The sequence below is a fragment of the Solea senegalensis genome, linkage group LG12 (genome assembly GCF_019176455.1).
Source record: "Solea senegalensis isolate Sse05_10M linkage group LG12, IFAPA_SoseM_1, whole genome shotgun sequence".
In the NCBI taxonomy this organism is placed as follows: domain Eukaryota; kingdom Metazoa; phylum Chordata; class Actinopteri; order Pleuronectiformes; family Soleidae; genus Solea; species Solea senegalensis.
The window spans coordinates 2687801-2759889 of record NC_058032.1 but is presented as its reverse complement, the minus strand read 5'-3'; the positions used below and the strand labels follow the sequence as shown (position 1 = coordinate 2759889).

At 41.1% G+C, this 72089-nt stretch overlaps 3 protein-coding genes across 8 annotated transcripts in view; 2 read left to right on the top strand and 1 right to left on the bottom strand.

The window, feature by feature from the left end:
- Nucleotides 1-31485, bottom strand: part of pdgfc (platelet derived growth factor c) — a 44047-nt gene extending 12562 nt beyond the window's left edge. The window contains exons 1-2 of the mRNA XM_044041105.1: nt 30586-31485; nt 2614-2806 (exon numbers count right to left, since the gene is read on the bottom strand). Coding sequence (XP_043897040.1) covers nt 2614-2806; nt 30586-30697 — 305 coding nt within the window. The 5' untranslated portion in view covers nt 30698-31485. The remainder of the gene's footprint in view (nt 1-2613; nt 2807-30585) is intronic.
- A 6841-nt stretch (nt 31486-38326) lies between these two features.
- glrbb (glycine receptor, beta b) lies at nt 38327-61892 on the top strand. Of its 3 annotated transcripts, none has more exons than XM_044039816.1 (10): nt 38327-38721; nt 41598-41737; nt 45215-45321; nt 47811-47878; nt 51855-52081; nt 52569-52651; nt 53106-53246; nt 54798-54950; nt 56600-56684; nt 57983-58043. In XM_044039816.1, exons 2-9 carry the CDS (start codon nt 41616-41618, stop codon nt 56656-56658), a joined length of 960 nt encoding a protein of 319 aa, XP_043895751.1. In that variant the 5' UTR covers nt 38327-38721; nt 41598-41615; the 3' UTR covers nt 56659-56684; nt 57983-58043. The 3 variants fall into 3 exon arrangements, with proteins under 3 accessions (XP_043895751.1, XP_043895752.1, XP_043895750.1); XM_044039817.1 differs by having other exon boundaries at nt 56600-56700; nt 57983-58042; XM_044039815.1 differs by lacking the exon at nt 56600-56684 and adding an exon at nt 60750-61892 and having other exon boundaries at nt 38349-38721; nt 57983-58275.
- A 7784-nt stretch (nt 61893-69676) lies between these two features.
- The window catches only part of gria2b (glutamate receptor, ionotropic, AMPA 2b), a 38547-nt gene continuing 36134 nt past the window's right edge, over nt 69677-72089 (top strand). Inside the window, exons 1-3 of one of the 4 annotated variants that reach the window (XM_044039813.1) lie at nt 69684-69764; nt 69889-70094; nt 70240-70380. In XM_044039813.1, coding sequence (XP_043895748.1) covers nt 70010-70094; nt 70240-70380 — 226 coding nt within the window. In that variant the 5' untranslated portion in view covers nt 69684-69764; nt 69889-70009. Of the gene's footprint in view, nt 70095-70239; nt 70381-72089 lie in introns of all 4 variants that reach the window. The other 3 variants (XR_006361404.1, XM_044039814.1, XM_044039812.1) reach the window with 3 other exon arrangements.

Sequence of the window (72089 nt, the reverse complement as noted above, 5' to 3'; positions counted from 1 at the left end):
GAGGAAACTGCGTTTAATATTCACAAAGTTCCCTGTGTAGATTTCTACTTGTACATTATTAATAGATACAATATCAGGAATGGAGATGCTGCAGATTAGAAACACAAACACTGTTTTCTAAGTCCTCCCTTCTCTCAGACAGAGAGCATGAACGCCTCTCTGAGAACAGCCCTATCTTTAAGCCGTCGAGCACGACTCTGCTGCCATGCCAACAGCAGCACGACCAATCCCTCTGCAATGTTCCTCTCCTCCAGTGGATTTGGTAAGAATGCTTTTCATCACGCCACAGACAAACAGAATAAAAGATGAGCATTTGGACGACAAGGCCCTCCTCTCATCTTAGCAAAGACTCCTCGCTGCAGGCTCGCTTCCTGAAACACTTCTTCTCCCACCACTGTTGTGTTTTATCGCCGTCACTGGGGTAAAGAGGAGTCTTTCACTGACACTGTGTCTGCTGTAACAGCCCAGAAATGAAGGGAAATGTGCGATGAAACATTTAAACAGAGATGCAATATGAAGAGGACGTGCGGGAAAGGCCAAAGGCGGATGCATGTGCAGTTTGTGATGGCAGTTCTCCTGCGTCTGTTGTTCACACAGGGATTGTGTCTGCTGCAGAGCTGCTGTGGAGCTTCTGCTTTGTTTTTGCTTTGAAAATCCTAAAAAAACACGTACTTTTATATTCTCCAACTACTTCTCTGAACTCCACTAAAAGCCGTGACTCTTAATCGCGTACTTGGGAGCAGGGCGTGTTCTTTTTGGTGATAAAGATAAGAAGCAAAGATCATTTCCAGTGTCTTCTTAATAAAACAGGCACGGCTCACTCATGTGCGAGCTGGGGCGGTGGACAGGGTGATGACTCGCATGACCCTGGAAAAGGATGTTGTTATTGTCTCTTGCCCCTCTCCCCGAGGACGCCGACGAGTGCGGTCTTGTGAAGGCAGGGCGACACAAAGGTCGTCAGTCTGCACCCTGCCCCTCTGTGGAACTTTCCCTCTCAGGGGTTTTGACAGCAAAAGTAACTTCATTCATCAAGAGGAACCCGGGCCCACCTCTGAGCTGTGCTCGAGGGATCGAATTACCTGCACTATACTTCACTCCTACATGCTGTTCACACACCGCCAACGACCGATGAAGACATTTGACATCAAGTAAAAACGTGGCACCGAGGCATGGACACTGCATTCCAAAGCTGACTGAATCAGCTGTAATCTGTAACAGACCAGAATCAGAGATGGAATCTCTTTGATCACTGATCAGTGTAATTAAATGCTCAGGAACAGTAGAACAGAGGAACACTTGATTCAGGGGCTCATATTTCTTTTCTATCCCCACTTAACTTCCCCAAAGATATGATGCCCATCACAAACCCTGCCAGCTCTGTGGAAACTGCTGCTGTTATTTACCCTGCCATCCATTAGGGGGCTCTGCAGGAATAACATGAGAGGTCACCCTCCACCCAGATCCCAGTCTTCCTCTGTGCAAAACAGTCAGTGGTGATATACTGACAGAAGAGCACTGAGCATAAAGCACCGAGGGGAAATCGATTGCTGGGGCTTGGAATTCCCATTTATATTGAATGGAAACAGAGGCGACCCCAGGCAGTAATTGAAAGTGAGCTCCTCAGTGAAATACAGGACCGTCTAGTGTATGCATAGAAGTGTGTGTGCGTGTGTTTATGTGCTGCCAGTCAGAGAATGCAGCAAATCTTTTAGAACAATCACACGAGCAGCTAAAAATATCGACCACATGTAGTAAAATATGCCGGCCTGTGACTGTATGTCATCACTGTGTCCTGGGAGAAACGAATCATTCTCACCATCGCTGGGGTTTTTAATATTCACGAGCTGCCCCGGCACACTAGAGTTCATTTCACAAGTGGTCACACTCTGAATCTAAATCTTTAAAACAGGCAGGACACGTCTGTGCCCGCAGATCAACATCAATCTGGCACGTTAACCGAGGAAGACCACCACTAGGGAACCACTTCTGACTTTGAGAGAAGCTCATTTGTTATAATTATAATAACAGTTTTTATTTAGACAAGACCAGCTACATCGTGTTCACAATCTAGAATACCAGTATCAGAACATCTTACAAAATAATACAAATATATCAATAATGTTACAATGGAATATAACTTCTTATATCAGAGGGCCAGATTTGACCTTGTCAAGTTTCCCCGGGGTGTTTTTATGTTTTTAAATGGCCATGTAACCACATCTAAGCCACACAGGAGTGAAAAAATTAAAAACAAATCTTACTTTCTTTCACATCTGGAGTCAAATAACATAATAGCATAATATGAGTGGATGAATCTGTCTGTCACAGGCAGGTTTCGGACCCGTGACTGGTGATGAGGCTGATTTTATGTCCCAGTCCATGAATAATACATTATAAAACTAGAGCTGCGGGCCGTAAAAAATCTGACCGAGGGCCATAATTTGCCTGCGGGCCGTACTTTGGACATGCCTGACCTACATGTTCTGCCATTAAGCAGCAGGTTTGAGTTTTCTATCAGCACAAAACATCCTCATTCCTAAACCAAACATTGTAAATCAAGTGTATTCCTTCATTGAGATCTACACTCAGTGTAGTATTGACACATGTCCTTACTTGCATACACCATCTTCAGGGTCCTCCAGTCCAAACCTCTCATCAAAGGTAAGCTGGATCCTCATGTTGCTGGGTGCCACGAGTCTCCAGGTCAGCTCAATGTTCCTGGGATACCGACGTGGGAAGTCTGGGCTCTGAACCATCCCCTCTCCGGACACTGTTATGATCTTCTCCTGTTCGGAATCCTGCACCCCTGGAACAGAGGCAAACAGCAACAGATACATCAGGTAACTGTAGAGAAAACACTCAGAGAGCGCAAATGTCAGCACACCACCCCATCCTACAATATTAACATGTGTTTAAAGGAAAACAAAAACCAACACTGAGCATTTTTATCCTACTTCTGTGGTGGACCCGGATGTCCACTCTTTATCTCCGTAAAGTAACTCCCAATGTTCACTTCACAGCAGTGGAAACACACACACACACACACACGTGGATTTTCTCTAAACAAATATTTGAAAATTCAGTAAAAGGGCTTTACTGAGAGTTGTTACCACATCTAAATCATCTGTAACCTGGCCTGAGGGGTTTCAGGTTTCACCACAGGTCTCTCATAATGCCATTAAGAACCTTTGGGAGCAGTGACTGCAGGGTTTCAATCACAGTGATGAAGCTTGTCAGTCGGTCCCTCAGGGCTCCATCATCATGCTCTGTTGTCTTTGGGAGAAGAAATGTTGGGCTATTCTTCCACCTGAGCCTCTCGATCATTGCAAAGACATCACCGACAAGTGCTTCTGAAGTAAATGTTTACTAACTTGACCACTGTCATGTACTTATACCAATATCTATGACACTGATAACATTTTTTAAATAATTAAATGTTTCTCATCCACAATTTAAAGTTGGATGGATGGATCTTCAGGTGTTGGAGGAACATGCTAACCATACTGAGCACTGGGAAACATGCTGGGACCAGCTGCTTTTTTCCCAGAGTTATAAAAGTGTGGGAAAATGAGAAAAAAAAATTAAAGTACAGAAACGTCTGTAAGTGAGGAAATAGCTTCAAGATGTAACGACACAATACAATGTCTGTGGTTTCCTATTTTTTTTTTTTTTTTGGAATGCACACGCAGCGTTTAAAGACGACATTAAATAAATAATTAATTTTGTCCAGTTTAAATCCAGCGTCCTGTTATATTATATTATTTTATATTCCAAACACATGTCAAAACATTACATTATCCTGTGGACATTCTCCTGCCTCTAAAAAACCTCACTGTTTGTATTGCAGCTATTGCTTTTCTTCCTGTGAAATGGTGACACACATATCACATCATATACTTTCTCAAACTTTGAACTCCCTTTTCCGCAACTGTAAACCGTGTGAGACGGCAAGTGACGTGCGAGAACCCGGCATTATCAGGTTCACTGGATAAATAGGAATTCACAGTAGCTGGAAGTCCTTGGGAACGGACAGCAGCCTGTTGTATGACTTTCCATCAGCGGCGGCTCGTCAGTGGGGGGGGGGGCGTGCTTTCTTTGGCCGCAGAGTTTTCACGTGATACAAGAGATGGGAGCTTGCACCTGTGAGAGAGGGAGTTGGAGGAGCCTTGCTCAGAGAAATAAGGAGAGTCAAGGAATTGGTGTTAGCAACCACTTTCCAAAGACACTTTCCTTTTAAGACAGTTCTTTTAGCTCGGGGGAAATACTTGGAACCAATGGTAGACTTACCCTGTCAGTAAACTATGTAGCAAACCTCAAATTGATATAAGGTTGATCTTCTCCTATCGTGTTTTGAATGAAATGATTGGGCTCTATTGACGTGTTCTAACAGGAAAACCACGGGTGTTGTTGCTCATTTTAATGAAGCCTCGGCTCACTCCATTGAAATCATGTACTTAACCGTCATTAATGTGATTCTTTACACCAGTCTGCTGTGCAAAGGAGCCATGATAGAGGCGATGACAATGCGCGATTACGCGTTCAAATTACACATGTCAACTCTCCTATACAGATTCCCATACTACAAATTGTTACTGGCTCAATACACTGCTTGTGTTTTCCCCCTCACAGATTACACTAGAATTTATACTGTCCTCAGTCTGCCCTCGATTGTCTTTGAGCTTTATTTATTTTCATACCACCACTGATGATCACTAAGTACAAAACAATCCAATATGTCTCACTATCTTAGGAGCCAGCAGTCAGAGTATATGCTCAGGAGAAGTGTGCTAGTGGAAGTCTTTCACTGCAGCAAACAAACAAGGTGGAACCGTTTTCCCCAGCGCAACTTCTATTGACTCATTTCTATTCCAAGCACACGTTGAGCTCCGTCACGTTAGTTTGCCGTTAATTTGATTTGAGGATGATTCACATGCAGCGGCGTGATTCATCCTGAGGTGATTTGCTTGCAGTCGAAACAAAAACACACTCGGGTTGGGTTTGTGCCATTCGCTCGCTCACTGTGGGACGTCTGAGTCTCTCAAGATATTTCCAAGGACAACAACATCTGTGCAGACTGACTTCAGAACGGTCTGTTTGTCACTCTGAACGCGACAAGAGTGCCACTCCTTCCCTGACTGTGCATGTCACACGTGGAACAACCATGTTGAGACAATGTGTCCTTGATTGCAGGTGAAAGAAGACAAAAATGAGTAAGTTATTGACTCTGAGGGACGTGATTCAAAACAAGAAAACTGCAAATGGTGAAGTTGTGTATACTGTAACTCTGAGTGAGTGTTCTCTTAAACTTCAAATTCAATAAAATACAAAACAGGCACGAAATGCTCACCCTCATGTGGAGGATAAAGCAGTAGAACATGAATGAATGAATGAATGAATGAATGGCCATTGAAAAATGGCCTGCATTTAAAAGGCTTTTTCTAAAGCTACAGAAACCAGATGCTTTTTATTTTAAAGTGCTCATACAATAACACAAACATACTCATGGGTAGAATGTTACTTTTTTGTCTTGGTATTGACGGTTTATGGACAAATATTTATTGTATTGTTAATATTTTCAAATCAGGACAAAATGTGGATTTGGCGAAGAACGGAAACTGAATTCCATCACTTTTACTTTTAAGGCACATTTAAACACATGTGGTCCAAAACGCCCTCGTCTCGACATGTTGAATATTTTTCTATCTAGAGCCAAATGCACCAGAAATGCCCCCACTCCAAAACCTGGAAACCCTTTGTGCCTGGCAGTGATTATTTCCTTCTTGCAGGACAATCACTGTTTTTTTAAAGGTATGTCATATACTCAGAGTGCAATAATAAACAGCAATAGCTGCCTTTTTCATACTTTTGATGTTAACCGGAATGTGAGCAGATCTTCTCCCTGCCTTTTTGTCGACATGTTACTCGATGTCATGTGGACCGTCTGCGGTGGTGTCCTGACTGATGCTGCCTGTCAACAGATTGACTAGATACAACATCACTTACACTTTTTTTTTCGGTCTTCTTTTCTTTTTTTTCTTTTTTTTTAAATGACTTCAGTTTGCAGATTCACTTTGAAGTTTTCATTTCAGTTTGGTGCTGAGCCAGGTGGGAACAGCCTGCATGACAGCGTGCCAGATGCAAAGCAAAACAAGGCCCAGGCATGACTTCTCAATGAAGAGGCTCTTTCATAACCGTGGAGGAGTTTGACCCCAGGGGAGAACCATCAGACCCTGGAAAACCACCCTGGTTTGCAAAATCATACCTGCATTCCTCATGGACAAAAATTCTATCAAACATTGTATTAAAAACAACATAAAAAAGTATTTATTTTCTAGTCAGGATTACAACTTTTATTACAGCATAATACTATTCAAATAAATCTTTTTCTTCCTGGAGTCGACATTTATTTGATGTTATTGTAAGTATTATAAAAGGAGAACAGCTGATTGCTCTTTTAATCTGAGGTGCAAAGGTTTGATTGACTGTCTTTACATCCATTTGCTGGCTCAGGAGGAAACAAGCCGATAGCTTTCAAGCTATTAGAGCTTGGCCTTCCATCACAGTGACATGTTTTTAATTACATCCCCATTAGTGTGTGTTCGAACGTACAGGATTATAAAACACTTATTTAATTATGTGGGGAGGAAAAAATGTGAATCTTCAATACGTCATTCAATATGTGCCGTATTGTATGTGTGTCTGCTTTTTAGGGCACACGCCGTAACATAATTCCTTGGGAGAATCTGATAAATATTGATTAAATTCCTCTTTGTTATGACTGTAATTGAACGTAGGATGTAACCGGAAGATGCGATGTTGCAGCTAAAGACGGGAAAGTAGAAAAAAGATGCCTGAATGAAAAGACCCGATGAAAAGGTCAGGTAAGAAATATGCACGGGCAAAAATCGTACTTAATCCAAAAAAAAGTCCGCAAATATCCTGCTAAATCCTTAAATGCATAACACAAGAAACTTTGATGTGTTTGCATTCCTGTTTTTAGTCAAGTCTTTGCGCATCAAGCCCAAGAATGAATTATCCAGGTGATTCTTCGCCGGGATCTTTTGTTCACTTGCATCAACGCAGATGCTCCTTCAGAGCACATCAGCCAAAACCAATATTTGATTAAAGAAGAATCCAGCAGGTCTTTTCTCCTCTCACCGTTCCCATTAACTTCCTCTGGGTTTAACCGTGCATGTGCTGCAGGAAGCCCAGACACCCCGGCCAGTCACATTGTGGGTGTAACTTTGACTTGAGAGTGACCTCACTCCCGGGGTTAACCAGTGTCATCTAATGATCAGAGAGGCAGTCCCCTGGAGTGAATTACCTCAAACATGACTTTTCCTTGACCTACTTTTTTCCCCCTCTGTGAGGAATAGAGCCGACTATTAAGGGAGGAAGTGACTCTGAATAAATAGGAGCCTATACAGTGCAGCCATTGTGCTTTGTTCACACATTAGCTGCTGAACCATTCATGCTGTTAAATATTAACCTTTCCCCTGCCAAAGCTAAACTCTGCGTGTAGGTAGGGAACCGTGGACACGTGCACACCATTACATCAGTATTACTGCTACTGCTCGCGTTAATAATAACAAGAATTATATCAGTGATAAAGGTGTAATATAAATATTAACATGGATGGAATGGTGCATGATGAATGTGCGATGCCGTCAAGTCAAAGATGAACTAATGAGACTGGCCCCAGAGTCCAGATGGCTGCATGTTTCTCATATAAAAGCAAAGGGGAAGAATGAAAAGCATTCACTCTGGCTTTCGTTAGGCTCACCAAATTCATCTTTCCTAGCATGATATCACGTCAGTAACTCACTACATGTGTCTCGCTCCTCTGAGTTTAACCGGTGGCCACGCTGCGTGATAGAGGAGACCTCACTTCCTCTGGAGAGCGAGGCGCGTTTAGGCCACGGCAATTATATTCTTGCACAATATCAGTTCTCTAGACAAAATAGATAAAACAACAGCACATTAAACTGGTGTGGATTACATTAGCAGGTGGGTATATTTGCTCAGAAATGGTCATTTTCACACATTATGTGCCAAGAAGTTCGCCATACACCATCACGACGGCTATTTCCTGCGGGGTTAATCCACAACCGGGTCACAGTGACACTTAATCCAAAGGGTTTTTCATTTCAGTCCCGTTACCTGCTAAATCGAAACCAATGCAAACCCCACAGCAACAAAGTCAAAGAAGTTTTTATTTTTATTTTTATTTTTTTTAACCAGGTGATGAAACTGTACCTAACAAAGAACTAGCTTCTTTTTTTTTCATGTGCATGAGTTTCAGGTTCAAAGCAATCACTGCAACATCTGTGTCTTATTAAAGAAATGCAGTGGTTACTACAGGTGCAGTAAATTCCAAACCCTCCTTAGGATATTTATTACTTTGGGGTTTACAGTCCGTCGGGTAAAAAGAGGGCTAAAGCACACCATGGGAATCTTTCATACCATTAAAACATAATTTGGCTGCGTGGGATCCTTCTGTTGCAATTTAATCTGCCAGACATATGCTCCTGTATGTTGGACTGAGGAGGAAAGATTTACGGGCTTGACACCCAAAGTCCCAGCAGAGGCGGCTGAATAAAGGTAAGACATGCTCGCAGCGTTTGATTATAGATTACACCTCTTACCATCTTAATGATAGCTGAATTTACAGTGAACTACATAAAGTACAGGCTATAAAATGAGAATGAGAAAGAGTGTTGAAGCTCGATGAAGCTGCCTTTAATAACGTCTTATTCATACATGCATTGTGTGGAAAAGTATTCACACACTCACTATTATTCCTTGATATTTCCAGTTCCACTATGAGTTGATTGACAGCACGGGTAAAGCTGCAAAGCCTGCTGCTTATCTCCACACATGACTGGCCCAGAGATTAGATTAGGCACCAGTTCATGGCACAAATGTCACAGATAATATTGATCCCTAAACGACTGTCAATACAGTGTGACGTGCTGCCGAGCCCAACAGCGCTTTATGGAATGGCCTAAAGCAGTTAGGCATTATTGTGGGTTTACATGTATGCAGAAATAACTACAGTGTACACATGTGTATTACAAGTGCACATCTTCATTTTAGAATCATTACAGACAGGTGAAAGTTACGTGTCGGTCTTTATTTTTCTTCTCTTGGTGGCAGCAGTGGCTCTATCAGCACAGGACATCTACACCTGTAGAGCTGTAGCTCAGGGCTAGGAATGATTTTAACTTAACATATGTATACATTCCCAGACTGTAATCTTGTGACTGTAATCCCAGTCACCAGTAACAAAGCTAAAGCAAATGCAGTTGAGACCAAATCCTCTAGGGGGCTCAAAAGTACTTAGTGTACTGTCACCTTCTGTTTCATCTTAATGCTTTTACACCAAGGAGAACAGCTACATATAAGCCCCTTCACAGACCTTTAACACCTAAACTCCCCTGTTATCAACACATGGACGGTTAGAACCTGTGAAAGCCTTTTAAATGTAAAGGTCAAAGGACACAAGGAATGTAATCAGTCTCGCCACTAAAAGCACTGAACACCGTGGCTTTTTTTTTTAAGTCACACCATAATAATGTGAGAGTGTATTGATCCCTGCAATGAAATGCTTCATTTCCATGCAGCTCCATCTTCCGGGAGAGGCCACAGTGAGCGACCCCCGGAGGGTGGGGGGGGGGCCGGGTAAGTAAGAACAACCTGCTCGTATCACTTCAGCCGGGAGGGGAACTGCATGCAGAGATCACGTGACTGAAGGACACTCTTTCTCAGTGAGGTCAACCTGGTCATGTAAGTCAGCGCGACATCTGTTGACACCTGCTGCAGTGGCAAAACTAAACATCTGCAGATCAGATCAGATGTCCCAACCTGATACCACTAGTGTGTGTCAGTGTCCGTGTGTCAGTGTGTGTGCTTTCCCACAGAAGGTTCACAGTGGGCGTCCGCTTATTCTGGCCATTTGGCTAATTTGAAATGATTGTACAGATTTTCAAATTTGGAATGGCACACTCTTATCTGGCTTGTGTGCCACTGTACCTCAATTGAAGGGTAACAAAAAACCTGGAATAGTAATGATTGGTTTTAATGATTGAGTTCTGAAACTTTGACAATGGAAACAGTCTTCTTTGGTGAAGTGAATCGGGAAGTAAGTACATACTCAATAACCACCAGGGGGCGACTCAGCTGGCGGCAAAAAGGACTCTATCTGAAAGAAGGTCTATGGGAAAATTAGTTTCATTTGCAGTTGATTCATAATGTCAGCCATAATTTGCCTGATGAGTAAATGGTTTAGATTTCTTCTTCAATACTACATGATGCCAATTTTGTAAGTTATTTTTCCCATTTAGAGGACAATAGACAGTAAAGTATGGCACATATGATTGGACACCAATGTGATTGGCAGCTGCTATCATCCATTTGACCCCTGGTTGCAGGTGACATAATTATGTGAACTTCCTTTTGCAAAACATCAATTTTGAGGCTTCAAAATGGGAGTTCAGATTGGTCACACGGATCAAATGCAGGATTGTAAACGTTGTAATTTGGACCCAAGTGCAGGACAACTCATGTGAGATTGCAGGAAATAAGATTCGGAAAACAAAAGGCATTCATAAGTAAAATAATCCAAAACAAAAGAGCAAAAGGACAAAGCAAAAAAAAACATGAGAAAACCTGAGGACAATCTGTCAGATTATAAAGTGAACAGGTGTAACTAATACAACACAGATGAATGGAATCAACAAACGAGAAACAGCAGGAAGTGACGCAGAAACAAAACATAATGGAAGTCCAAAGTACTAGAAATTAATCCAGGGTTAAGGTCCAGGGTGCAATGATGCATTTACTAGCATGAGATTTAAATGTAAATATAAGTAATAAGTAGTGTGAAAAAAGCCAACATATAATAAGGTTTTGTAAAACCACAGTTGCAGGTTGTTAATGACAGTACATCCACAATGATGTACAAGCAAATGTCAAGTTGTGGAAAAAACAAAGACACCAAAGCTCGGCAAAATCTTTCAACCCCTCAGGCTTTGGCCCCGTCCAGAGTGAAACTCATCACCTCACAACAGCCTCTCCTCGAGTTACAATAGCTCCCCGCCCCTGAATGATTTCTTAGAGCCTCTAATTAGTGCCCACACTTGTGTTCAGCATCCAGAAAAAGGCAGATTGAGTGTCAGTCTTTTCACTAGAGCCGTCCATTCGTGTTGACCCTCTGGAATTCTGTGTCTGAGCCCCTAAGCCCGGATTTAGACATGATATCAGCACCAAAATCAGTCATAAAGCGGGGAATATGAACCCACGCGGTCTCAGTTTTATGCATTTATGACATAAACTGCACTGGCATTACATGCATGTGAGATGTAGTGTAAATCTCTCTTGTAAGCCAGGTTTAGGTTAGTCAGTCTGGTACCAGAAAATAAACACAAGCAGCTGGGCGGTGAGCAGAAAAAGATGGCCACTGTGTTTCTAATACATCTTATTACCACTGACAAAATTACCTTTGGGACAACAATGCCTCGCTTTAACAACCGTGTTATTGACACCAGATCAGTTAGGCTGCTCAATCCTTCATGAAAGAACGAGAACCTTGTATCAACAAATAGATTTTACTCTTCTTCCACGGAACAAAGTTATAACTGCGTAAAACCATCAGTCAATCTCTTCAAATTCAATGAAATCCCCGTATATTTATGAACGGCGAGTGCCCTAAATCAACCTCAATTTTCTTGACCGTGATTAATCCCAGAATGACTGTGAAAGTTTGTTTCTGTTCAGTGGATGAACTGATAGTTCAGCAGAAAAAAAAAGGGGAAGTTAAAAGGTTGTGCAACATTTCCCACAAACATTGGGCGACAGGACGAACCTCCCCTTCTGGCTGGAAACCAGGCGTTGACAGACGAACCACGTCTTATTTAAACTTCTATCCACAGCTGTGGATGGCAGCTACAGCTCCAGGACGCTTTGTAGTCACATCTGTGAGCTGGACAGCTGGATGTTTGGAGAAAATTACAGTCCGATCTGTGGCGAGCCAGATAGGGCACCAGCTTCCCCGTTAATGATCCAGACACTGCGATTACAAGTGATCAGAGATGCAGGTTTTTGTAATGAACGTTGCTGAGAGAGAATTGATAGCGGATCACAACCAACCACGTAATTCTCTGACTGCAAGACAGAAGCACTCAAATCAAGCAATGGACATCTTGCAAGAGGTCAATAATGTTTTCAGCTAATGATTTCTAAATGGATCTGAGGCTTTAGAAAGCTTAAAGGTTGCAACTTGGACAGCAGCCACATTCACACATCGAGGGAGTTTGTCTTCACACATCATTTTCCCTTTGTCCCAGGACAATGTTTTCTAGAATTACAAAATATAATACAAATTACACAGCAGCCATAAACTCTGATCAAATCCTTTAAGAGGCTTGAAAGAGTGCAAACTAATTGAAACAATCTATGTTTTCACAGATAAATGTTCTTATTCTTAATCAAGCAACAAACTCCTTCCATATCTAACTCATGTGAAATAAAGAAATAAATCCAAATCCAATCCAATTTGTTCTTCAAATAACAGCCACTGTCCTAACAATCTCCAAGAGGAAAACTTGTTAGCAGATAAAAAGAGATGCAGGACAACCATCCACCCAATTTATTCTTCATGTGATTGAGAATCCCAGCTCATGTATGGGGAAAGGCGGGGTGCACCCTGGACCGGTCACCAGTCCATCACAGGGCCACATGGACACAAACAACCATCCTCTCTCACACCTATGGTCAATTTAGAGGTTAAAATTTGCTTAATCCCCAAATCTGCATGTTTTTGGACAGAGAAAACCTGTACATCATCTAATACGTTCAAACTAATGTTCTAAAACCACATAGTTAATGGATAAATGATGGAACAGGATGTGCACATTATGTCTCGTATTTGTTTAAATGTTTTCTGAAAATTCATTCATTCATTCATGACAATTTTAGCATTGGCAAATGCAATGAGTTGCAAGATTCTTGTGTCTCCTCCCAACAGAGGAGCACACACACACACACACACACACACACACACACAGATGTGATTCATGATTCATGACAGAAGACCTGAGATAATCTCCTCACAGGCCACATATCCCTATGCCCGGAAAACAAAGCCTCAGAGAATTTAGACGCCTAGTTTCTCTCTCAGATAACTTGATCAGTAATGCCCAAAATATGTTGCCTACACCCGCTTTAGGTCATTAAAAAGTAATAGAGTTCATTCTTTAAGAGGGTTGTCCTGGAAGTGGCCATCTGTCCAGGGGTGTACCTGCCCTTCACCCTCTGTCAGCTGGGATTGGCTCGAGCTTCACCCGCGACCTTCATGTGGAGGATAAATGCCGTTACCCCAACAAGTCTTCATGAACTTCATAGTTGACTAAACTTCACCCAGCTGTCTTCAGAAGAAGTAGCTGCAGTTCAGAACCCAGGGTAAAGACACCATCTTCCGTTCTCTTTACTGAAGGAGTGTTTGCGAAGCACAACTGCTCTTTTTCCTTTTTTCCTGTAACATCCCACACAGACAGGCCGGTGACTACCTTACAGCAGCCGCGCACGCTTCCTTGCTGAGGTCAAAAGCACTGCGACAGCAGGATTCAACGTGTGACGCCCCACAGGACAGAAGCTCACTTTGACAAAAAAATCGTGCTCCCAACTACACCACCAAGCCTGTCTACTGCTCACTACTATCAAAGCCAAAGTGGATGTCTTCAAAAATCACAGGTAACAATATCTGTGCATATACATCCCTACAGTGCATTTTGCCACAGGGCTGCGTTGCCTAAACTGAGCAGGTTTGTTCCTGGATCTCAGCGTTGACATGAGTAGCAATTTGCGGATTAGAAAATGGGAAAATTGATGTTTCTGAGGGGAAACGTCGGAGGGCCAGGGCCAGTGACTTTGTGTCTGCAGGTTCATTCCCCTAAGAGGGGAATATGATAATTGTATAATTGCAATGTTGCTCAAAGATGAGCTCTCTATGGATCCATTCATCAAAGGGTTTCCAGAGGATTTGTATTTCAATCATTATGGCAGCACTGTTTCAGAAAACACAAAGGGCTGTAGTGTTTGCAGTCTTGGAAATCAAAAGTACAACAACTAAATCTCTTGAAGAACTGCCGCATCCTTCCTCCTCTCCTCACAAACAATAGGAGGTCATAAAAGTGTCATTAATATTGTTTTCAAATCATTTAAGGAGTGTCTGACCAATCACAGCTTGGAATTAAGAAGTAGTGTACGCTGTATTAATTACATACAAGGTCAGTTCAAAGATACTAGACACACATTTCATGTCAGGACTGGACTGACAGGAAGTGAATGGGTGAATATTCATGTTACACGACTAACACAAATGACCCTGTGGTCTAACTTCTGTGACGAACACGGCGAGGACATGTGCCTCTCGCTTGGTGTGAACACACCATCTCCCATTTCGATATGAAATCGGCCAAGTGAAACAAAACGTCAGCTGCGATAATGCAATTTTAATGTGATATTATGTGTTAACATCATCTGGTGATTGATGTTAAAGTGACACCAGATGCGGCTGTGGAATTCGTACGTCACCACGGCTGGACCTCTGATCCGATATTTGTCTTTTTTCCACTTTTATGAGACGTATGAAAGCAAACTGAAGTAAACTGTGTCTTATATGTAACAGACCAGTTCCACATGCACAAACCCAGCCCTCAAATTAAAATTCAGTTGATGTAATTGCAAGAATAATGCAATTATGTCTTATTAGCATTCAGAAAACTCAGCAGTATGTTATTTTATCGCTTGCACCGTTGATGTTCTGTAATTGCAGCTTACGAAATGATAAGTGTCATGTTGCTTTCGGTGAGCTTTATGGAGTTCATACACGTCTGGTCACCCATTGCTTCTTTAGCTCCCTGTGCATCAAATCAAACGCACATCTCTGTACACATGTGTGATGTAACCTCCCTAAGTGGGTGCCCTTTTAATGTGTTTGTTTGAGTGCTGTTTTTAGCAATGACACATAAAGGGAGGTATAAAGCTTATAGCACCCACTTGTCCGTTTTAATTGTTGTCACAGGTCATTAAGCCTTTGACCGTCCACCGCTTGACTAAATTCCCTCACGGAAACTCCTCCCTAACTGCCCACGCTTTTCAATCATCTGAGTCCATTTGCGTCCAAATATAACCCCACAGTTAAGTCCAACCTTTATCACCGAAACATAAACAAGAAAATTAAGTACACGGCCAGACACTAAAAGCCTTATTTCATCTTCAGAAACAATAGAGCACAATGAAGCTGTAGTTAAGAAACAATAGCTATGCAATTACACGCCAAGATAAATGGCTGCAAAGCAGATGCTTTCTGCCACAGCTAGAAAAACAAGATTCTCTCTGCATTCTGCTCCTGGATCTAACAATCACTATTTCAGCTATAAAGACCAACACGTACTTATCACGTATGTGAGGATATGACATCACAAACTTCATACTTTATCAGGATAATCAAGAATAAATGAATTCTAAAACTGCTTGTAACCAATTGTCTGTGTATTAAAACACATTTACCTCAAAATAAGCTCAAATTGATTCAACAGAATGTGCCACACCTGTCACCAAAAGACAAAGTCAATTAGCCGCAGCCATTTCCCACGTGAGGTGATGACAATTGACACACAGCAATACATTACATGTTTTATTTCATTGTCCGCAGTCACAAAAACACCAACAAATAAAAGCGCTTGTCAATTTGCGTTATCGTGTGTGTGTTCTGTGCCACAAAAAAGGCACTGCTTGACTTGCTTTAGGCCAGGATGCATCCAGCCAGTGTTGGTTTAATCCCTTATAGTCGGGTTGGGAGTTGGAGGATTTGTGAAATATCACTGGGAGGACAAGTTGTCCGGGGGAGCTGCATGAAGTCATTGGGGCAAAGCTTACATTCTCTCTTAATGGTCAGTAAATATACTGTACATGTGTACACCAGCTGCCTGTTAAAGCAAAACAGGCAGTCGGGTTATTTCTCTCCACCCCTTTATTTTAATACACACGTAAAATACATAACATGTGAACATACAGAATACGAGAGTGTCGGTACGGCAGCTTTGGAGTTGTTGAAAAGCTGTAATAACTTCAAACCATGCCACTTACAGATGTAGCTGTTGGAAGGAAGCTTTAGTTTTAGCTTGAGTTTTAGTGTGTGTGTAGTCACCTGCAACCAGGCTCCTATTGCCATTCACAAGATGTCCATATAGTTTGATTTATTGTGCATTTTCCAATAAATGGGAATACAATTCACAAAAGTTCCAATGTGTTCTTTTGAAGAACTTCTAGAACTAGCTATTGAGTCCATTAAGTCTTCAGGAAAGTGTTTACTGACGTTATAAATCAAGTGAGAAGTCGACTCATTTCCCATAGACTTCCATTCAAACAGAGTTCTTTTTGTAACCAGCACCCCTGTGGCTCTTTGGTTGCATCATCTCATCGAACAACTATGTGGGTTTTTAGCAATCAGTGAATGAAAGGTGCACCCCAAAGGAACGTCCACAGCACGGTAAAATACAGACTAAATCAGCCCCTTTTGCGTGTCACTTCCTTTCACGTGTTATTTTAGTCTGAGCCATGAACGGGAGATTAATAACGTCATAGTTTCCTAATCTACAAACTCACGCGCACCAATCCAATGACCATATTTGGACATGAATGTGAACAAGCCTTATTTTTATGCATTATAATAAATGACAATGCAAATGTCTCCTGCACCAAATGCCAGACCTGATGCCTGAAATTAACTTTGAGAATGTAATTATTATGATTCAAATCTCTCTGAAGATGTAATGGCAAGAGACAAGAATAACAACGACACCTTGTCAGATTTCTGCAGCCCCGTTCTTCTCTATATCTGGAAATAACCACAGTGCACACAGTGTCTCTAAAATACTGGGCAGCAATACTGTGGTGAAAAACATCCACAGCATGCATGCAAACGTGTCAGCAATGTGCCTGTGAAATCCATCACCGCGAGCTTCCAGTGCTGCAAACGACATCAAAAAACAAGCCAACTCACTGACCCACTTAAAACCTCAGCTAAATCCTGTCAACAGGTGAGCAGGGGAAACAAAGTGTTGAACAAACCCGCCTGTCATGGCAGAAAAACGAAAGACAAACATGGTTGTGCATGCGAGATCCACGTTGTCAAAGACGTCTCATCAGTTGGCTTGGTTCCGGGCCATTACAAGGCTGCCGTCTGTGAAAGCCCTCATTAGAGGCTGCTGAGCAGATGCAAAATGTGGAGGAAAAAAGGCAGAAGAAGACGATGGGTTTAACACCTTTTTCTACCAACTGATTGGTAACCTGTTATCCTTCTCTTTCTCACAGCATTATTTATTAAAATTAAAATTCTGGTTGAGCGGTATTAAGTAAAGGGCTTGCATGCTATTTAGCATTTTTGCATTGAAAGTCAATTATTCTGATCTGAATATTTAAAAAAACAAAAACATGAAAACAGACCCAGGGGAAAACCTGATCACAACAAGACTCCCTCTTCCCAACTCCCAAGAAACAACCAGCAACACAATAAACACAACATTTTAAAGGTTGATTTAAAAACAAGCAAACAATGTCTCCTGGCAGCCTGACTGAGTGACTGACTGACAGCTGGGCTGATCAGGCCTCTTATACTGCAACTGCCCGTGCCGGACCAATCAGCTCCCAGGATCCACCTCCACACTCACACACACACATGTGATTCAATCAAACAATCAAACATGCACACCTGCAACTCATCTCACACTCACATGCAGACACATACACACAAGGCAAAAGCAACCACAACCCTGGGGTTGTAAGCCCCTCCCTCTTACAAATACATACAAACTTATCCTCTAAAGTAATGTTTCATGTTGTACAACCAAAGTTTTATTTCATTTCATGTTTTAACTTCCAAACAAGCTACATAATATCTCAAATCTGAACTTGATTCAATATCAGTGGATGTCAAGGGATTCTCTCTGTGCTCTAACATTATTAATATAGTGTCTTCAGTTTAAAAAGTTAAAAAGTCCTCAGAAATCAGAAGGAATTAGCATTTAGCCACTAGGGGGCAACTCTGCTAGTTGCTAAAAAAAAAACCCCTGTCTGTTTGAATGAAAGTCTATGGGAAAATGAGAATATTACGTGATTTTAAAGATCAGTAAAGATTTTCCTCAGAAATGAATGATCTAAAGGAAAATAAGGGATAATGAGTGGGCACCATGTGATTGACAGCTAGCTCTGATAGAAGCCTGGTTGCAGGTGATGTCTGAGAATATCCAGTTTCCAAAAATGACATGGCGCTGGTGAAAGCGCAAATCTCAGGGTTCAAAATAGTAGTTTGTTTTCTGCTTTGGTAACCAGCCTATGGGCTAACATAGAGATACGAGCAGCCATTCATGGTCTCATTAACACCTATGCTTAATTTAAAGTCTCTTGTTAACCTAAAAGTACCCCTCACCCTCAGCCCAGTCTGCATGTCTTTGGACTGCGGGAGGAAACCGGAGTACCCAGAGGAAACCAAAGCAAACATGGGAACAAACATGCAAACTCGGCACAGAAAGCCCACAGAGAACCTTCTTGCTGTGAGGCACGACGGCTAACCACAGCCCCAGTGGTCTAACTAATGACACAAATAAAAGCTGCTGTGCATGTGCATCTGTGCCAGTTCAAATACATTCTGGCCTCCTGGCACAACACACTGGCACGCCTAAACGGAGACGAGCTGTGATTAATGTTCTTAGTTACACCTGTGCTTTTCCTGCTACGACAAGTCAAAATGTCGGCGGCTATAAGAGCTGGCCAATCCCTGCAGGATTAAAACTCTCCTTTTACCATTATTTATTTAAGAACAAATGTGAACTTTAATACAGTTATGCACAATATATTTCCTATTACTAAATATGTCCCTGAGCTTCCGTTGTGCTTTGGCACAGCGATGAAGGAAACAATCAACCAATTGAAAGATATCACATTACTTCCACTCCTAAGCTTGTTTGACATCCTCTGATTACACCATCAAGTCCCTGTGTGTAATTCCAGATCCTCTGTAAACTGGCCTGTGTTTTCAGCACTTGAATGAATTTGTCATATGGTGTACGCCTCAAGTGGTTCTGAACCATGCAAAACATCTGGGCACTAAGTCCTTTTCTCTCCACACCTCGTACACCAAACGCCTGACCACATCCACAGCCAGATTCTCTTTTAATCATCATGTGAATTGTTCGAGAACATTTTTGCAGGGCAATGTTACTACCACTCGATGTCCAAGTAACAAGAGAACCAAGTGAGAAAAAACTACTGGGCATCTGTAACTGACTTGCTGGAGGAGTCTGTATTTTAACACAGGGTTGTTGAATGAATACACTGCACTTTTCTGGTAAATCACTGGGTCAGTGCTGCCAGGTTGTTTTTATTACACCATGCAGGACAAGGACAGCTCCTCCAAACAAAGTCACAATGTTCCAGTTTGCAAAAATCTGTCATATTCACCACTATATCGAACAGTTGTGAAAAGCCAAGTGTCAAGATATTATGTTTTTCATGGCTGATCTCAGCAAAGCAATATTACATTATTGAATATTGCAAAAGACAATAAACAAATACTGAAGTATGAAGTGATAATTAACCCTAACTGAGCCAAACGGTGAGTAACCTGCAGACACTGAAAATAAAATGGTATGATTTCCATTCTGACATGGTTTTATTTGGAAAACAAAAACCTCTATCTTAATAAATATAATTAAGTGTAAGTGTCTAACCAAGTCTCCAATAAGTTGTGGTATGAGAGTGTTGCAAAGCTCCAGTGTGTAACTTCTGTAACCAAAACAATATTACGCACTTAAAGTGTCCAGAGACTTTCTATCCATATGGTAAATCCTTGGCTAAATAAAGCTAGCATTAATCACAGTTGAATCATTCTTTGCGCTTGTAGCTAATATTTTGCAATATGTACTATATCGCACGTGTCGCAACGATGAAGATGATGTCAGCCCTAATGTTTTGAAAAGTAAGCAAACATTCTCTGATACCCTTGCTATTTGCTGCCACTTGTACATCTTCCAGCGCTGCAGAACAATCCTGTACTACAAAGGGCAAACTCACTCTGATTTTATTAAATGGAGATTTTTCTATATGTGCAGAGTGCAAGCGGCTACACACGCAGTTGGCAAAAATCATTCCAGTCAGTCATAAGACCTAATAGCTAATGTGCATTTTCATTCCATTTGAGCCGTAGAAATGGATACCCCCACCCATGGGAATCCGAGTGAGAGCGTGCCGTGGCGCAGCGTATACCCAGTCTGCACTGAAAACCTATTTGTGCTTTGGGAGAAGCCATACATTCTCAAAATAGTATGTGTGATTGGGTTACCGTCTCTGTATGCCACTCGCATAGCGTCGTATATCACATCTCACCATGTGTTAGGTGACATAATCCAGGCAGCATGGGACGGGCGCTACGGTGATGATTACTTGGGCAGGTGGGGCTTTTTTATCCCCCCCACCCCTCCGCTCTAAATGCTTAGAGCTGGGAGATTTCACATCTCCATTTAACAGCCTCTGGTTCTCACCCACCAACTCTTCAACGGTACATAAATAAGACACAGTGGTAGTTTGATTTCCGGGGCATGCATGACTTACGGGGTAGCATTGTAACTGTTTTATGTAATGGGAACTGAACGTAAGGAAAATCTCTGCATATAAATGTTGGAGGGACGGACGTCTGAGTGATGTCGCACCTCCGTTTCCGTGCAGAAGGCAATCTTGCACAGATGCCCATCAGTTCAGCTAGGCAGAAATGAGCTACGGGAAGCCTAATGCTCCACTGGTATCTCTGATTATGAACCACATGAGGTGATGTTGCATAAAATAAATTGGCACGACTCTAAAGTACGAACACTACAATGAGCACTGACCAAACTGCTGGGACAAAACAGAAGACCATGACACACACTGAACTGATAAGAAGACTGTTCTTGAGCTGCCCCACAAGTACTGCACCCAACTCCCAATAATACCTCGTAATCATCAACTATCAAAACAACTATATTTGATTCATTTCTCAACGGATAAAATATGGGATTCACATCCTTTTTGTACTGAGACGTCCAATTTGCATTCTAAACTGTAACGAGGATGTTCCCATTGTTGCGTCGTGAAATTTGCGCACCTAATGATGCTGCTTGATAAGCAGCGAATGTCTCTGAATTGAGCAGCTCAGTTTCTCATATGAGGAAGCCCTCGTATCATCGCGGAGAGGAAGTGAAACCGCTGTAGTTTGCTTTTGCCACAGTGTTGTGTTTGCACATTATGAGCTCAAGCAATGTGGCAACATTGTATACAAGGTTCCTGTGGAAATGTTCAAACTTATCAGAGCGGTTGCAAGAAAAAAGTTGCAGTGTTTGTACAAAATGATCAAAACATTCAGTCCCTCGAGGGAAGCGGAACATCCTGGAGAAACTGGAATACTACGATCGCAACACTTTGGTCCAATCATTGCAACTCTTTTGCAACAAATGTAATCAATTGTTGCAAAAACACTGACCCATCTGCAAGTGTGCACACATCACAGTCTCTGTGTTGCTGGCGGTTGTTGTTGCATAATCCCACGTTTACCAATCTGCTACTGTTGTTCTGTTGAACGCGAGTGCAAACATGTCAAACAAGTCATGAATTAACAGCCTCTCAGCAACTCTCCTTTTATTAATCAATCAGAGCAATAAATTTGAAGTATTTAATATGGACAGCTAACTGCGTCAACTACCACATGGTGAGGTGTTGCCAAGACACAGTACTGATAAAACTGATAAAAGGACACAGCTGTGGGATTATCCACCATTTTTGCAGGTCAAGCTCCCTGTCAGTCAAACGCTGAGGAGGAGGAGAGTGATTACAGGACACTTTTGAAATACCTCTCTGATAGGAGGTGATGACATCTGCCAAGGTATGTGGACATGCCCTCCAGAGATGGGAACCAAGGTCAACTCATCTCACTGCCAAGATCTTTCTGTTGGAGTGGAATTCCACTTGGAAACAAAACGCACAGGACAACTGAGGTCCGTGTATGAAATTCTGGCAACATTTCAAAACCATAATGAGCCAAATGTTTTATGAATGGAGGCCTCTGCTCCAGGGGGAGTCAGCTCCATTACAGCAAGATTGCTTATCAGTCCTGCCAGTGTTTACAAGAGATCAATAATCTTTCAAGGTTTCCGTTTTTTCCGCCCCATACTCACAATACGTATCTGTTGCCTGCCTCGATGCTTACTTTTCATTGCAAAATTGTTCTCAATTTCTATTGCACCCCTTTAAGGTATTTGTAGTTTAAGAATAGGCCTTTAACGGTGACTTTGAATGCTCGTATCACACATATATGTTAGTTATGGACGTCTACTTACATATATTAACTTGTTTTCATGGTCAAAAACCTCCTGGTCGCTGCAAACGAGCCGATCGAAATATCTCCTCAATGACACTCTTGTCAGCCGTGCTGTTTCAGACCAAAATCACACCTCCAGAACGCAGACTGTGTTGTGATTGGCTAGCCAACGAGAGCTTTCCCACTGTCCTGTGATTGGCCAGGTACCTGGAAGTGACGTAATTAGCACGTAAGCAGCTCCCCCTCTGGCACTATGGATGCTCTGCATCTCAGCAACTATAATGAGAGTGGTTCTTCTTCTTCTGCGGTTGAATGTACGCAACCGGATGTGCCCGGACTCGTGCCCGCACCAGGAGGAGCTACGGTGGCAAGAGGAGTGGTGAGGTTTACTGATGACATCATCAGCAGAGCCCAGGAAAACAATAAAACCCTATTTTCTCAGCAGTGGCTGAACTGTTTGTTCTGAAACTTTAGGGTTTCATAAACGAGGTAATGTCACAGATACACACACAATAGCAGTGTTAACTGGCACTTCCACTCTATGTCACCTTTAAGTCAGGGTTCGATCACAGGCCTCACTCATCCCTGGGAAAGACAGTTAACAGCATGTTGCCCCTGGTGGCTGATTCAGTCAATGTGCGAATGATGTTTGATAGAAAACGTGTTGCACATATTGTAGTTGTGCTGTATGAATGCCTCAGTGAATGGGTGTGACTGGGTCAATGACTTCGAGTGGTCATCAAGAGTGCAAGAGCACTATATGAAGGCCTTTTTAACTCTAACTATGGACACTGCTATCTTGTGCCGCCATGTTTCTACAGTTGCTTGAATGAACAAACCAGCCAGAACCTTCTGGTATGCAAAGGCCATCAAAATGTGTTGGTGTTTTATTGGGTTAAGTAAATACAACAGTGCAGATGCATTTCGTGGCCATATTTTGACCCCTGGCAATCATATGACATCAATATGTCAGGGCATGAAGGACACAGCACCAAAAATCAGTCAAGCAGAAAACAAAGGGAGGTAAGGAAGTACTGCTGCCTCAGTGAATGACAGGTATTTGCTCAAACAAGTAATCTTGACTTAAGGCAGATTTACTCCACCCTTCATGTTTAGACTGGAGCAGGCAGACTCTTTTCCTCTGCCTGCCAGAATCAATGTTAGTGTTGGAAACATTTACACTACCTTGTTTAGAGGTCTAAATTTATAAACTCCATGTTGCTGCTCTGGGAGTCTCAGAGGTGTGAAGCTTTACTCACAAATGCTGCATCTTAAATTCGCTTTGTTTTATTCAGGTGGCTTCGCAGTGGAGCGGCTTTGCCATGCGCCAGCTGGTCAGACTGAAGCTAATTGAGTCATTTTGCTTTGAAGCAGCTGATAATATTAACTGTGTTTTTCTGCCAAGGAAACTAAATTGCTTTCTGATTTGAGCCATTTAGATAAGGGTAAAAAAAATATGATATGAATCTGTATTTATTTTTCATGTGTGGAAAAGTGATAATATACAACTGCTAATGAAATGACTGCTTTCACAACAAGCACTGACAGAGCCAAACATATGAAATGATCTTGCCCAGCTGATGGAGTAACCCACTGACAAGCCTTATCTGCAAACTATGACTGGACTTAATATGACTGGAAGACTGGCAGACTGAGCCAGGACAATGAGACCACTACACACACACTGACCTGATAAGAAACTGAAAGAAGAAAGGCACACAGCCACATCAAAGATATGATTTACATGTGATATTTATCCAACAGTGTTTGCTGAGTGTGACTGTATTTCCTCACCAACACCCAGGTTTGTATTCAGACACTTTCAGACACACCTGGGAGCTACGGTGCCCCCACTGGTCCTCTGATACTGGCCACTCACAATCATAGGGTTTAGTATCTTGCTTCAGGCACTTTCCTATTTCTTTTTTTTTTACCTCTCACACTGTGTTCTTGCAAGCTTACTTCATAATATAATCCTCTTACTTTTCTGTTGCTTGTATAGCAAACCGCTACTGCAGCAGCATTTCAACTGGCTGATACAGTTTCCACCCTTTTGCCAGCCTGACATTTTTAATCTACTTCTCAAACTAACTCTGTTGGAGTTGTCTGCAGTGCTCATTTGCCACAGCTGCTTTTAATTTCTTAGTCTAGATTTTTTGCTATCATTTTACTTCTACCAAGTTAGCCATAATAGGAGCCGTCTGCGGCTAATGTGAAGCTATTACAATTATGTAAATGTTTGGCAACCTGTTGATTTCATAGTGTTAGCATTGGAGAGGATCTGATAACACTTTTATTTTTTGTAAAATCAGTTTTCTTGTCACATTTCAGTGGTTCATTTGGCTTAACCCTTGTTTAATGTCATTAAACCCATTAGGCATTACAATATAAGTTAGAACCTTTTAGCAAAGCTGTAAAATATGGATTCAATCTTAATCACAGGGAAATCCACATCGTGCTAATTCAGAGCCTCACAAACTGAGATGCAAATAATACAACAGTGGCTGGAATTAACTGGACATACACTCCCAAACCACTTTGTCAGGTACACCTGTTCAACTGACTGTTAATGCAAATACCCAATCAGTCCATCTGATGGCAGCAACCCAGGTTTATTTAGGCATGCAGAAATGATCAAGGCAACCTGCTTCAATTCAAACAGCATCAAAATGGTGCGATGAATGTGGCATGGTTGTTGGTGCCAGAGTGGCTGCTCTGAGTCGTTCTACTGATGTTGATATTGATGTCAGTGGTCAGAAGAGAATGGCCAGACTGCTTGAAGATGACAGAAAGGCTACATTAACATTAAGGCAAGTAAAAGACCTTCTCTGACTGCTCAGCGTGTCAAAGCTGGCAGCAGATGGGCTGCAGCAGCGCCACACTGGATACTTTAGTACACATAGAGTTGGCCAATGAGTGTACACACTACGGCCATTATGGAAAGTAAAAATGAGGTTTATGCTGCACAAATAGTTACTAGCATCTGTCATGATAAGCTGGTGCGAGTGGAAACCATGGATTTGCCTTCACAGGTTCAGATGTGTGTCATTGTTGTTTGGACTGCTTATTGTGGCCAAACTAATCTGTTATTGCAGATGTACTGCATCATGTGCAGCCATTTTTTTTGAAGACTATGATATAAATCTTGTTTTGACTTTATTAGTCCATCACTATCCAAAGCATTGTCTGTAAGTGTACTTGTCTGATTCAAACAGACAGGTCCAAATTGAGAACATTTCTTCTTCAGCAAAGCTTTAAAACCATGACCCAGATCTTTTCGAAAAGTCACTGCTCGGGGTGGTGGAGGAGACGGTGCTCTTGCTGCCCAAAATGACAAACAGCAGTCAGACGGTGGCATGCTTTGCTTGCCAAATACAGCACTCAATGTTCAAATAGTGCTGACAGGGAAAACATAGACACTGTTATCCAGGGTTCCCCATGCTGGAGTGAGATATTGAGGGGAAAAATCTCCTCCCTTCGGGACACATAGAAGTGCCTGTATGCCTGAAGGAGTGGTATCGTGGAAAAAATATCATAAAGCACATATGTTTTTCCTTATATACACTTAAATGTTTACATGGTGACTCTTGTGTTTTGTGGCTTTCAGGATGGACAAAGTCAGAAAACATCAAATCCTTTGTTCATATAACGGTCGACATCAACTTCTCAAAGAAAATAAGAAATCATCTTCACTAGTTTGCCAAACCTCTCTTTATATATATGTGGTTTTCATCTGACAGTATTGATATATCCAGTGTAATTGTGGCCCTCTGTGCTTCCGACGGAGTCCATTGAACATTGGAGCCATCCATTTTCCTTTGATGGTTTTAATTCAGCCAAGCACATACCGGCTGCTGTTGTGCTGCCCACTACAATGATTAAATGCACAGCGCCGCATTCACTCATTCAAGCGTATCGATCAAACTACAGCGTCTTAGTGGAAACAAGCTTTCCCAGGGAGGCAGGCTGAGGAAACATCTGACCTGTATTAAACACGGAACGGAGATTCCAAGACCCGCTAGTTTTGTTTCATCGGTTTAGGAGCCATATCAAAATTTCAAATTAAAACACACTCTGGAAACCTCTTAAAATAACATACCGGAAACCTGAAGACCATCTGGCAGCATATAAAAAAAAGGCCTGATCTTATATAGACCCCTGTATTTGTTCTAGCCAGGACAGATTTGGTAAAAAATTGAATAAGAAGGAGAAAAAGAGGGCTTCTCAACTTTATAAAAATGTATAATTTAAGACAGCATGATGCTGCGTATTCTTGTATGGAAGACAATGTAAAAATGTCAAACATGGGAGTCTAACAAGTCAAATTTAATAAAACTACTCGTCACCTCTTACAATTTTGCTTCTGCTCTTAATATTGCAGTTCTCAAGACTTTTGGTTGCATTTTATTAGCCAAAGAAGAAAATGAGAATATGATGGCACTGCATAATGCTTCATAGTTGCTGGAGGGAACAAAAATGTATCTAAAATTTGAAGTTTGAATTTAAAATGCTTGTGATATTTTCAGGTTTCTACATGCACTAGATTATTTAGCTTTAGCTCACCCATGGTGAATTACCATGACGGCTTACAATTTAGATTTTTTTGATCATGTCAGAATAATGGGTTCTTTATTAAAACACTATATTTGTACTATATTTTATTTAATACTCAACCATATAAACACGAGACGTCACCAATCAAGAAGTCACTCAAAAAAGGACAAAGTAAAAACATTTCTGGGCGTTTTAGTATAATCAAAATACCTCCTCAGTCCCTCTGACTGCGCCACTAACAGTTGTTTTAGTCACCCATGATGAATGAATGGGTGATGTACACCTCACCTTCATTACACCTGAAACAGGCATGCCTCCTAACGAGGCCACCCAGTCTCTTTCCTGTTACCAAATCCCTGCTCTGAACCGCTTATTTGTCTGCATCATAATCGAATGAATGCACAATGCAACTCTGTATCGTCAACCCTCTGTGAATGTATGCGTGGAAACCTGCACAAGTTCCCCCTTCGGGCCTACGGCCCTGCTAACCCCCAGTTCCCCACCTAATCTTGTAATCTTTAGCGGAACAGCAGCGTCTGTGATCACTGGCAGGTCTAACCCAGTGCATACCTTCCTGCAGTGGTGCTCAGTGGGGGATATGTGGGAATATCTGCAGGGAATCCACATCTGCAGCCGGATTTTTCCCATAAGACCTGGCACTGGGTTCATGGGTGGGCGAGGACCGGTTGATGACATGTTCAGTAGATGACAGGTTCGGCCTACAGCGAAGTACTGAAGATGACTAGGATCTGGACGACTGAGAACCTTCACAGACACGGTTGATAACATGGTTATCATATGTGAAGTCAGATCATGTCTCCTGAGATGACCTAAGTGATTGGGGAGCATCTTCACGATGATGTGCAGTAGCAAATGACATCCTTGTGGAAAAAGGTTTATTTTAATATTCTAGCATGAACAAAAAGAACAAAAAGCAGCCTCAGTGAAATGAAGCAAGATTATTTAGGGCTGTAGGAGCCTGGAGACAACTTTAACTTCCTTTAAATCCTGTTTAAGGACAACACGACATACTATATACACATATGTACGCTATTTTGTTTTTCCAGTTGTCTGAGGTAGAAATATAATGCTGCCTGGGTTATATTTACTGGCATCACTTGTTCCAGTCCAGCATGGATAGATTTAAGCGTCAGGACACATTGTATGTTTGTGGTCCATGTCCTGCACCACACATGATGGTAGACTCACCGTTAAACTCAAACCAAACACAGTGAAGTGTGTTTTATCTTTTTTAAACAAAACCACATGTATGTTGGATTGATAAATGTATTGTTTTGTGTGCAAACAGACAGTTTTGGACTTTGACCAGTGATCCTGAGAAAATGAGCTGAAATGTAAATACAATCCTCGCTGAAACAAGAGTGAGAGACTGATTTTTCTGACAAGAGATCAACTGGAAGAAGCAACCGGAGGTTGTGGTGGTCATGGTGGTTGGAGGGAATGTGTTGGTTTTGTTTTTTTTCTCCTCCAAACTCTATTTCACTCCTGAAAATGGTACAAAGCATTCCTGTAGCACGACTGCAGATGTCATTTATGCTATGTTTTTGCTTAATAACCCACAAAACCTTACAGCCATGTGGCGAACACATGAAAATAACGTGCAGTACATGTTATTGTTACCAAAACCTCAGCGGTGGAGGAAGGAAATGTTCACATTATTTATGTCCCCACTGCTCAAAATTTACATTTCAGGCTTCATAGTCATTTTGTGTTTTTCGTAGATGACAGGGACAAAGTCATTAATGGTGACAGATCGGTGCTCTGAATGTGAGAAACCTCCCACTGTGATATCTTACGGAGTCATCAGCAATCGCTGCCTAAGTTTTATACCACTGGAGACTATAACTCCTCCGGCAACTACCACTAAATATGCCAGACAGGTCTGGCTCGCTCACTTTCCCTCAGATCGATATCAGATTGTCTCGCAGAGCATCAGTAATCAAGTGTGCCAGAACAGTGAGCACTCAGACGCTCCAGTCAAAGGTTACAGACAGCATGGCCGGCTTCCCGCCCAGCCAATGTGTGACCGCTGCTTTCAAGAGTTCTTTGACAGTTTAACATCCCACCCGCACACACTTCCCCCACCTCCACCTCATTCATTCCTCTCCCTCCCTGTTGTTTTCCTTTCTCAGCCGTCCTGATTAAACTTGGAGAGCCCGGCGGGAGGCTCTAATTTCCCGGCCCCGACTGTTACTGTAGTGAAGTCAGCCCTGCATGTCCTCACACAAGGCCAGTCAAACCCAGCGGCTGCAGAAGGCTGCGTAATGAATGAGGTCTGACCGGCGCAACATCTGCAGGGCACAGGCTTGTTGGTACTTTGAACTGTTCCCTGTGTGGTCCTGCGTTCCCTGTGTCTTGTTTGGTGGAAACCCTAACACCATCAGTTCAAACATTCAAAACTATATTTGCACAAGTTTGTCATTTCTGCCACCAGGGCTCTCGCGGCCAAAACAATAACAAAAAGACCTAGTTTGATGACGCTGGGAAGCAGCATGGGATCGTGGGAATTGCCTTGTTTCCCCACGGTGTTCTAGCTTGTGATTGAACAGCAGAATGTGCAGCAAATGGCAAAGAGTAGCCGTGATCATTAATGACAAGTACACATGATATAATGAAAGAAAACACAACAGTTAACTAGTGCTACCAACTATGTCCGTCCTCACTGTGATGTCTTAAAAGGGTTTGCCTGTAGAAGTGACGGGAAATGCAGATGGAATCTTTAAAACACGACCAATATGAAAAAGAAACACTACGCGACAAAATAACTTCAGTCTCATTGTTTTAGAAGATATTTGAATGTATAACAATTCTATAAATATACCTTTAATTTAAGCTACACTTTTGCTTCACCATGACTGTACAGTTAGCTGAAGCTATGCCATTATAGTCCAACTTTGATGACATCCACAGGATGAGTCAAATGTCGATGAATGATTAATTATCAAGCCACAGAGTCCTGGCTCAGTACCAAATGGCAGAATGTCGACTATAAAATGTTGATATTCAGGAAAAATGATGTGTAAAAAGTGTCGAGTGAGTGAAAGATAGAGAAATCAGTGCATGCAAAAGCCTGGAGGAAATATGCACCCCACCACAAAAACTTGATTGCCAAAGGAATTCACTGGAGGCTGTACTTATTCAACTCAAGGGTAGAAACAGACAGTGACAGTCACCTTCAGCTAAACCAGAACGTGTCATTAAACATTAACCCTACTCGAGTTTATAAATGTGTAAGTGCAGCTCAGTGCAGTTCATGGTAACCAAATGACATCAGTGTGGAAGGACTGCTGCATGAATGGAGCCCTTTTTTTTATGATCACAGGGAAAACTTGTCCCTGGGGGGACCTGAAATTTCAGAGGGTTTCCCCAGTTAAACATACAGGAAAACACTGTGAAGGTAAAAAGGAAAGAAAAAAAGTAACTCTGCACTTCCTACCCCGGATAATGCTGTTTGAACAGAAAGAGACGCATTCATTCATTCATTCATTCATTGCAAAATCAAGCACGATGTTTTCAAACAGTGGCTTTAAGCTTAGTAAAGAAAAAGAAACCCTGAAATAAAAAGAAAACAATCACCTTGTGATGTGTGTAACACAACTCACCGTTTTGCTGCTTTACACTTGGAAGGTGAAATTTGGTGACATGACTTGATTCAGCTTCCGAGCCATATTTCTGGAGAAGCGATGCAAGAAGGAATAATAATGGAAGGATCATTTGGATGAGTGGTGGCTGGCGATCACAAAGCGCTGTAGACGGGATGGTTTATATCACCACACGCACGCGTCGTTTACAGGACACCAGTGCTGCTTTGGGCACATTTGGAGATGATAAAAGCAGAGTAGAATCCACATAATCTTAACCATCAGTCCTGGAGAAAAGTGAAGTTTTAAATTAAGACTAACCCTCTTCCAGAGCTGCCAGACCTGACGCTGCTGCTGCTGCGCAATGCCAGTGCGCACCTGTTGGTTCTGTGAAAAGTTGGACAAAGTTTGTCTTTTTAAGGGATGATAATCCAGGGATTAGTTGCATAAGCGTCCTTACGAAGGCATATCATCTACAACACGAGAGCATTAGAAACGCTGAGACGCATTTTGGCTGGAACCATGCGTTCTCGGTGCGCACTCGCCTCCGTCTGAGTAAATCCCCACAGCTCTTTACGCGTTACAGAAACACCCCACACGCAGACACAGCGAGGGAGTCCAGCAACATGATACAGTCTGAAACCATTCGCAACCCCGAGACGAGTTCTGTTGTCTGGCGAGCTCTCGAGTCATAACTTGGTGGAGACTGAGTGGGATGAAATATCGCTGCGCGTCTTGGGGTTGGGTTTTTGGAGACTGCCAACTGACGGCACAACAGGTGCTATACATAAAGTACAAGTTCCCAGCCGAGGAAACTCCCCGGGATGTTAACTATTCCGTTGCTGCCTTGTCCAATGAGGCATTTCACACACTGAGTTACAAATTGGCAAATCTCCACTTGCTTGTGAACTGTTTCCAGGAGAAGCATCGGCGTCTCCAGACAGACAGACGCAGATTAGAGAAGCTCAGTCCACTCTGTTATAAGGACGAAGACTATTCTTGTTTCCTCCTCCACAATAATAAAATGCATTTAATATTAAAACAGCAGATTGGATGAGCTTTAAAAATAGAAAATAAAGGAAAATACACGTGCATTTACCTATTTGCTTATGCTGGTGCTGAAAAGCATGATGAGATGTTTTAATTTAGTGGGTGAATTTGTCATTTCTAAGAAAAATATTTATCTCCCTCATGCTATACACATGCATATACATATACAACTCATGCAAATCTAAATTATATATATATATGTGTGTGTGTGTGTGTGTGTATGTAGTCAGAATAATGTTTGTAATTTATTTTGCTAATCATTGTGAGTTGACTAAAGAAAAAAACTGTAGCCTACATGGAGTAAGGCACTTAAACACAAGATAAATCAGTCATGAACATACACCAGTTTCTCCCGTTGCTGTTCATAAATACCTTTTTGTGTCTGACTCATTCTATTAGGCCAGAACGTTGTGGCCCTTTTTATTCACCAAGTGCATCATGGTCCATTAAAGTCATACATGGTTAAACAAAGGAATCCAGAGTGTATACACACTGGGACCTTCGTGATTCAAGAGGAAAGTTTCCTTAAGAAAATATGCCTAAGTAAGCTCCTTTTAGCCACGGAGAGATTGTGTAAACCCTTGATTCATTCTTCCAAAGAAAAGTTGAAAGATTAATGCGTTCCCACGCAAAACTTTTCAACACATTGTTGTGCATTCGGCCTTAAATGTTTTTGTGGAAGGAAATGTTTAAAAGCATCTCAATTTGTCATATCAAAGCAGAGACACCACTTGGAACAATACTCCCTCCTGTTCCTAATTTCCTCTTCTCCCCGGCACACTGTTGTACCTCATCAGCCGCTTTTCATGTGGTCCCTCCCATCCCATTGTCGGCTAAATCCACCAGTGTATTCCCCAGTCGTATGGTGAGTCTGCTGCAGCACAGACACAACAATCAAAGGAGAGCTGGAGACATATTGAAGCCATTGAGCGAGACACATGATGCAATGCTGCAGCAATTTACCCCCAGTCTCACATAGCTGGGAAACCACCACCTCAAAGAAAGTGCAGAGCAGCCATCGTGCTAGCATCGAGGTATGAAGGGAGGTTTTTGTGGTTTTAATCAAAGCTAATGGTTGAGAAAGGAAGGCATGAGGCATTGATACAGTCATTTCATACGACTGTTGCCCCTGTGGAGAAGGGCATATAGAGGTCTTCTTGTGCCTGCTGCTAGGGCCAAGGCCCTTTGTGTAAAGGAGAGTATCACATTCCAGCCCTGCAAGGGCCTGCAGCAGATGTCAGCACTTCACTTTGTGGAATCCCTCTCCCTTTTGCACACACACACACACACACACACACACATTCAGCCCTTGAGGTTTTGTCTGTAAAAGCTGCATGGGTATTTTGTCTCGTTGTCCACATTTGATTGCCGCTTCCATGGTGGTCCTGTGAAACGCGAAGGCTTTGATACAAAAGAAATATAATAAACAGAGGAAATTAGAAACAACGCAGACCTTTTGGGTCACGGCTAACATACGGAGACATGCCAGCCAGCGGGACTCTGTGTCCACCGGGCAGACTGGAGATGGAAATGTATACAAGAGTGAGTTCACAGTTGTTGGCTCGCGAGCAAAATCCCGTTGGACTTGCTTGGATATTTTCTGTTTGTTATTTTAACAAACAACAAACAAATACCTTCTCCCAAACTGTCTGAATCACATGATGTCTGGAGTCTCAGTGCAGTTTTGTTCCAGGTGAGGTGAAGAGAAAGACAGAGGAACAGACACGTTCGCTAAATCGAGCTTGAACCTCATTATTGCATGTTGTAAAAAAAAAGAAGATGAAGAAGATGACATCATTAATATGGCAAAACTGTCCTGTACCAGCAGCAGCAGCAGCAGCAGCAGCAGCAGGAGCAGCAGCAGCGGCAGCAGCAGCAGCAGCAGCAGCATTTTATTTTTCATTTCATCACTGTGTCCTGGGCGCTGCATATCAGTGCTGGTCTGTGGGTGTTAAAGGTTTATGCTTAACTGTAGGATGTGGAAAGTGTGGCACCACAGTGTTGAATTGCCCCTAGATGCACTTGGCTTTGAAACCAGAGCCCCCTGGTGGTGCCCCTCAGGGCTACAGCCTGACTCCTGCCCCCACAGAAACACTTGTTGATGCGAGTGCAAATGGTGTGCTTTGACTGCAGCCGGGCGTAAAACAAACATGCAGTATATATTTCATCATGTGACTCAAATAGAATCCATCCATACTATCTCCTAATGGGATCATCCATCCAACCAAACACTTTCTAATGTGTTTTTTTCCCCCTGCTTGTAGTTGCAGAGAGTTGGAGTGTTTGTCATCATGCATATTTGATTTCCTCCTTTAATCATTATCACAGTATAGAGCAGTAGACCCTTATTTTGTGTTTGTTCTGTTTACTCAGACTGAATAGTTGTCATTTTACTCAGAAAATCATTATGTTTCTTAAACCAGGGTTATAATATAATATAATAAAATATAATATAATATAATATAATATAATATAATATAATATAATATAATATAATATAATATAATATAATAAAATATAATATAATAAAATATAATATAATATAATAAAATATAATATAATATAATAAAATAAAATATAATATAATATAATATAATATAACATAATATTGTTCAGGTAGAGGTACAAGTTTAATTGTCATTGAGTTTTTTAATTGTTATTAAATCTGGCGTCGTTTATAAGCAGTATTTATGAGTCGTTTACATCACATTCATTCAGTCATTGTCATTACTGCTTCATCTCCACATGAGGGTCGTCGGGCCGCTGGAGAGCCAGACCAGACAAAGCCTGGTCTACATGTCACATAATTGAAAGATGGCACATTTCACTCATATTTATGTGCTGTTTAGAGGTTTTAAACATATTTGATATTTCCTTTTCAATCTCCTCACAGTCAAATTAGAATTAGAACTATATGTGTGATGGTCTTGATGTTGTGCTGTTAATGTTTTTGATTCAGTGCTGTGGGGAGCGGTGACATCACAAGGTAAATGAGGGCTTTCTGGCTCATTTCAAGACTCCGAGGAGAGCTTGACATATAATAGTGTTGTGCTGTGGCCATAAAAAAAAACGTACATTTATTCATTGCATTGTTTCCTGAGCTGAATTCAACTAAAATGCACCTGCTGCCAAACTCCTGCTTGTTCTTGCTGTAAATGAGACATGAGGCTGTTTGCAGTGTGGTAGTAAAAGCAGGACTGAACCTGGTTTGAATTTAGGTGTTTGATTGTTGTATGGAGATGAAATGTTTACAGTATTTGGATAGAAAAAACTAGTCTCAAGTTGTTTTAACAATTCAACAACGAAGAACACTGTACAAAAAACCTGTCATATCATTCAGTGTACAGACTTAAAGATTAGTTGGACTTGTCATATTGGAAAGAATCGTTGTGTTCCTTGAGGATTTCCCTCCTTGAGCAGAGAGAAGTCCAAAAAATATACTGAGGACGATCTCTCCTGCTCAACAGCTTTCTGGCTCAGTGCCTTTGTCATAATCCTGGTTAGTGCTGCACGTACCAAACATCTGCTGATGAGGAAGACTCCGTTTCTATTATGACAAACTGCCCAGTAATCCAGAGGTTGAATCTACATTGCCAGACGTCATCAGTATAAGATTTCAGTAGAACCTGGCGCTTTTTTAACGACGGATTATATGACAACGTGGACATCTGCAATTCCGCTACTCCGAATTTACAATGTGTGCGTGCTAAATGTGTGTTTACATTGGTAAAAAGATGCCGTAACAAAATGCACAACAAATGTAAAGTCAACCCCGCGTGGGTTTATTGAGGTGTTTGCAGGTCAAATACAGGACATGACAACGGGACAAAGGGAGAGCTCAGGAACGTGAGGGATGTCATTATTCTGTATAACTGCCTGTGCATTTACTGTGCTGCTTAACTGCGGGTATTATAGGAAACATAAATTAATAATATCCAAGAGCAAAAATAAAAAGAACTAAATTGTCCCGTGAGGGTAAGTCATTAAAGACCCCAGAATCACTTCAAGAGCAGCTGCTTAGAGGAGTGAAAACACTGCAGAATCAATGGGGAAATCTAAATAAATAGTATTGTTACAATACTGTGTTTTGAATATCTTAAAAGCAATACATTTTATGCAGTATTATTTATATGCACCCCCCCCCCGAAAAGAAAACCCAGCATCAATTTCATTTTACACATGTAGAGTTTAACATTATATCAAATGCAAAGCATTTACACTTATGTTTGCCATACCAGCGCAGTCTGCCTGCCCTCTGTCTGATCTCCACCCTCCGTGATTTACGGGAACGTGTCAATCAACCTAACAACTCCCATGTGCGTCCTCCCTCTTCCATCGCAATTTATCTTGTCACTTATCTTAAATTACGTCTAAATCTTCTCTGGACTCAGTCAAAGGAACAGCCCACTCCTCTGAGCTGGAGAGAAATGTGTTTCTTAGCAGCACACACAGAGAAAAAGAAAAAACCCAAAATGTTTTGTATCAAAACTTCTGCAAGACTCCCTCTGTCAAAAACTTTATTTTCGTTTGAATAAGAATGTGACAACACACAACTCTTCTTGGCTTCAGCAGTAGCGGGAATTTGGTTTGCATGCCAGGTATAATACCACAATAGATTGGTTCAATCCAGCCTGACATATTTCTGGAATGGCACATGGCTGTCCGTCACACACGACTCCAAGCCAGCCGGCGAACATTTTTCTAGACAACACAAAAGGATCCTTGTGCTCGATTGCTTCCCTCTTGATTGTAACACCGGCACCATGGCCTGTGACATAAATCATTAATCTCTATACATGTGGTGCCGATTAATTTGTGTATGGAAATGGCATGCTGTGTCAGTCAAAATTATACTACAGGGATCAGTGTGTAAAGGCCTCCCAAGTTGTTTGACATAAAGTGATGAATGAGATATAAATCATATTTGTGTGTGTGGGGGGGAAAAAAAAAAAACTGCTTACTTGCTTCTGCAACGGATTTTATTCTACGTTCTTTATGTCGAAAAAGCCATGACCACATCCAAATTCATGCACATGTTGTGGGTTATAGAAATGAAAGCAGGATCTCTGCAGGGGCTATACTCGACATAAATTCTAACATTGCTCACATAATCAGATCTGGACTCCAACACAGGACATAGGAACAAAGACAGGATATGTTTTAAGGCATTTATGGAGTGTATATATAACACAGTTACAGGGATGAACTGGTCCGAGCGAGTTGGCCAGCCGACTGAGACCTGGGGAATGTTCCACGTAATGGTTCAGACAGTTCTTTTGTCTAGTTCCAGCCCTGATGAGAAGAACAGGCAGGCACACAAATATTTTAGGTTCAAATCCAAGTGAAGCTGCCTGAATGTGGCAGATATGGCAGAAGATCGTCGGCGCACACACTGTGCGTTTGGCAAAGCGGAGGCAGAGAAGGAGCACAATGTTTCTGTTATGTAAGAACAGGATGTGTAGTGGGGAGGAACATGCCATCTTCTTTCTCTCGCCCCTTTATGGTCGAAAAGAACACACGATTTGACAACATGCCTAAATGTGGAAAAAAATAATTGACATGTGCATTTTTTACCCAGTGGCTCTCGATCTTTTTATTCTGCCTCAGCTTTAGAGGAGAAATACTGACACACAGCCAGCTCAGGTCAGCGTATATTGTAATTAAGAGGAACATTAATCATGTTCCACATGTCTTTTGAATGCTGTGTGAAATATCTTTATTCAGCATATGCTAAAATGAGTACATAAGAAGCCATTTAAGTGTGGCTTAGTGAGTTTTTACACGCCTGGTCTAGAGTGCAAAAGTTTCGTACTCAACATTGATTATTTGCCAGATACTTAATAATTATATAATAAAGACACATTATATTATTATATAATATAATTATAAAGACACAATATAAAGGAATCTAAATCCCAGAAGAAAGCGACAGACTGCACAAACTGTGATGCCAGGGCTGCAGAATCCAGATCCAGTTACAAAGCTATTGCTATTATTAGTACTGCCATAATTAATATTGCTTACTTTAATAAAATTATAATACCATAAATACATTTTGACTGTCTTACAATATCTAATACGACTATCATAAATACTGTATACTGTGCATCTGCTCCTGGCCTCTCTCTTCTGTCTTAACCCTCTCTTTCCGTTCCACTCCCCCTTTTTGTCCCCCAGTCAAATCTATACAGCCTATATTTTCTTTATGATCTCATTTCTATTCTCAGTCTTTACATCTATTTTGTTTTCCCTTAGGGAGGGGTCAATTAAAGCACAAGTTATCTTATCCTATCTTATCGTTTTGACATGACATCATGTCATTTCCAGGTGGTAAAATAACTTAGTAGTGACTGGTTCTTTTGTTTTCCTTAACAATTGACACAATAATTTACTCATTTTTGAATAAATCTTATTCCTAAATGATGTAGTGTGTATTTGTTGAGTGGAGTACTTCAGTTCAACTGCTCCTCTGAGTTGTGATCCATCCATTATATTCTCCGCCTCTGGTTTATGGTCTTTTACGACACAGCTCTCACTGTTCACGTCAATCTGCAGTTAAATACCACACAGACATTTCCATAAATACTGAGGCGTTTTTCTCCCGTCACGTGAATGGTGGTGGTGTTGGTGGTGGTGGGGGGCGGGGGAGCGCTTCATTTCCCCGCCGCCACGTCACGACTCATTCAGCGTTTGTAGCGGCTGGCGGAGGAGGCGGGCGGCTGTCCGTGGTGCTGATGCGAGGACTGATGCGCTCAGGCTGCGAGCAGCCGCTACTGCGCATGTTGCATGACAGGTACACGCAAGCCTCCATCTTGGGCATCCCGAGCTGAGGCGAAAGGGCAGCAGCCATATACTCAGTGATACAACAACAAAAAGAAAGAGCAACAAAGCTGCGCGAGGAAATGGAAAGAAAATTGGCAATTTGCCGAGATGTAACTTTTTTTTCTTTCTAATTTTGATTTAAACATCGCGTCAGAGACGGGAGCGCGGATCAGGATGGAAAAGAAACATAGCGACGGCTCTGGGAGGCTGTCTTAACCACTATTTGCACAGTCAGCGGCACTGTTCGAGTTTTCTCCAAGAACTGACAGGTGACACAGTCGAACGGTAAGTGGCGCCGCGTGGCTTCATTCCAAATCGACGACTTTATTGTTATTTTTGCTCCTAATGTGCGCTCACATGACGCGCGTTCATACGTGCCGTCCTCCTCATCCTCCTCCTCCTCCTGCATCCCCCTCCTCTTTCTCCGTCATGGTGGTCGTTGTTTTTCCTGTGTGCTTCTCTCACTCAGGTCCGTCAGTGCGACGCTCCTCTGACGCCTCACTTCTACTTACTTTGCTCTTGTTCGATAAACAGCCAATGCGACGTGCAGCCACAGGTTGTGAGAGCTCTGTCTGTCTGTGTGTGTGTGCGTGTGTCCGTCTTTCTGTCTCTGCGTGGTTGTTTTTGAAATGAGCTGCATCGCAGTGTTTTGATGAGCACAGAACACGCAGGCCTGGTATTTTTCCTCCTTGGTTCATTTATTAAAAACCAGAAACCATGCAATGAATTGCATTATATAATGTGTGATGTAACAATTATTATGAATATGAAATATTATTCACACATGCAAAATCTCTGCTGTTTTAGTTTCAGGTGAAAACAAGTTCTCATTTACTTGAATTTTCTTGATTCAACTAATATTTTATGACATTTATTCAATTTATAAACTTGTTTTTCAACCGGGATCTAAACAAGTCGCAGTCTAAAGTAGTTCTGTGCAGTGCAGACTTGCTCCTTGACCTTGGACCCATGGGGCAGAGCAGATTGGAGTTACCATCAGCGGTTGTGAAGCGATGCCTCGGCAGTTTAACATTGCTGACAGTAAAACACAGTGTACTTCAGCGGTGACACAGAGTTGACTCAGGCAGTGCCAAGGTCAATTTGTGGACATGTGCTCAGCAGAACTGTCAGGTGGTGCATGTGTCCTCACAGAAGCTTTCTGTGGTTTACACGTAATGTATATGTGAGACTCATGAACAATCGTGGCTTTTAAGTTATGTCACATATTATCCACACAAAAAAACAATACATAGAAGTTTTGTCAGTCAAATATTTTATTTTGGATTAATCGAAATGTTTCAAACATTAAAATGATGATGTTTTCAAATGAATTTTCTCCACCAACCAAAGATATTCAAGCTTTTTTGTTACATGGAGCAAATAAAGCAGAAATATCAGGACTTGTTTTAATTATATATAAAAACCTTCATACCAATTAATCTTCTATAAAATGAGTTGGCAATTCACAAAGTAATACATTCACCATTGTGGCCATAATGTAAATAAATATTATTATTATTATTACTTTTTGATGTATGGTTTTAAATCGAATGTATGTTTTAAGGTGGAGCCCAGTTAAGACTATAGCTGAGTTTAAGGGAAAAGCAAATAAAGAAATAAACAAACAATCACAATATACAGAATGCAACATGGAAACAATAGTCATGTCAAATCAGGTTTACTTGTAAAAGGGCAAAATCACATCATTACTCATGTCAGAGCACTGTGATGTAGTCTAGGTCTAGATTCTTAAGTCATTATACCTTAATTTAAAATTCAACTCTGCTGCAAGCAGATGCATCAAAGGCTAAAGTCTGGGTGCTTCATCAAAGTGTGCTGGAGATGAGATGTTTCACATAAAACTAAGCTCCTACATTAAATCAGCTCTGAGGGCCCAACAACGATTAATCAACATGTTAACAAACTGACTGTAAGGTGTTTTTTGGCTCTGGACTGTGTGTGTGGAGATAAATTATTTTGTCTTCATCTGCTGTGAGATTAACAAATTAGGGAACATATATCTTTCTAAAATATTATGTTTTTTTAACTCCAAGATGAATGAGCCAAAAAAAAAAAGTTTGGGAAGTAGGTTTCAAAATGTGTTCTGTTATTATTTGTGATGCTTCTGCTTCTCCTCCCTCCGATCACGAGGACCCGGGTCAAACATTTGTCGTGTCATGAAATATCTGAGGGAAGATGGGACATCTTTTTAGTCGGATAAGAAACGATTCATCACTCCCCGCGGCTGCTGCTGCTGCTGCTGCTGCTGCCATATCTGTTCGCAAAGTTCCAAATCGATAAAGTGATATTGACCTAGTTTGGTGCTGGCAAAGGTGTTTGAGGTATTTGCATGTACAGGAAAAGGTGCTGAACTCAGCTGTGGAGTCAATTTCTGCCCGGAAGAACATGATGATCAATGGAGCAGACAGACGGAGGTTACTGGGACAAGGCAATGAGAACGAGAGACGGACAGAGTCTCTGTCTAGACAATAAACTGCTCCAGCTAATACACATTCTTCCCTCTGTGTGTGTGTGTGGGGTCCTCTTGGCTGCTGGCTGGTCTCAGTGTCCCTACGCAATGAAAGGCCACCACTTTACCTGGGTACCAACGCTGCTCTGTGATTAATGGGCCCTATCAAGAAATGCAAAGACACACTGGGAACTGTGTTTGTACTGTATGTATAATTCCACTGTTGCATTATCTCTAGATCAGACCAACATCACGATAGCTCAGGCGCTATTGGACCCTGCTCTTTGCGGGCGAGAGTAAAGGACATTGAGGTAGCATTCCTTCAGAGGTCACCTTCACCTGACGAGTCCTGGGTGACCATTGGTATTCAGGTGCACCACTCCACTGATTGGATTTATGCTTGAACTTGTTCTGCTTGATTAATCCACGTCACATTGATTAATTCACATTTCGGATGTTCACTGTATGTGACACGCATGCAGAGGAACTGAGAATGCATCACATGTGAGGCGGCACACTGGTCACAAGAAATGGATTCAACACACACTGATGTTGATGATTTGTACAAACCCAAGGCTGCGCGTCTGAAGCGGTCGCTATCCTCCATGTCACGTATAAATGAATGCCGCCATTTAGCTTTGGTCACTTTAAACCAATCACTTGTTTGAACAGTGTGTTTTCTTGTCTACAGGCTCAACTGTGAACCAGAATGGGCTTCAAGAAGCTTGTTATCTTCCTCCTGGTGCTGTCCCTTTGTCTAGAGGGAGGCTCAGCCAAAGAAAAGGGAACAAAGAAGGGGAAAAAGAAAGGGAAGCAGGTTTTCTGTCCATCGTAAGTATGGGATTATTAGCAAGTAGCTTGGCTCTTGGCTTAAAAAATGTGTTTTCCATCCATCCATCCATCTGCTTTTCTATTCAACATGGGCCCACATGCACCCGGGACAAGTCTTCAGCCTACAGGGCCAACATACAGAAACAAACCACCAGTCGCACTCACATTCTGAAGGTCTGAACACTTCCTGAGTGTCCTCAGATCTGATAGAAACCACAGTTAGAGCTGGTTTGGGGGACATGTGTATCCACATTCCTGAAGTGCAGGAAACAATCCATCCTAAGGATGGATTAGACACCAACTCCTGGGCCGACGTCCTCTGATCTCGCAGCATCTTGTTGTTGTTTTTTAACACTACTGAGAGCTGACGTGTCCATTTATCTGCAGCCAGTGCAATTCCTTCTTGCAAAAAGAAGTCATGACATCTTGAATAAAGGATGGAGGGGGACGGCGGATTCTGTCGTACAGTACGTGGTCACAGGTTACATTTCAATACCAGGTGTGAACAATCGTACTTTGCACTATTACAGCACTGGATTCACTGAGGACAGAGGTTAATAACAGGTCTATGAGGCCATGGGGAGAATCTACTTTTTAGACCGAGAAACCTTGTTGCTTTGAAGCATGTATGTATGTATGTTTCATTATTGTTGATTATAACAAATTTTCAAACCCTAAATTATATCACAAAGGTTGCTTTCTCCCCAGACTCCGGTGTATATACTTTTTACTTTATGTGTAGTTGAGGTGCCCTTAGCACACATTGTCAGACAAGCCTTCATTTTGAGCTCAAACTTGTTTGTGTCGTTATATGAGAGTTGCTCTCATATATGCTCCAATATAGTCTGTTAGGATCACTTTCCTTTCCTAATGCATCTAAATATATTTACAAAACAAGTGTTAAATGGCTGTAATTGAACACATTTACAAGAGTAAAAGTGATAATAAACTCGAAAAAGTAAACTAAAAGGTACTCAGAAACTGTAGTGTAGTTTTTTTTAACGTAATTAAAACATGTGCCAAGTCACTAATGTGTCAGTGATAAGAGAAACAAACATGATTGATGTCATTGCTTTGACATGAAGAGTGTGTGAACGTTAATCTCTGCTGTTTGGTTGTGATGGATTGTGTGTGTGTGTTATCCGTTTTCTCTCTACTTTCCTGTCATAGACATCAGTTCAAGGACTGCCACATGATGAAGTGTTCCTGCGTTGGTGCACGTACATCTGTGTGTAGCGATGGTGTCACATACTGATGCTTAGTTTTATTTCCTGTTGCCGGAGAAGGAGCGCCCGCACTTGACCTTCAGCAATGATTGTTGATAGTTTAGCTTTTAGCTTCTTCATTAACGCAGGAGCTTGGGCAGACTCACAGAAAACTTGGACTTGTACTTAAAATACAGAATCACCTCCACTGCCAAACACAAATGCAGTACATGTCACAACAGAATGAATGTCAGTGCTTCCTGATGCGCTGACAGACTGTACTTTGTCTTGATGAATTGAACAGCTGCAGGGAATTCCAGCTCAAAGCTGGAGGAGGCGTCATATTTTGGCATTAGTGAGCAATAACTCTTTAATAATAATAACACCAACGTCGTAGCATGTTGCAAACCAAGTGATCAGAGCGTGAAGGCGACCAATGACAGGAGACTTTGATCAATGGCAATGCAGTTCAGAGAGAGAGCGCCTCCTATTGGCCTATCCCTTCATGTGGAACGGTCAGTATTTTATAATAACTTCCAATGACGTAAAGCCATCAAGAAAAAGAAGGATATTATATAACTTATCAATACCAGCTTCATATATATGTATATATATATGTGTATATATATATATATATATAAATATATATAAAAGGTTTTTACTCCAGCACAGCACTGGAAGTAATCATCTCGTATTGAACGTTATATCCTGGAGTGTCCGTTGTCTCTCCGTGTTGAAGAGCTGCCCCTTCGGCCTCTTTAAATCATAACAACAAATGGCTCCAATTTGAAAGTTGCTTGAAGTCGTCCCAATGTTGGCAAGTCGACGCTGTGTGACATCTTTGGTGTATGGTGCCGTGGACGCCTTTGTGGATCAAGGAACCACTTGGTTCCAGTTTAGTTGTTGTGCTCGAGTTTGATAATAGTCTGTTCAAGAAGAGCAAGAGAGAGAGAGAGAGAGAGGAAATAGGTTTAGTGGATGGAAATGATGTTTTTTTTCACATGATCACAGGAACTCAGCATTGCCACTGAGCACTTTAGCTCATCCTCAGTGCATGATAAGGTTTACATAATGATATATAAAGTGCTTCGGCAGGAGAATTCACTGCCACCCACAAGGAGGCTTTCTGTTTCTCCTTTCTCTCCTGCCAGATCCTCTTCTCCTCTTTCACTCTCCCTCTGTGCCATTGTTTGATTCAACATTTTTGAAAAATACCAGGTTATGTTGTGGTGCTAATTTTCTAGTACGCAGCTGGTTTTTGTTATTTTCCAGGATGGCTGAAAAGAGGTTTCGCCTTGGTCTCAGAGACAATACACTCACAGAAACAGGCCGTTTGTCTTGACGAGGCATTTATACTCGTTGCCACCCACACGGCAGATTAGTTGACTAGGGTATGGTAATAATAAGGTAACAGTGTATCCCATGTATCAGTACCATCGTGAAAAGGTAAATATCTTTGGAGACTAGCATGCTGTGGGAATGAATGATGACTTAAAAACTGTCATATAATCTAACTAATAATTCAATAGAGATTATAATCATGTGTCATGTGGCAGCTTCTCCTGTGAAGAAATAAAAATGCCACACTTATAGCCACATTAATATACATTTCAATGTTTGCTTTTTCTATCAGAAACTATAACACAGATTATTCAATATTTGTTAAATCATATTATCTCTTATTCGTAGGCATATTTCATACAATTAGAGCAGATAACACCAGTTCCCTTTGTACGATTTCATGGTAAAATAAAAAAATGTTGCTTGGGAAAAAGTCTGTTATTCAAGACATGCTTGAGCAGTAAAATTAACATGTTAGAATTTGACTGATTGGAATATTGCTAATATAAGACCACCGTGCAGTCGAGTTGATGCAAAATGCCAAAGATCGCATGATTTTTGTATCCGCAACAATAAAGCCAGTGGTAGATTGAAACCTTTTGTGCCAAAGTTTAATAATTTCCAACAGATTACAGATTACATTTTTATTCAAAAAATGAAATAAATGATATAGTTGACTTCAAAGTCTTTCACCCTGTGGGATAATGATCTGAAGGCCTCCAAATAGCACAACATGACATTTCTAAACACTGCTTCCCTCTAACAATGCCTGGGTGGTCCGAAATCTTAAAAGCTAATTTGGTAGCTCACTCAGGCTACAGTTTAATCAGGGAGTATACAGACTATACATCTGTGCTGTTCATCTGCCAGGAATGTGACCTGTTAATGTGATCGTGCCTACAGTTGCCTGTTTTGTCTTTTCTGTTTGCAGACAGCTGTCATCTGAGGATCTGGCCCGAGTGCCTGAGAATTCCACCAGTAACATCTTGAACAGGTTACTGATCAGCTATGATCCCAGAATACGGCCCAACTTCAAAGGTAAGTCTCTCCCCGCTCGTCATTCATCTCGGTCTATTTTTTAGTTTACATTTTTTACCACATTGCTGTCGCTGTAATTAAAAAAATAACAAGTACATTATGAATTTGTAGCTCCAGATTTCTCCTTAGACTTCAGTGCAGGGACAAATCTTTGCATAATATCAATGGCGGATGAGACACGAGGAAAATGAACGTCTCTTTTTTTGCATATATTTGCATATGAATTAACGTTCACATTTTGTCGTTCCTCAAAGATATAATAGTACTGATGTATGTTTTAATTGACTTTACAGTGCAGGAAATGACACATGATTAATCTTTCATTCATCACATAGGGCTGACATGGGGGAAAAAGGCGAGGTACACAGGTTGCCAGTCCATTGTAGGGCAAACACACCAGAGTGTCCAATTAATCTCTGCATATCAGGCTGGACAAACACTGGATGTGGACTCACAACTCAACAACAGTCTCAGTGTGAAGAAACAACCCCTTTTACTGGTCGCAGACAAAAACAGGTTTCCCAGAGCAAAAGACAACAAAACATACAAAAGGCGACGAGCAACTAATCTTTAGATAAAGACGACGACGTGTACCGGTCAGCAGACAAGACAAACTGACAACAGACACAGGGAACACGCAGGCTTAAATACACAGGTGGAGGGCTAACGATGAACAGGTGAAACACATCAGGGCGGGGCAGGTAATCACAGAGGAGGGAAACTTTACAGGAAGCAGACTCAGTGGTAATTATTTCAAAATAAAACAGGAAGCAGAAGACACAAGACTGTTACACTGCATTGTTGGTCTGTGGGAGGAAACCAGAGAATGTTATGTTTAATCAATCAGATGTATTTAGTTTTTATAGGATTTAATGGCATCTAGGGGTGAAGGTACATATTACAACTGACCAGAAACCTCATGCATAGTGTCCAAGGGTGTTATGAAAAACTGCAGTGGCCTTTAGGAGGAATAAAAACATGTCCAGCATTTCCTAGAGCAAGTATGTGTAGTAGCCTAGACTGAAGTCAATGTGGGGTTGACCCCATATGTGCTCAAGTAATAACACGGCAACACATGAAGCCTTGTGTTAATTCATGCACAACAAAGTAGTCCGATGACGTCCCGACTGTAATTAGCTCACAGATGGCCAACTGTATTCTCATGCTTCAATCAATAAATAAGACTCCTCCTTCACTAATGTCTTGCTGCACCAATGCTGCCTCACACTGCCCCAACATCCACCTTCATAGGTCAAAGTTTAAAGGATTTTCAATGTCTTGCTCTTGTATGGGGCTTTTGCTACATGCTGCTGCTTGGCCAATGCAGGCAGGATCCAAAAAGCAGTGCCCATCAACCCCCAAGTCTAACTGGATTTCCATAAGAGTAGAGTACCATAGAGTATTTGCTTACTGAATGGTTTTAATTCATATTTTTCTTAAATATATTCATTAAACATACACAGTATGAACCCTGGACTTTGTAACCTTAACCAAATAACACCACTGTTGACCCCAATCTGACTCCTGGTTCTTTTATGATAAACACTGAATTTCTACAGTACATTGTTTTGTCTCCCATACTTTACTGTGTGCCAAGTATCCGTATGTACAGCTCTTATAGTGTGCTGTAAACATCACAGTATAGAGCCGTGTAGGATTCAAACACAAACAGCCATAAAAAAACAAAACAACTGAAGTGATGGGTCAGCGTTCAGGTCGCTCCACAGAAAGTTTCCATCCTCTGGCACTTGGACTTGGGAGCCATATCGGGAAGCTGGTGTTTGATGTGTTGTGAGCAGAATTACCTCCCTCCTTGATCGCCCGCCACTGGTCCAGCGGCCAAACATCTGCTCCTGATTTCAGGGTGGGCTGAAATCTTCCCGTCCATTCACGTCCATGTCATAATCTCCAAAATTACATCCTCAACTGTGCCTTGTGCTTCGCTTTGGCCATGCTTGTAAAATGGTGAGCAGCTTTCACAGGCCATAGAGAGAATTATAAGTAGCACCATAAGGATTTGTTGAATATTAATTACTTTCCTCGGTTGCAGCAATGCATTTGAGGTGTGAGCTATTTACCATCGCCGTATCATGGACACTAATTTTGTGAATCGCTCGGCGGACTCCACCGTGTGAATCTCCCGAGCTTCCAGTAAACGCCTCAAAGGAAAGGAAAATTTATTCAGAGCAGTCTGCATTCGTCAAGGATTTTATTAGTTTATACAAAAGGCTGAGTGGAGAGAGATGCCACTATAAATGTTTACAGCGTTAGCTTAGAAGTGGAATGGGATGCTCCTGGGAGGGCATTTTTGTTATTGCTTTGCAATGTCGATAAAGTCTTTCACAAATCGCGATCAGTAACAGAATCAATCCAATAACCAGACACAATGTACATTTGTCAAGAAATAAACAAGCACATGGTTTTATGAAACGTGCTGATGCACTGATGACACTGATGCCGCTTCTTTTATTTCCTCTTCTTGAATTCAGGGACGCCTGTGGAGGACAGAGTCAACATCTTCATCAACAGCTTTGGCTCAATTCAGGAAACAACCATGGTAAGAATCCACCTCAGTCCCTCAGTTTTGATAATCACTGCTAATGTCAACAGAAAACTGCTCCAGCCTAGTTCCTGAAACAATGCCTGAGCATCATATTCTAGTCTCTATCCGTCCATTTAGCAGACTGTGGTTCTCATGCCCGATTTATCTGATGGCTTAATTGCTGATTAAAAAAAAGGTGCAGTTTTAAATGTAATAAATAGACTAAACTCAAGGAGGACAGTGAGTCCATTCTCGATCACCTACAAAACAATAGAAGGGAACAGCCCTGAAGGTTTTTCATGAGCCTCGTTTACTGGTGTGTTTCCGTTTAAAGCTGCTCGGAGGGGCCAATTAACTTTAATGGTGTCTCTGAATAAACGTATCCAGTCATGTGACAATTTTTCTTAATTGTAATTAATGCAGAGTGACTAAATCCACAGTCCTTTATCTCCTTCAACAACGATAATGTTGTACCAGAAGATCAAGTAAAACAATACTTTTGTGACGTTATCTCCCTCAAACACAAGATGTTTGATTACTTTTATTTTTGGCCTCAATTTTTAGCATGTTTTGTATGATGTAATTTAACATCAGGAAAAAAGAAGCTAATTTTAGAATAAATTATTCTTATGAAAGAAAGAATGAAGTATTCCTTTTTGGACGCAGAACACCACATTCTCAACGGGAACACGGAGAACTCCTCGCTGTTAGATATTTGCCCTCAGTGTTCTGTTGCAGGTCTGCAACAGAACACTGTTGCAGACTGATTGTTGGGACTGCATGAAATCTACCTCTGGATTGTTCTGTCCTTTTTTCTTTTAGGCTGTAGATCACTAAAAGATTTACACCAGAATGTGCAGATAACGAAAACACAAACCATAAAAATGTGTTATGCAGAGCAGATGGAGGGTAGAAGAAATAAGGGTCTGGGAGACGGAAGAGAAAGAAGGCAGCGAGTGCGTTTAAAAGTGGAGGTTACAAAGAAGCGAGGGGAAAAAAAGGAAGCGAGATACAATACGCAGCAAGGAGATGGAAGTGTAGGAAGAGAAGAGGACACAGTAATGAGAAGAGAACGAGAGCAGAGAAAGTTGGATGAAGCAGAATCAGACAGAGAAGGAATGAGACAGCGTTGAATGCTTGAAATAAGAAAGGAAGCAGAGAAAAGTGCAAGAGAGCAGAGAGGGAACGGGAAAAGAAATCCAACCAGAAAAGGGAGGAGAGGTGCTGCACTGAGAATTAAGAGCCAAATGTGAGGTGGAGACACAGAGATGAAGGTCTCCCTGATGGCAACTCCTCGCTTTCCCCTTTCGCCTGGGATGAGCAACAAAAGATAGAAAGAGAATGTGAGAAGTGAAGTAGATATAAAATGAATCCACAGGGGGAAAAAAGAGAGAGAGCTGGTGACCTCTCTCACTAATTTATCACTCTATGGGGCATCCAATCCCTGGAAACCTCCCTCTTCATTTACACTTCCCCCGGCCACCACTGTGTGTTCTCTGTATAGTTAATACATCTGTTTTCACTTGATGATTGCATTGGCCAGGAGAGGATGACTAATTTGATATTGCAAGATGAAATAAATTGTGGTTGTGTGCGTGTTGTTTTTTTTAAACTACTTCTCAGTTGGAGGTTTTCTCATTTACTTCACTGAGGTGCTGCGTTAAATCTCTCAGGAATCGAATGCAACACTGGCAGCTTGATCGCGAGCCAGAGGGAGAATATATATATCCTTGTCTGGTTTCCAGAGAAGGTGATGGTGTGGGAATTGGCCTGTGTATCTGACAGACAGCGGAAAGCAGCAGGGACTATCTCTGTGTTGTCGCTTCAGGTGGAGTTGGACACCAGCGTTTGGTTGTATAGAAATAAAAAAAGAGATTCAAAAATGGGTTTAAATTATTGGCAATGATGAAAGGTGATAATCCGAGGATATTAGACAGAAGAAAATATGGTTTTATGTTAGTCTTCTTTCTATTACATCATAATGACCGTTTTTATAAGTTCCATTTAGAGTCAAACAGACAAAAAAGTGATTGACAGTGGATGCCAAGAGCCACCCTCCCTCTCTGTCAGATTATAGTCTCCAGGCTTCTCAAGACAAACCTGCTGTCCTTAAACCACTGGGTTGGTTTGCCAAGAGAACAGATGTATATTATATAACCACATTCAGGTTTGGGTTCTTTTATCATCTCAACCCAGGAAATATTACTTTTCTTTGCCAGGAAATATGTGACCATACTGTATTTATTGTACGGAAAAAACTGCACTGTGGACGTAAATATGTGTCCATAATAATCATTTTAATAGATGGATCTGCCTTTAATAATAGCCAGTGCACATTTATCACTGAGGCCTTTTGTTCTGCTGTGTTTGTGAAGTTAGAAAGTAAGAGGAGCATTTGACACAAAGCACCGTGGTCACATGACTCTTAATCTCTGTAGTTTATACACCTACACTGGACTGGAAAGTGCGCACAGATTGTGTGTAGAGTCAAAGTGGAAGTGCGTGTGGATTGGTCCACATATGTAGAGTCTGTGGCAGCCAATAATGAAATATATGTCACACATCTCTGCACACATGCACGTGTGGAAAGTAGAACCCAGGCCTTGTTTTTCTGTGCTGAGACATTTGCACCATCTACTGCTTTGGTGAACTCACTTTCAGTCGAATGAAACAAATAATAAATGCGGACTTTCTCTCACCAAATCGTGTGGAAATTAAAGTTAAATGAACGCGCCGTCAAATGTGTGTGTGTGTGTGTGTGTGAGTGGGATGAATCTGGTTTTGTTTCATGACCTGAAATTGACTCCAACAAAACAAGATGTCACATTTGTCCACTTTTATTATTTCTATTGTGGCATTCATGACATATAATTGATGTAATTTATGTGTTTATGTATTATCTCTGTGGTAATGTTGGTTCTTCTTGCACAGCTGTTATAAACACATTAGAATTCAAATATGATGCAAGCATTTAAGATTTCTTTTCATTTTGGGGTGACAAATAAGTTTATATACACTGCATACATATATATATATATATATATATGTATATATGTACACATTACCTTAAAAACAGTAATACACAAATAGAGGTGAAAACTGCATTTATACTCTAACCAAACACATACACAACACGTTTTAAACACAAGTTGAAAGAGATACAGATGTGATTCTCGTGGTTTTATTTGACATGTCATCCATCTTCACGTTCAGCGTTAACAGTCCTTCCAAGCACCTGGTCTCAGAACAGCTTGAGGCCTTCAAACAAGACGAACACACACACACACACACACACACACACAAATAGTTCTAAAGCGTTTCCAAGTGATACTTTTCCATCAACAGGGAGATGGTGGAAATTCTCTAATAAGCTCTGTAACGAGGAAGTCGTCGTATCACATGTTGCTGTATTGATAACTTTTGACCCTCGGGTTGTGCACTTCCTCATACGCAGCATTCTTTACCGTCGACGCGGTGGATATTTTTACTGCAGCTGCAGAATTTCACTCGGCACATTAAGACGTAGTTGTTGTGAAAAGATGTCACAAAGATGGAAACAGTGTTAACTTGTCCATAGGCTACAAACACAAGAGATTAAAACATACTGAAGGAATGTAAACTTTATTTATATGACTCCACAACTGTCAACAAATGTGGAGAAAGAAAAAGACAAACAACAAATATGGATTTATGGACTCAGGGATGAAATGATCAGATATTAGCGGTCAGAGATGCAGGTTTCTTCAGGTGAGCAGGTGATCTCTGACATTTAAGTACAAGCCAATACCAGCCAAGTGTAACCAGATAAAGAAGGTGTTACAATCTTTCAGAGAGTTACTTCATCTTAAATTTGCTTATGACAAAGTTACATTGCTTCCAAGAATAAACCAAAGATCCTTAGATAAAAAACAAATGTAACTGCAGTCCGTCTTTTTGTCAGTCACACAGACATTAACCATGTGGGTCCATGTCTCGTCTTGAACACTCACAGGATTACAGAGTCAACATCTTCCTGCGGCAGCGCTGGAACGACCCCAGACTGAAGCTGCCGCACGACTTCAAGTCTGACTCTCTCACCGTCGACCCCGGGATGTTCAAATGTCTCTGGAAACCCGACCTTTTCTTCGCCAACGAAAAGAGCGCCAACTTCCACGATGTCACCCAGGAGAACATCCTCCTCTTCATCTTTCGTAATGGCGATGTCCTCATCAGTATGAGGTGAGGGTGTTCTTCACTTGGAAATCATCTCTGGTTAATTGCAGGCAACAAAGTTACTGCACTACCTCCAAATTATCTCAGTGTTATGACAAGTGAGAGATGATGGCAATTCAGATGTTTTGTCCAGTTCCATAATAAAGTACATTTAGCCCAGCAAGGCTTTTAATGTCCTTGTAAATAAGAATAAATGAATAAATTGTACCATTTAAGGTACAGTGTGTCAATAAGGATTATGGCTATAGGCCGTGAGACAGTGTGATCTCTAAAGATAACGAGAGTGTTGACATGCACAACATTCAGTGAAAACACACTTCATTTCCAAAGGGGGCTTAATGTGTCTTTGAGACATATTTTGTTTAAATTTGTGTAACGAAGACGAGAGGATACAACTTTACACGACGTGTTAACGTGACACACGACACATTTATAAATAAAAATAAAGCATGAATCAAAAGCTAAAAACCTCTTTTCTTTCACCCACTTCCAGGCTGTCCGTCACCCTGTCCTGTCCGCTGGACCTGACCTTGTTCCCCATGGACACTCAAAGGTGTAAAATGCAACTTGAAAGCTGTGAGTTTTACATTTACGTGTTGGTATTTAGAACATGACACAGACATGATTTATAACACATTTGCATCTTTATGAAATAGCTGCCTGATAATGGAGAGTTCTCCGCCTGTGTTTCGAGGCAGTTGATAATGGTGATCATTTAGAAGTGGAATGAATCACCATATTTTAATGTTGCTGTGAACGTCTCTCGGCTAATTGAGCTTGACTGTGGTTATTTCATCTTGTTTACAAAGCAGTTTAGACTCAAGGATGCAAAAATAACTTCAATCTATTTCTCGCTAATGCCCAAAACAACTGCTTGGATTGAACGTACACCACATCTGTGTCCATACATAAGTTACGTTAAAGTGTGAGTACACATTTCTGCTGAAAACAAACATGCAGTACGTGCGTATAACGTGGTTACAGTCGCGGTCGCTGGCTTTTTGTGTGACTTTACTCCTCTTTCATCAAGTTGGCTACACGACAGACGACCTGCGGTTCATGTGGCAGACGGGAGACCCGGTGCAAATGGACGCCATTGCTCTGCCACAGTTTGATATCAAACAAGAAGACATCGATTACGGGAACTGCACCAAATTCTATTCAGGAACAGGTAAATATATGATTTTATACTACTTTATACTTGAACAGAGTATGAAATATTTCAATTATTTTGACTTAACCCTAACCCTAATCTTTCTAGATTGTGTTTATTCTCTAATTACAATATATATATATATATACACCTGTTTTCCACAAGTTTGCATTTCTGTCATAATTGGGGTTACGTTTAGGAAAAGTAACCATGGTAGAATTGCGTGGTTAAATAAAAACATCACACATTATAGACTTGTCACACTGGACATTTACCAATGTTTGAGATTCTGCCACAGCTAGAAATACAAAAATATTCCTCTAATTAAAGTAATCTGAGAGGGCCCTGGTACCATGGTAACATGCCGCACGCACACTCAAACAGTACAAACAAAATATTCAATGAAACAGAAAATCTCTATCAGCCAAACAGAGCGGGTATGACCTCAGTGACTGTGTACTTGGGAGGCGCACTGCTGGCAATGAGTCAGCCTTTTAACAAGTTGTCATGACAACCTGGCCAGACACAAAGATCACCTCTGTGTACGACCAGTTAGAGCCTGCTCTGCGACATAGGAAGCCCTTATATGCCGTGGAGAAGCTCGTCCAGAAAACTCTGGCTCTTCCCGTTGGACCCAAGGTCTGAACGTATGGACGCTAATTCCATACAGGATGAAGACTAAAATTGATCATTTAGGAGTTGCAAATTAGGCTGCAATACTGTGAAATATAATCTATTTTAAGGCTCTTTGACAGGTCAGCAGATTATGAATTAGAAGCAGGTCGTTTGGTCTTAGCTTTGACAAAGTTTGCTGAAATGAAGTTATAGTTCTTCAGTCTATTGACCTTTTTAAATTCTCTTTTATTTTGTTCTTTTCTCTCTTACTAATTGTGCAGGTCTTAACCTGACTCCCACCTTTGCTCTAAATGCCTAATGTGGATTAAATTGACCAAGTCAAGTCAGTCTTGGGCCATTTCTTTCATCTGCCGTGTGTCAGTTCAGGGATTAACTGCTCACACTGCAGGTTCACATGACTCACCTCGGTATAATATAGAGAATAGAGCAATGGTGTGATGTTGTTTACACATCTACATTAAAAAAAAGATCATCTGCCACCAAACTCTGAGTAGGACGTACAGTATATACTACTCTACACTACTTATAGGACCTGAAAAATCCAATATTAACACTAATAATATTAATATCACTTTAACTCAATGTTCTATTAATGGACTTTTCTACAGCAGTTCATTACTGTACATAACAGAACAAAAGAAGCTCATTTAAAATTAATCCACTGCAAGAAATGGCCCAGTGATGAGTTTAAACATCTTACAATAATGCATTTACCCTTTTTCCCTGCCTTCTTTCCACTTTACTGACAGTGGTTCATTAGTTTGGGTCTTTATGAGGATACACGGGCTCTTGGGAGAAGACACAGCCTTCATTTTGCTTGCTTGTGTTGCTTCTTTCAAAATAATCCAGCTCCTGAAGTTTAAAACATGCCAGCAGCCTGTGTTCTACAGCATAATTGCTCTCAGTTAAGCAGCTTCTACCTTCCTCATGCAGGGTACTACACGTGTGTGGAGGTTATCTTCACCCTCAGGCGACAGGTCGGCTTCTACATGATGGGTGTTTACGCCCCCACCCTGCTGATCGTGGTCCTCTCCTGGCTGTCCTTCTGGATCAACCCTGACGCGAGTGCTGCCAGGGTCCCCTTGGGTATGGATTACTTTGAGTCCACAGATCAGTGCCACCCTCCGTCCGCCGATATTCACCAATATGGAATATTCCTGTGTGCTTGTGTAACCAATTGGATTAAAACTGGGGCGTGGGTGAGAGTGTACATGGCGCGGAGGTAATTAAGTGTGAAAACTCCGTTGGTAAAAGCCTTGGGGGGGCAAAATGGCTCGTCGATAAAATAAAAGCCTCTCTGAAGGATTTCTATGTTTTTTAGGGATCACTGACATCACTGGCCCCAATTGTCTCCGTCATGACATCGTCAATCACTTTGACACCATAAAGAACTTTTATCTATCAAGCACGGTGCAGCGTCCAGCGTTGGTCTGCATGTGATAAATCATCAAACACAGCTGTAACTGACAGATGGGACCACTGGCTGTGGCGTATATGGTGCGTGTGGCTCAGTGGACACTGCTGCTGCTGTGCAATGGGCTCATTATTTATTGGTAATACCTGTGTGAGTTTTCTGTTTAATTGTCTAAAAGAAGCATTTTTAGGTGGTTGACAAAGAGTCTTGATCTAAAAAGTCAATTAGTCCCATAAAATGTTCCCGAAATATTCCCAGCTTTTCAGTTTGTGCCAAAACTAAACACCGTCCAGTAAAAGGAGCGCCGCCGAGACGAAGCCCGGCTTAATATACGTAGGTACGAGACTTAGCTGGTGCTGCAGAACCACGGACTCTCCCCGAGTGTGTGGTTCGTCCTTTCCTTTGTGAGTGTGTCCAGCATGGGTTGATGAGATCAGGAGACAGAGGGAACCAGGAGACGCGGCGCTGGCTAACGAGGCAGACCTGATCCCTATTAACCCAGTTAATGACGGGGGAGTTTTGTTTTTCCAAACCAGGGAAGCACACGGTGTGTCTATCGCCTGAAGAAAGTCCAGCTACATTACTGGACTGTTAACCCTGAGCCTGGAGGGAATTGTCTTTTATTTATTAGACTATTTGTCTTTGTACTGAATGACTCACAGGTCAAACTCAAACGAGTGCTTTGGAGTGGCGTTCATTATTCATTATTGTTGGCACAGCTCAGGTTTAAGTTATGACTCTCAGAGTAAAGTTTGTGTTGACCATTTTTCACTTCATTAAACCACATTTTCTTAATTTCTTTGTGTGAGACTAATATTTTAAATCAACAATAGGCAACACTTTCTCATTAGCAAGCTATTAGAAAGCAAGTAACTGTTGCCAATTTTGGCTAATTCACAGTTTATCTCCATTTGGCTTCCTTATAGTTCAGGTGCTAGGTTTTTAGTTTGCTGTAAACTTCCATTCTCCCATTTTTTCCTATGTTCTAAATACAATACACACACAAACAACAACAGAAATAGCATTTTGGGACAATGACTGTGGACATTTGTGGATGAAATGTGTGCAGGTCAATGTTTTCATACTGAAGATATTGATCGTGCTTTATTCACGTTTGTCTTTGCTATAAAATGCTTGCCACGTGTTTGCACTTCTACTTCTGACCTTTTCCTTTGCCTCCACCGTTCAAACCTGTGTGTAAAATATACCCCTACATAACAACATCACACAGGTACTTTAGTTTGTGCAGGGCTCCATGAAAGGAATAAAAATCACCCACCTCAGTCATCAACTCCCTCCTTTTTCTCCATCCTCCCTCCAGTTGTTTATCACCACTTTCATCCCATCATCACTCCAACTCCACCTGGAAGCCTCCTCTGACTCCTCTCTAAATGGGATCAGTGCAGGTCAGTCATCACCCAGGTGTGAGACGACTCTCATTTATTGCTCTCTGTTTGTGTGTGTGTGTGTGTGTGTGTCTGTGCCCATGTATTCACGTAACCTTGTTTTTCTTGTCTGTGTTTTGCATGTTCTACGTATTCCGTGGATATTTTTCAGTAGAAATGTGAGAAATGCTAATTTGATGTCACATTATAGTGTTTCTCGTCCATTTCTGTCTGATATAATGACGGATGTTTCTCGCCAGTCGATTGTCACGTAGATAAAGGGCGCGCAAAGCTCTCCGCCTTTATTGTTTTTCACTGTTTATGAATGAAAGACGGCCTCCTCCCTGCAGGTTTTTTTGGATCAGCTTGATTAGGCGCGCTGAACCTTGCATGAACCCACCGTTGATGGGCGACAAAATCCATCCCCCGTTCTGATGTATTTATTGTCTCTGAAGTATAACGTTACACTGAGGGGGGGGAAAAAAGGAGTGAAGCTCGTCATTGGTGGTTTGATGACCCCCTTAAGAGTTGCTCTAATTATTTCTGCTGTAGCCTGAAACAGTTGCCGCCGTGCAGGGCTGAATCTCTAAACTGTAAATCCTTTTTGTTCTAAGAGATAAGGAAAACTGCTGAAAATGAATCTGTGGCTTTCTTAGCAGTTGGAGAATATAAGAGGTAAAGTAGTGGTCACATATCCTGACTGCTGTTGTGTTTTCAGACGCTCATTTGGAGATTGAGAAAATGCATCTTTTTTGCTTTCAGTATTAGGAAGATCATGTGTTCATTCGCCAGTTAAACCCTGCTTTTGTTTCGCATGACGTTACACCAGTATGATGCAATGCAGCCCTCGAAAAATGTTTAGAAAAAACAAATTTTTCCATTCCTGGTGTAGCCCGAAGTGATGATAACTCTGGAAACAGGCTGTGGTGTGTTTAGTTAAACCCACTGTGATGTTACATCAACAGAACTGTGCCAAAAAAGTGGGAGTGGAGTTCATTCATCAATTATTTTGGTGCCTTTCACAGCTTGTCGTGATTGAAATGCAAATAATTGAGTGACATTCCAGACTGAGCCAAATTGTGTAAAAGTCACATCAGTTACACTCTTTCACTTCAGCGTCAGGTGTAAGTCCCACCAATCCTAAATATTACATATTTATTTTTAATGAATGTGTTAAAAAGAATCTTGGAAACACCCGTTTAACACCTTCCACAAATTGGTGTGAATACAGTGAATCATTTCAGTACATGTTCAGTACATCACAACATTCTGTGCCTTTTCTGATTGACATGGTCACATGTCTTTGTTCTCTTCTGCAGGAATCCTCTCGGTGCTCTCTCTGTCGTCTGAGTGCACCTCCTTGGCTTCGGAGCTTCCCAAGGTGTCCTACGTCAAGGCCATCGATATCTGGCTCATCGCGTGCCTGCTGTTTGGTTTCGCCTCGCTGGTGGAGTACGCCGTGGTGCAAGTGATGCTCAACAGCCCGAAGCGCATCGAGGCGGAGAAGGCCAGGATGGCGTCCAGGGAGAAGGCTGCGGGGAAGATCTCAGCTGCCAAAAACAACACTGTCAACGGGACAGGAGGCACGCCGCTTCATGTCAGCACCTTGCATGTCAGTAGATCTGGTTTGATAACTTCACTGTGTGTGTGTGTGTGTGTGTGTGTGTTTGAGAGTGCACAACTGGTATTTTACATCTTTTTACATCAGTCAAGACACGACACGTTTAGTGGCAGCGGCATTTACCAATATCTTGTAATCTCTAGATCAGGTCCTGGCTGACTAATCATCAATTCAAACTCTGGAGCTGTTTCTTCTTGGCCTTTTGGTTGAGCCATAATAGTGTATGAGAGCAGTGTCAAATAATTAAAATAATAATTAATCAAAATTTCCCCCCTGATCTAAAGTGATATCTTTACATTTTGACCCTCATCAGTTTAGTCAGCAGCTAACTCACTTGACTCAATCACTCCACTATAAACCCAAAAGAATATGAGGACTGGGTTTCAAAACCTTCATCCCACATTTTAGTGACTCAATAGAATGTAGACACTTTCCATCCACTTATATCCAGGTATTTGCATCAAAAACCTTTGGACATATCGGACAAATCACAATTACATCCATAATCAGAAGAAAAATAGTGTGGATCATCGCGCATGGATGCCTCTCTTTAGGTGCATGATTCTATGTCAGGGCCAGTAACGAGGCATGTGCTGTAGATTTAATCTACATAAAATGTCAAAATCCAATTATCAGAATTGCCAGGGATTCTTCCCCACGGCTCAGTCAGGACTCGGAGTCTGACAGTCCCATGCCGTATGTTTGTGCTGCTTTTTCCAGTCGTACGCCTAATTGAAATTAAATTTACCTCTGCATCACAGTCGGTCCAGACCACATTTGGAGATTGGAGAGGATTACTTTATCCCATTGAGGTTTAATAGATTTTCTTGTCAAAACCAAATCAAAATAATGAATCTTTAATGAGGTTAATGACTTCAATGAGTATGAGCATCCATAGTCTGATTAAATCCCGTGCACGCTGAAGGCCTTCGGGGAAGTCGATGAAAGGGATTTTTTTGGATGACATTATTACATCCTTTAGCATTATGTTTTTTTATAGGCACAGAGTGTTGTTTGTGTTAGCATGGATTGGGGTGTATGGGTTTGATGGAAATGCAGCCTTATTAGGCAGTATCTGAGAGCAGGGAGTAAATCTAATTCTGGCTGTGAAGGTCTTTCTTTTGTTCTCTTCACGCAACAACGTAACAGTGCTCCTGAGATCCAAACAGCTCAGTGACGGTCCTACAATCCTGATCAGCCACAATGAAATGTTCACCTCAGGTTAGACAACCGTACCACGTCAAAGAGACATCGTTGGTTCCGTAGATGCACGTTACCCATCACCACGTTTCCTTGTGCTCGAGGATGATCTGTCAATTACCGAGATGTTGATTAGTCACGACTGCTTGTTGCTTTGTATCTAAAACTAAAGTCAACAGTCTGTAATTAATTACACATGTAGCAAAAATACGTTTTTGGATTCAGCAGGATGATTTATGGGAGCAGTTTGTTTTTTTTACCCTCATGCATAGAGCTGGACCGGCTACAAATACCATTTTTCATGTCAGGAAAACTAACAAGTTATTTTGTTGACACGGTAGTTTGTTTTTCCTTTACACTACAGTACATTTTAAATTAAGATTTGATTTTGGCCAACTGTGCTCATTTGACGGAAAGACATATAAAATGAGTTAGAACAAACATCTGGCTGAGGTTCAAAAAGAGTTCACTCTGTGTCCACTGTGTTGGTGCTGTGGACTGCATGTGTTGTGTAGTACTTGTGTGGAGATTTCATTTTAAATAAAATAACATGTGTAATGTTTTACAAAAAGTGAAAATTACTCTTAGTATTAACTTACTGTAAGTGCCTGTGAATTCACAGTCATTTTTTGCTTTAAAACGAGTGCAGTGTCACCGGAATCTCTGTTTATGGGTGTGATTTAGTGTTGAATCAAAACACGATAGTGCACAGCTTGAGAGAATAATGCGGAAATGAACCAAATAAAGTAAACCGTAGAGTAAACCGTCCAAATGAAGGTGTGCATAGCTTTGTCGAGACACACACAAGACAGACTTCAGGACTTTAAATACATTTATATTCTAGTCTGACATGCAGGATTGTATTGTTTTACCAGCTGAAAGAGATTAAATCATTCAGCTCTCACCTCTCTTGATATAATTAGAAGAAAAAGAAGAAACCGGTCACGTTTTGCTGCTGGTTCTTCTTTTTTAACGCCAGGTGAAGTTTCTACTTTTGTCGTACTTTTTGTCAGTTTAAAGCGTTCTTTCTGATGAATTTTGAAAACATGCAGTGATCACTGTGGTACCGCTGCGGGGAGTGCACGTCTCCTGCGCAGTCATCACTTTTAAACCAGTTTGGTTACACTGCCTCAGGGGCTGCCGGCAGCACCTGTAGACTCTTAGCACAACTTTATCTTTGCCCATTTGATAAATGTGCTGTGAACAGAAATGAAGCTGAATTTAACAATGACTTATGTTTGTCTGGTCTGTTTTGCTGCTCTCAGGTGGGCGAGACGCGCTGCAAAAAGGTTTGCACATCCAAATCAGACCTCCGGACCAACGATTTCAGCATCGTGGGCTCCCTCCCGCGAGACTTTGAGCTGTCGAACTTTGACTGTTACGGGAAGCCCATTGATACCGGCAGTGTTCTTGGCAAATCCCAGGCTAAGAACAACAAGAAACCTCCTCCTCCTAAACCTGTTATCCCCTCTGCTGCCAAAAGAGTCGATCTGTACGCCCGAGCCCTGTTCCCCTTCTCTTTCCTCTTCTTTAATGTGATTTACTGGTCCTGTTACTTGTGAGTTCCCCTCCCTCGATTCTCCCCAAAACTTCACTTCCACGGGTTATTTATGGATCAGATTACGTACAAAGAAATTCATTCCAAAGTTGATAAATCACTCTCTATACTAAACTATTTCTAAGAAGAAAACTACTATATTATTGTATTTATATAATGATTATTATTATTGTTACATTTATCTTCACATAGGAATTATCATTTGCGTATTAAAAGCATATTATCACTTTCTTTATCTAATATATCTATATAGCATCTTGTATTGAATCATTTTATTTATTGACAATGGTACTTGAGAGGACAATGCAGGATAGCAGATATAACTGTTGTAAATCCACATATCCACAAAGATTGATCACGTAAAACACTGGGACGAAAACGCACCGATGTGTAAAAGAGCATTTTTTTAAATAGTTCTTTTTAAATAGATTTATGCCTGCGAGTTCAATAAGTTCAAACGTTTTTATTTAAGCTTCGGCACAACTGTATAACTTTGTAATTACTGTGCATGTTACATTTTTTTGCATGTATATGAATATTTAAATATATATATATATATATATATATATAAATGATAAAAGTATTTATTAAATTTGATTCTTCTTATGATTTGCTCTTGAGAAGAACGTGGATGACGTGAAACACTCCTGTTCCTGCCTATGATGGTCACGTGACACTGCCAGTCCACCACCAAACGTTAGGGTTTGAAAACATGTGTAGTTTGTGTAAATGGGTCACTCGTGACGTGGCCGTGTGTTTGTGAAATTTACAAGCTCCGAAAAATAAACCATCAAATGACTTTTCACCATTTGATGGAATTAAAAATGAATACACTTGTTTGAATCCATAAGCATTTGTTTCTTCTTCATTACGTCATTACATGTATCTGCCATAAAAGGCCATTTTCCTGTTTGCTAAGTTTGTCTGCATCGTGCACGTGACAGCTGTTTCTTTTTCCACCACTGAGACTAAACCAGCCGTTTATTATTCACACGAACCTGCTTGGAAAATGACCCCTGACTATTAGTGTGAGACTCATATGAAATCTGTCTCTGGCTTAATGAAGCAAGATAGATTCTGACCTTATGTCATGATAACAGGGTCATATTAATGAGATCTGAAGCAAACTGGCTCAGGATTGCTCCAGTCATTTATCAACAAGATTATTGCAGCCCCTTATTCATTATTACTATTATTTTTATTAATATTAGCACAAAGTCAGTCCAAAAAAAAAGTCAGAATATTTCTGTAGTTGCCATGGTTACAGGAATGGAGAAGTGTTTTTATGTCAACACACACACACAAAGACGTAAGTGGAACAGGACATGCATGACTAAAAAGAAACCTGTTGTCTTCAATTCATTTGAATTCAGTTGATTTCAAATCAACATCAACTGATAAGAAAAGCCTTTTTTTTAATCTCTGACTCAATTTCACAAAAGACAGATTCTGCATTGTAGTGCCCCCATATGGCCAACTCTGAATCTATACTTGATGATGGTGATGATGATGATGATGCTCTCCAGGGTTAAAAACAAGTGAAACATCAAGTTGTGTAAGAGAGGGTTTTACACTATATGTTAAATTGCATGCATAGTATCTGGTTTATCTCATAGAGTTTCTGGTTATTGCCATTTTTTGTGGTTTTATTATCCAAAAACAAGAAGAAAGAACCAAAGATATCCCTTTCTGCTTCTCTCGCTCTAGTTAATCTAGTTACTTGTGAACCGTTACCATCGGTAACTACCCAAACCAATACACACTACACAAAACTAGCAACTAAATTGAACAAAAACATAGTAAAAGAAAATACTAATAAATACTGATAATTGCAATGTAACACAATAATTCTTTCATTATTTGTCAAATTCATTATTAGACTCAATCCTTTATAAGATTTTTGAATATACACCACATACTGTGCTACAGTTTCTTATATTTTGAACACAATTACTGTCAACATGCCCCGTGTCGTGTGACTCTGCACACCAGCACCCTGCGACGAGCACAGTGCAGTAACCTATATCACACAGGCTGCTTTCTAATCCAACATGACCTCTCGCTAGGCAACCTCGCACCGTGACAGCCAGTCAGGCCATGATTAGTGAAGGAACGGTGGGGGGAGGAGAGGCCGTGGGGCTTATTGGAAGCTCGTTTATTGTGCAAGGCTTTCATGAGGCTTCTAAACATCAGTGTTGTGCTTTTATGTCCTAAAGGTAAGTTTTAGTGCTCACAAACATTTCGGCCTCCCTCCTGACCCGACGGACTGATTGTTTTTTTTTCCCCTTGTGTGTCATCTAAAGAACAGACATGCAAAGGAGCATTTTGACCCTCATTTAACAGCTTCAGAGTCATTGTGATGGTTAAATGGTTTGTTGCGGTGGAGACTGGGAGTCTGTCTCCACTCCCTCTACTATCTGTTTGGGGAAAACCGGCCTTACTGCCAGCCCGGAGTCTTCAGAATCAAGAGGGCCCGTGAAGTCTTGTGAGAACCCTAGCCAGGTACCGGCTATGAGATCAAGGTAGTGACAGCATTATTTCAGACGTCCATTATGGCAGAGCTGGTGAAAAAGAAGCAGATAAAAACCTTGTCGGAGGAAGCGAGGAAGAGGAAGCGACTGTCGGACCGAGCGAGGGGCCACACATGAGTCAACATCAGTCTGGCTTTTTTTAAAATGACACAACTGAACTGAAGTGCAGACACGAGTGAGACAAATGTCATCACTTCATTGTCAGGGATGCATCAAAGAGCCAAAGAGCGTGGGTGCTTGTGCGGTCCAGACACATCTTTTTATTTATTACTAAAAACTCACAAGGAGACACGCACTCGGACGACGGTCCCCAGTTTAGGAAAGACCTTTTGTTTTCAGACTGAAACAGCATCACATACAATACATTGACACCTTCCTGTGACCTTCCTCTCTTCATCATAGACATATAGAGTCACACAAACTTTAATCGTGAGATGGGAGCAGTTGGTTTTTGTTCAAAGGATTTTCTCAATCAAAGAAATAGCGGCGCTCTTAAAATCACGTCTTGTAGTCGGGTGCGTATTTTTTCGCCCATTTTGAAGTAAAGCCACATCAGTGACCTGTGCACTCTGTATTTGTTAGTTTACTCACATTTGTACAGTGTCACAAGGCAATTTTCGAGGTTTTATCTGAAACCTGAGATATAATAGGCTATTTTCTGAATGCCACAGATGATTTAAGGTCAGCTGCAATTTTCCACTCTCTCTCTCTCTCTCTCGCAGGCTGCTGTTTGGTGGCATTTTCTCCCTTTTTTGGACTGCGAGGTAGTTTTGAAGGATGCCATTTCCTGTCAGAGGTCAAGGTGGTGAAGAGCTCAGTTCAAGCCACTTTGGCTGTGACTGCAGGTCCCATCATTGGCGTTAGTTCTGCTCAAAGCAGACAAACCAGACTAAAGGGCACAGTGACAAAGTGCTGGAGGTGAAATATCATCAGATCTAAAAAAGCCTGATAGTGAATGAAAAAGGGAGAGGATGGTAAAAGCAAAAAGGCGTGGAAAATTGGAATGAAGATGAAGAGAAAACAAAAGCCAGTGCACTCACTCCAAATTATCATGACCTAAAAAAACCCTATTACCTCTATATTACTGTATTTTACTACTTTTTTACTTTGTGCATATGGTCGTAAAATGAGAAGTGAATAAACTCTGAGCTCAGGTGGAAACATGAAAGGGTTTGAGAGGAAGCGTCATTGGTAAGACAGAGATCAAGGAGTAAAAAAAGATATGATAACCAGAATATGAACACATGAACGCAACAAGATGGAGTGAATCACCAGGTAACAATGACACTACAATAGTAACAACATGTAACAAGTATAATACCAGAAATGTAAATACAGGACATTCATTTCCTTTTGCTTCAGAGGAGATTTCTACATTTTAGTGAATTCAGTGTGTTTTATGGGCCTCATTCATCAACACCTTGTGGTTTTCTTTAACTTGTTTGTTGAAGTAAAGTCTAGAAAAATAATCAACATCATGATGTGACCTTAAATGTCCACGCATTGATTCTGTTCTCATTAAATAGGAAGTCTCAGTAACTACACACACATTTCAGAATGAAAAAAAACAAAACTATGCAACTGTGTCTTTAGACATAAATTGTTTAATTTAATTTTGTTTGGACATCTGATCCAGAAATGAAACAGTTTTTCAGACGTCAAACAGAGAACGTGTCTGCTATGGCTATTCATGCAAGCCAATGCGGTCAAAGTCTCTGCAGTCTCTCAGAGCTTGTGACGGATCCCTGCAGGTTTGACTCCTCAGAGGTTTTAAAATGACAGCATGCTTGGCTTAGCAACTTCTCCGTCTGAAGGCGTTGTTATGTATTCACATCACCTCTTCACTGTGTGAGCAAACACTACTACAATACATTCAAATCGTTGCCAGACACAACTTTCTCATCAACTGGCAGCGAGAAAACCTTCCAGTTCAGCTGTATTGTCATGCACTGGAGGACAAATGAAAGCTTCACTTCCAAAATGTATTAAATCAACATGATAATACAAGAAATAATGTGCATTAGTGATTGTTTTTTTAAAGGTTCTCAACACTTTTACAGTCTTACTCATGCAATGCAGTTTTCAGACAAATGCATGAACGCCTTCTTTTGTCCCGTTTGTCTGATCTATTGTAGACTGTAAGTGTAATATGCTCCTCTACACGCTTTTTATGTTTGTGGAAGTTTTCCTGCTCAGCTGTTTCATAGCACAGTGCAGTGGGCATCAGAGTTTTGCCTCAGGTAATAAAAACGTCACACACATTATGAACTGTGGGGATGCTCAGTCTATCTGGGCAATTATTTTGAGATTAAAATGTGCACTCAATAAACAAGTTGCAAGTTTTATGTCATCACTAATACATTATGTGCAGTATTGCTTGTAATATGACATATTTTACAGCCCGTTGTCCACTTGTGGGTGTCATTCTGCCTGTGTTGGCGAAGATAAGTATTGGGTATTTAATTCTATGTGGACATTTTAAACTAATGTTTACCAGAGCTTGAGGGCTGCACTGCAGCGGTGCATAATGTTTCCACATAAATGCAGTTGAGCTGGATGGAAAATTCCCATAATAAAGTGAAAAAAATCAAAATAAATATTCACCTGCTTTGTGCTCTTCTGCCCCCCGGAAATGTCAAAAACAGATAATTACTCATCATGCAGTCAGTTTAAGAACATACATTTGCATATTGTTTATTTAGTGGTGTATTAACTTCAGTGGATTCAATTAATCTCAGCTTTTCAGTTCTTGAAGGTCAGTGCAAACACGGAGGCTAATTTCACAGTGAGAAATTAAACAATTTAAACAATTGATAACACAGGCTTCCTTTATGGCATCAGTGTATTCCTAGAAGATAAAGAGCATTCATAGTATCTGTGCTCTGCAGCTAATGTGGCTATAGGCATTTGTCTGTTACAGGAAGGTCCTGCATGTGTCAGATCCTCCACAACAACAACAACAACAACAAACAACGTTTATGTATCACAAGCTCACAAGTGTCACGATGAAGTGCCTTTGAGCAAGACACTGGAACGAAGAGAACAGCTCAGCTCATTTGATGACAAATAAAATCTCTCAAAGTCAGTTTTACAGAAACCATACAGTAATCCAATCATATCAACATATGACATACAAAATATATGAAAAGCTTTAAATACAGTGATAAATAGTCCAAAAACACCAACGATGCAATATTTTCTATCACATAATTCTGAAGTTCAAACGCTGATTCACCAGTCTTCATTTCCATGTACGAAAACAATTCACCCATAAAACTCTAAACACCCATTGTGAAGCCTCAAGATTCACAATTTGACCAGTGCTTTGCTGAGGATTTCAACCGCACGTTCACAGAAACAATAGCTCATCAGTTACACTGTTACTGCTTTATCCTTCACATGTGCCAATCTCAGCTGACATAGGGCGAAAAGGCGGGTTCACAGTCTGGACAGATCGCCAGTCCATCGCAGGGACAAACAACCATTCACTCACGCTCTATATTTAGAGTGTCCAATTTGCCTAAACCTTTGGAAACCGGAGAACCCGGAGAAAACCCTACACAGGAACATCATTTATAAAAATGACATTGAGAGGTAAGCTCATTGGACTTCCATTCAAAGAGTTCTTCTTGCAGCCATGGGAGTCGCCCCCCCTGGTGGCTATTCAATATATTCTTACGTCCTGGTTGGCTTCATGGAGCAAATTTAACATTATTTTATTTACAGTCGTCTAAAGTGTCTCAAAGAATTCAAAAACTTTCTCACGCAGCCGATGGGTTCATGATTTCATTATGAGTTACTGTTGTTTTTTTGCTCCTCATTAAGATGCTTTTCAGCTGGAGGAAGGTTAAATTATCCATTATTCAGCATTGAGGAATGTGCCGTAAGATAATCAAAACAGAAAATTACCTTTTAATCAAGCGGTGGTAGAGTTAATCCATGCGTGACAGAACCTTGTCACAAGGTCAAACAAATGAACCTATGTAAAGCAGTGAAATACAATCTGTGATTGTGTGACTCACTTCCTCATTTAAGGGATTTTCATGGTGATATTAGAGAGCAGATTTCCAATGTCAAGTCCCTCTAAAAGTCAACACCTGCATTTAGGACTACAGCTCTATAGATGAGATATTAAAGGGACATTCTCAATCCAAACAAAACCTTGGATCTACATCCTTGGTTTTACAATCAGAGTTTAGCAACACAATGTAACAACAGTCGTGTTGTTGGTTAATGTTTCAAGCTGCCGTTACAGTCACATTGTCAATTTGTCACTGTAGGAACAAAAATAAAGTATGTTTAGTAATCTATTGATAAAGAAATTGATTATCCAAACACTTTTCACTGTTAACAAGGTAGCTCCATCATTAATTTGGTTAATGTTAAAGACAAGCACAACCTAGAAAACATTAGCCATATTAATGATTCCACAATGTCCCCTTCAATCCTTCTCATGTGTTCACTAATGGATCTGAAAAGTTGTCTGACCGGGAGCCAGTGTTTTGTGTGATGTGCTGTCCGTGGTGCTGAAATATTCTGCACCATGCTGCTTTAACGGCTGCCACCTTCTGCTCCCCTCCACTCTCAGACTCATTAGTTTGCTCCCTGACTGCCATCTGACACACTCCAGTGATTAATATACATCTGTCTGTGCAAGCTAAGATGTGAATATGACTGAACCAGGCGACACGATTGCCGTTAACTTCCTGTTGGCGGTGAGACAGCTATTCTCCATTTAGCCCAGTTCAAAATGGCACACGCAGTAATCGAGTTAGATTTGGTGGAAACGAGTGCTAGAGCCATGTTGAAAGAGGAGATTTGTTCAATTCCATTTAGTTTTATTTGTATAGCAGCAAATCACAACTTACATTATCTCAGGCACTTTACATATTAAGGCCAAAACATGCACATATTTACACAACAAAAACATGTACCAGGGGTCAGTGGAGTGAAGAAAATTAAAATACAAAAACTCCCTTTAAACAGGAAGGAGTCTCCGAGAACCAGACTCAAAGATGTGCAGCCATCTGCCTCAGCCAGTAGGGGTGAATGGAAAAATAGGGAACAGAGGAGAGGTGGGGGAGAGAAGATATTAATCTGATAATGATTCCAGAAGAGTATGAGAGATGGCTTCCAGCTGATGCACTTGCATAGTTTTGTCATTATGACAGGTGGGACATTAACATGCCATGGGGGTGGGGTTAAAGTGACCAAAAACATTTCAAGATTCCAAACCACAGCATATATTTAATGCATGTTTGCAAATGTACTTTATTACTTATGTGATTAAATTAACAACCACATTGAATGTTTCTCATATTAAAAGCATGACTTACAGGTTATTAAAATCTCTCTTCTGAATCTGATTCTTACATTATCAATAAGTCATTGTGTCATGTATGCATCAATCATGATGGGCTCTATAAAATGAAGCTCGCCGTGTTACAATAAGACAAAAACAAGAAACAAACGGTGTCATCAGAAATGTTAATACATTATTATAATAAATATACACATTTCACTATGTAGAGTCATTTGTAATGTTGAACACTTTGCAGACAACTGATCAAGATTCAGATTAATTAATCCTTGCCGTATTTGTTAATTCCACAGTTAATGATTCCGTGGAAAATAATGAAACACAATTACTGATATGACAGACACATTAGAGAATGCTCTCCTGTGTTGTCTGTGTGCCATCTGTGAGATCTAGTTATTCAGTCACATGGTCTTGATAGAAATGGAGGGGGAAATATTTCTGCTGAAAATCTTCACTGATATAAATTCTGTGGCAACAAAATAATGAGCAACATCTATCAAAGGAACCCAAACTAATCAGTCAACAAGAAGGACCAAATGGCAGACATCACAAATAATAATAATAAAAAAAAACAGCACCCATTCCACAATAATGAAGGATGTTAATGAATGTGCGTCTTCATGCTGCTCATTAAAGACAACTGTGATATCCCCTTAACCCAAGGCAGCTCAAAGTGTAGCGCAGACTCGGCTCTTTTCGTCTCCCTTCGCCTTTCTTATTAACATTCCTCACTTGTGGGTGTGATGCCGAGAAGGATCTCAGGCGCGCCGAGCGGAGACGCGCAGTGTCCCTGTGCGTTTGGAGGAGTTATCAGCTGCTGGCAGGAGAGGAAACGACGACGAGGAGCGGAAGAGGAGGCAGCAGAGCCACGGTGCGGGTGACCATTCCTTCACTGCTGCTGCTGTCCTTTCATTACGAGCCACCTGCTGAAAAACGCTCCTCTGTTGCACATTATATTATCAATATTCACGTTTTTTTTTGTTTTTTTTTTAAAGAAATTTCTTCCCAAAGCTGAAGATCTGAAGATCTTCAATATGTGTCGGATCTAACACCTGCGGAGAGGACTATAAGGAATATCAGACTCCCTCCGTGGATGTGGACAAATAAACTGTGGACATGGAAAAGATAGTAAATTTATCCCTTTCAGTGCTGCTGGTTTTATGGGGTTGCGCGCTTGGAGGCTCGCCCAGTGTTCAGATTGGTAGGTATCTGTGACTTGAAAACACGTAACATATAAAAACCACAAAGACTCTGTGAATCACCAAATTCCAAAAAAAAAAAGAGAATTTGCTTGAATAGGTTTTATTCTAGTCGGAGTGTAACTGGCATTTCTGTTCGGTTTTCAGGGGGACTCTTTCCAAGGGGCGCGGACCAAGAGTACAGCGCATTTCGGATAGGAATGGTTCAATTTGGCACTTCGGAATTCAGACTTACGCCTCACATTGACAATCTGGAAGTGGCGAACAGTTTTGCTGTTACCAATTGTTGTAAGTAAAATACACATCTCTCTCTCTCTCTCTCTCTTTTTTCTTTGTTTTAGTAGATTCCGTGTAAGGATCCATGTGGTCCTGATTTATTGATGCCCATGTGACATATGAGTTTGGATAAAAGGCTACATTAGATAAGCAGTTATGATGGAGATCACCTGAGCGGTTGAATCTATATTCTGTCAGCAGACTTATCGAGGACGTGCTGCTGAAAGAGCACCGTGTAGGCAGGGGGAAAGTTGGTTTCCACAGTAACAGTCACTCACATCCATCCCATTTTCATTCCATCAGATTCAAGCATCAATCAAGACTTCACTGCAAAAATATCGACCCCTATTCTGTCCATCCATCAGTCTTAACGATTTCCTTTTTTATTTGTTTCTTCTAAAGAGAATACGGTCGAACAAGTGGGGGTGAGATAATTACACTTGAGTCCAATCTCCATCAGCGTGTCATTTCTAAAGCTGCCCATTCACACTAAATCACTTCTCTAATTCCAAAATAAAACCCCAAAGGAGATCGAATCATTAAAAACTATCGCCACATTAAATCGATTATTCAGTGTTTTGAGAGGAAAGAAAAAAGAAAAGAAAAAACTTGCTGACGTTGTCATGTCTTCTCTGAGCTCATTCATTGTTGGCGCCTTAAAAACAGACAGACAGACAGACAGACAGACAGACTCTTTATAACACTGGTACTGAGGGTTAATAACGTGCGGTGAATTAACAGTCGACGATGACTGACAGTTCCTTATAGAATAATAAACCAATCCAAATCATGACAGCTTGTTCTTTTTTTCTGTTTGAGATTAGATTAATTGGATTGGATTATTGCCCTGTTTTGCACCATCAGGACCAGGATGCTGCTGTTGTCTTTTGAAACAGCTGCAAGCAAAATAGCTTCTAGTTCTACGGTCGCTATTTTTAATAACCACAGCTCCCACATTTCATTAAGCGGTTGCCAGGCGACGACTCCTTCCAACAGTCCCCCTTAAACATAAATCAAACGCTTGTGATTGGTGCGCGCTTTGGCCCAATCGATTTTCATTACCATATAAAAGCTTCCTGCGCGGAGAGCTTCACAGTGCGCGTCCTACAGATCACAGCCGGAGTCATGCTCAACATACACATGTTACTCCGTGAACTGAGAGGAATCGGAAGCAGCTAGAACTGAAAATAATCTCCAGATCAGGCACAAAGTTACCCAACATCTCTATTTCATCGCTGTCTGTAATTAATCTTGGAGGAATCACGACTAGAAAATGAGTATAAAGGGTTTTGTCAACCTCAGAGTCTTTCAATTAAATGAATTGTAATTAGTTTAACTGTAGTTAGTGTTCTGACTTTGCACGTGGTCCAGAGTGCAGAGGGGGGCACAGAGGTGGCATTTATATTTGTCTTCTTTTCAACTGATGATGACAGATGGATGGTGTTTATGTAAAATGGGCTTAGTCTTGTGTATATAAAGGATTTAAGAAATGGAAAGATAAATAAATAAAATACAAGAAGCAAATTCGAGAAATTAATACTGCAATATGTACAAATGGAACAAACATGCACCAGAGCTACACAGAGAATACATAATAACCGATAACTGAAAGTATTTAGAATGAAAGCAATGAACAGGAGAGAACATCACTGGTGACTGGTGAGGTGACAAACTGTGAGGCTGCTTCGCCGCCTCTTTGACAAAATAGCACTTTAAATAAG

Bases quoted from the DNA above. Each gene is read 5' to 3' on its own strand.
- glrbb (XM_044039815.1), top strand. From the start codon at position 41,616: ATGGGCTTCAAGAAGCTTGTTATCTTCCTCCTGGTGCTGTCCCTTTGT. The intron at 47,879-51,854 runs GTAAGAATCCAC...GAACACTCACAG, and splicing joins CAATTCAGGAAACAACCATG to GATTACAGAGTCAACATCTT. The intron at 58,276-60,749 runs GTCAGTAGATCT...TGCTGCTCTCAG, and splicing joins TTCATGTCAGCACCTTGCAT to GTGGGCGAGACGCGCTGCAA.